The sequence below is a fragment of the Bos indicus x Bos taurus genome, chromosome 16 (genome assembly GCF_003369695.1).
Source record: "Bos indicus x Bos taurus breed Angus x Brahman F1 hybrid chromosome 16, Bos_hybrid_MaternalHap_v2.0, whole genome shotgun sequence".
Taxonomy (NCBI): Eukaryota; Metazoa; Chordata; class Mammalia; order Artiodactyla; family Bovidae; genus Bos; species Bos indicus x Bos taurus.
The window spans coordinates 7555321-7627409 of record NC_040091.1 but is presented as its reverse complement, the minus strand read 5'-3'; the positions used below and the strand labels follow the sequence as shown (position 1 = coordinate 7627409).

The following is a 72089-nucleotide window of genomic DNA, read 5'->3' as shown; positions in this document are numbered from 1 at the left end:
TTTTCTTTGAATTCAACAGTGAGCCCCCTGCCTGTCACAGAGCAGACACTCATTAGTGAGGCGGAGTTGCTGGAAAACAATGAGAATTTGGTGGCAGGCTAGCCTCAATGACTCCAGTAAATCATTTTACCTCTTTTGAGATTCTGCTTCCTAATACATCAATTGGAAAGAGTCTCTCAGAACAATATTAAAGCAAAAGTCAGCTGATGTCTTTAAAGACTAGTCTATTCTCACCATGCAATAAATGTTAAAAAAAATCTAGAAATAAAATTTCCTACATCAAATTGCAAACATCCCTTGGATCATCAAAAAATCAAGAGAGTTCCAAAAAACATCTACTTCTGTTTATTGACTATGCCAAAACCTTTGACTGTGTGGATCACAACAAACTGTGGAAAATTCTTAAAGAGATGGGAATGCCAGACCACCTGACCTGCTTCCTGAGAAACCTGTATGCAGGTTAGGAGGAAAACAATGGGTTTTCCTCCTAGCAACAGTCTGGCTTCAAATTGGGAAAGGACTATTTCAGGGCTGTATATTGTCACTGTGCTTATTTAACTTCTATGCAGAGTACATCATGCGAAATGCTGGGCTGGATGGAGCACAAGCTGGAATCAATATTGCTGGGAGAAATATCAATAACCTCAGACACACAGATTACACCACCATTATGGCAGAAAGCGAAGAACTAAAGAACCTCTTGATGAAAGTGAAAGATGAGAGTGAAAAAGCTGGCTTAAAACTCAACATTCAAAAAACCGAGATTATGGAATCTGATCTAATCACTTCAAGGCAAATAGATGGGGAAACAATGGAAACAGTGGCTGACTTTATTTTCTAGGGTTCCAAAATCACTGCAGATGGTGACTGCAGCCATGAAATTAAAAGACACTTGCTCTTTGAAGAAAAGCTATGACAAACCTAGATAGCATATTGAAAAGCAGAGACAAGACTGAAGGAGTCCTTGGGCCTAAAAAAGAAAGCAATGTTCTCAAAGACCCTTGCTGAATCATCTGACTTCAGGGAAAACAGAACCGAACTTTAAGTCCTGCCCTGATTTTCCAGGACGGTTGCATCTACCTGGGGCTTAGCACCCGCTGGCCAGAAAGCTCCCACCCCGTGTTCAACTACAAAAGCCATCTCAACTAAAGATTACTCAAAACATCCCACCTAACTAATGTTTCCCTTATGGCTTCCACAAACCTCCTTTAAATGTGAAGCCTCCCTGATCCTTCTCACGCTCAAGCTGGTCCTTAGGCCCACTGTTGCAGTTCCTTGCCTGAATAAAGGTAGCCTACCTCCATTGAGGTCTTCTCTCCTTTCCTGCCTCGGCCCCAACTATACCTTACAAGGACTTTGCTGGCAAAGGTCTGTCTATTCAAAGCTATGGTTTTTTCCAGTAGTCATGTTTGGATGTGAAAGTTGGACTATAAAAAAAGCTGAGTGCTGAAAAATTGATGCTTTTGAACTGTGGTGTTGGAGAAGACTTCCTCATCTCTCCCTGCTATTGTTTGGAACTCTGCATTGAAATGGGTATATCTTTCCTTTTCTCCTTTGCCTTTAGCTTCTCTTCTTTTTTTCAGCTATTTGTAAGGCCTCCTCAGATAACCATTTTGCCTATTTGAATTTCTTTTTCTTGGGGATGGTCTTGATCACTGCCTCCTGAACAATGTCCTGAACCTCCATCCATAATTCTTCAGGCACTCTGTCTATCAGATCTAGTCCCTTGAATCTACTTACCACGGGTCCACTGTAAAATCATAAAGAATTTTATTTAGATCATACCTGAATGATCTAATGGTTTTCCCTACTTTCTTCAATTTAAGTCTGGATTTGACAATAAGGAGTTCAGGATCTGAGCTACAGTCAGCTCCCAGTCTTGTTTTTCTGATTGTATGGCACTTTTCCTTCTTTGGCTGCAAAGAATGTAAACAATCTGATTCCAGTATTGATCATCTGGTGATGTCCATGTGTGGAGTCTTCTCTTTTGTTGTTGAAAGAGGGTCTTTGCTATAACCAGTAAATTCTCCATTCGATTGGCAAAACTCTGTTAGCCTTTGACTTGCTTCATTTTGTACTCTGAGGCTAAATTTGCCTGTTACTCCAAGTGTTTCTTGACTTCCCACTTTTGCATTCCAGTCCCCTATAATGAAAAGAACATCTTTTTTGGGCGTTAGTTTTAGAAGGTCTTGTAGGTCTTCATAAAACCATTCAGCTTCAGCTTCTTCAGCACTACTCATCAGGGCACAGACTTAGATTACTGGGATATTGAATGGTTTGCCTTGGAAACAAACAGAGAGCATTCTGTCATTTTTGAGACTGCATCCAAGTACTGCATTTCACACTCTTTTCTTGACTATCATGGCTACTCCATTTCTTCTAAGGAATTCCTGCCCAAAGTAGTAGATATAATGGTCATCTGAGTTAAATTCACCCATTCCAGTCCATTTTAGTTCACTGATTCCTAAAATGTTGATATTCACTCTTGCCATCTTCTGTTTGATCATTTCCTATTTTCCTTGATTCATGGACCTAACATTCCAGGTTCCTATGCAATATTGCTCTTTACAGCATCATACTTTACTTCCATCACCAGTCACACCCACAACTGGGTGTTGTTTTTGCTTTGGCTCTGTCTCTTCATTCTTTCTGGAGTTATTTCTCCACTGATCTCCAGTAGCATATTGGGCACCTACCGACCTGGGGAGTTCCTCTTTCAGTGTCCTCTTTTTTGCCTTTTCCAGCACATATTTGGTGGGGCAGAGGGGCACAATTCAACCCATAGTGGTGGTGGTGATGGTGGTGGTGGTTTACTAGTTAAGTCATGTCTGACTCTTGCAACCCCCATGGACTGTAGCATGCCAGGCTCCTCTGTCCACAGGATTCTCTAGGCAAGAATCCTGGAGTGGGCTGCCATTTTCTTCTCCAGGGGATCTTCCTGACCCAGGGATCAAATCCATGTCTCCTGCACTGAAGGCGGATTCTTTACCAACTGAGCTAAAAGCAGCCTAAAATGTTTCTATGTAGCAATCCCATTTAAATAGATATAACTGAGAGTAATTGAATTAAAATTCACTTACTGAATTTTTACGAATTTTTCATGGCTTTATAACATTGAAACCATTGGTTTCAATTTCACTTCCCTTAACTCCTCTCTTCTTAATAATTTGGTAATATGTCATTTTTTATTCTTCTTGGAAAATATCTAGAAGATGCAAGTGAAAGAAAGTGAAATGAAAGTGTTAGTAGTTCTGTCTTGTCTGTCTCTTTGCAACCCCATGGACCTCCAAGGGCCATAGTTAACCAGGCTCCTCTGTGCATGGGATATCCCAAGCAAGAATACTGGGGTGGATTGCCATTTCTTACTCCAGGGTATCTTCCCAAACCAGAGATAGAACCCAGGTGTCCTGCATTGCAGGCAGATTCTTTATCATCTGAGACACCAGGGAAGCTCCCAAGAAGATGCAAGGGTAAATATAAATCTCAAGAAATAAATGAATTCCTTCATGCCAAAATATAAAGTTGTCTCCTTCCCTTTCTTTTTCCTATAGAGTTTCCTTTTAGAAAATTTGCAATTGTAAATCCTTTCCTTGTCTCTTAGAGACAGATGCAAAACTTTTGAAAATGTGAATAACCTCCAGACAGCATTTTATCCCAGGAATGTCTTGAGAGCCTTGGAACTATCTTTTTGAAATCTGAACAAAAGGTACCCTGTCTGGCTCTTTGGGAGTTTAGCCTAGATGCCAGGCTCCAAGTTGTAACTTCTTGTTTGCTGCAATGATAGAAGACAATTTATTTTTCCTTTGGATCAAGACAATTAACATGTACGTAAATGACTGTAACTGCCCAGCAACATAAACAGATGAGATGTCTTTCTGTCCTTGTAATCTCTTTAGTGGATTTCTGAGATGCATATCATACATATCTGATTTAAAGCTTATTCAAACAAAACTCTTCTACATTAATGAAGAGGATTCTAGGTTGAAGGAAGTTTTTATTTTTAATTAATTCCCCAACACAAGTCAAATTTCATCTTGTTCTTCTTTTCCTCTAACACAATTGACACACAATAGTGTAGACACACAGATTCACCAATACTGAAAATAACTTCTACAATTATAACCTTATTGTATTAACTGAACTGGTATAAAATTAAATAAACATAGAAAATATCATGAGGCTGGGAAAGATTGAGGGTAGAAGGAGAAGGTGACAGAGGATGAGATGATTGGATGGCATCACCGATTCAATGGGCATGAGCTTGAGCACACTCCGGGAGATAGTGAAGGACAGGGAAGTGTGGTGTGCTGCAGTCCATAGGATTGCAAAGAGTTGGGCGTGACTTAGCAACTGAACACAAAAACAATAGAATATTTATTAGTGATCATGTCAACAATACTAATTTATAATTATGCTTTTGAGACTATTTATTTGAGCACTGATTATATGCCCAAACTGGGCTAAATATTGTGACTAGATTGTGTGATGTGATTTTTGCAATGACCCTACAATTTGGCTATCATCACTATTTTCCAGAGACAACTGCCAAGGGCTATGAAGGTGTAAATGTTTTATCCAGGTTCCATTCCTAGACAGAAGTAGAGCCATGGGTGATGGGACTGCAGAATCTGTCTGGCTTCATCATGGGGTGATCCTCCCTTACATGTCATGAAGGAGACCATGCCACACCAGGCCAGCATCGATTCCAGTGGCTGCTTAATCCTGGGTTTGTCTGTGCATGCTGAGCCATTCAGCTGTGGTTCTTGGTGTTAAGGCAGCTTATGACACAAGGAACATTTTCTGAACATGAATGGATTTATGTTTCTCTTATGCACTGACCAGGTGAAACTGAGCAGGACCCTACCTTTTTTTTTTTTTTTTCAGTTTCCTAGACCTTCCCCAATTTCTAAAGGGCAGATTAAGTTACTAATTAGAGGAGTCAGGTAATGCAGAAAGAAACAATAGTGATCCATTTATAGTTAGTATAAAATATTGGCTGTCTTTCCCATTTTATACAATATATCCTTATAGCTTATTTATACCTAACAATTTCTACCTCTTAATCCCCTGTAGATTGCCCCTCCCTCCTTCCTTGCCCCACCTGTTTGTTCTGCATATTTATTAGTGTTTTTTGTTTGTTTGTTTTCATATTCACTAGTTTGTGAAACTCCAGTACTTTGGCCACCTCATGCGAAGAGTTGACTCATTGGAAAAGACTCTGATGCTGGGAGGGATTTGGGGCAGGAGGAGAAAGGGACGACAGAGGATGAGATGGCTAGATGACATCACTGAGTGGTGGACGTCCATCACTGAGATGGACGTGAGTCTGAGTGAACTCTGGGAGTTGGTGACAGACAGGGAGGCCTGGCATGCTACGATTCATGGGGTCACAAAGAGTCGGACATGACTGAGCGACTGAACTGAACTGAACTGAGTTTGTATAAACTTTAAAAAATATGAATTACCATACTGTATATCAACTATACTTCAATAAAGAAAGGAAAGGAAATGATAGTACAGCTATGGGTCCAGGTCTGGGCTCCTCCTTGGGGGATGTGCATACAATCTGATTCACATCTTTGAGTTTCATAGGAACTAAGGCCCCCACCTGGTGGAGGATGGTAACCTCATGCTGAGCAAAAGCTCCTGGACTCCAGACTGGTTGGAACCAGAAGGGTGATCATTGAAATTCTTGGAACGTAGCCTCCAACCAATCAGAGGAGAGTTTCACACCCTGTAGTTCCCCTCCCAATTTTTCCTATAAAAAGTCTTCCCAGAAAACCATCAGAGAGTTCAGGTTTTTAGGGCAGGAGCCTCCCCTTTCTCCTGCATGGCCCTGCAGTAAAACTTTCTCCACTCCAAAATCAGACCTTTCTGTTTCTTTGGCCTCACTGTGCCTCCGGCTCGCCGATTGGATTCGACAACACTGATAGCCATATGATCTTGAAAAAAAAAAAAGTGATTTAGTCTGTCTTAAACTCAGTTTCCTCATCTGGAAGCAGTCTCTAATAGCCGTGTCACTGTGCTTATAAAGAAGCAGTGCTAAGACTCTACTAATATAATGTATGTGACCAGCAATGAAGATGGAAATCACCAGACAAAAGCACAGAAGAGCCCTCACTCAACTGTATGCCACCCAGGGATCAAGACAGTGCCTGGCATAACAGGGAATTAAAATAACCCGTATGCAAGACAGCAAAAGAGACATAGATGTATAGAACAGTCTTTTGGACTCTGTGGGAGAGGAAGAGGGTGGGATGATTTGTGAGAATGGCATTGAAACATGTATAATATCATATATGAAATGAATCACCAGTCCAGGTTCGATGCATAATACTGGATGCTTTGGACTGGTGCACTGGGATGACCCAGAGGGATGGTATGGGGAGGGAGGAGGGAGGGGAGTTCAGGATGGGGAGGAACACTTGTATACCTGTGGCAGATTCATGTTGATGTATGGCAAAACCAATACAATATTGTAAAGTAATTAACCTCCAATTAAAATAAATAAATTTATATTAAAAAAAGAAATAAAGTAAAAGAAAAAACTAACCAAAAAAAATACATATGTTTTTATAGAGTTATCCTTCTCTATATATTATTATAAATAATGAAGATGGCATAGATTTGACACATTTTCACATGTATAAGACCAGATCTTTTTTTTCTCTCTCTTATATCAAATTCTCCCAGTATACTAACATCAAGTACACCTTGAATGCAAAATCCATTTATCCCCACAGGCAGCCTGGACACAGAATGAAAACCGCACCTTTCCAACCCCATAACATGACTGCACAATAACTCCACTGTCTCCCTTATCATTATTTTCATATCCTCTCAATCCTAATAAGTCTCCACCTGGAAAGAGCCTCATAAAATTTCAGTTCTTGATAGACTTTAACCTTCCTTCCCCCACTACAAGGCTCTCTTGAGTCTTAATTAGCTCTATCTGATTTCAGGCACATTTTAGATTTGTGCTGAGAAAATCCATCTTTGGCTATTTTAAAACCACTTCTGAGTCTTTGACATGTCAGGGCCAATGTTTATTTGATTGCAGTTATATGTTTTTTAGGGCTTCCCAGGTGGCACTAGTGGTAAAGAACCGGCCTGCCTATGCAAGACATTTAAGAGATGTGGGTTCCATCGCTAGGTCAGGAAGATCCCCTGAAGGAAGACATGGAACCCACTCCAGTATTCTTGCCTAGAGAATCCCACGGACAGAGGAGTCTGGTTGGCTACAGTCTACAGGGTTGCAAAGAGTCAGACATGACTGAAGCAACTTAGCACACAGCACATATGTTTTTACCCATGGATGGCTTACTCAGGGCACAAATTCTGGACACCTTTTACATAACAGTGTGAAGAGAGGTGCTGACCACAAGGTAAGGAACAAGGAGTTTTAAGTAAAGGCAGATGATCTGTTATCCTGACGATTTCAAGGGCATTTATGATAGCAGCCATGCATCTTAGCAGTTGATAGGCAGCTGGATGAATGCTCATGGGACAGAAGAGCAAACAACTTTCAATTTTAATAAATATTTATAAACAAAACAAAAACAACTCTCCTGAGGTGACAGTTCCCTTACTTTGCTGTTCAGTCACCAAGTCATGTCCAGTTCTTTGCAATCTCATGGACTGCAGCACACCAGGCTTCCCTGTTCCCTACCATCTCCCAGAGTTTGCCCAAGTTTATGTTCATTGAATAAGTGATGCTATCCAACCTCTCATCCTCTGATGCCACCTCATCCTCTGTTGCCCTCTTCTTCTGCCTTCAGTCTTTCCCAGCATCAGGGTCTTTTCCAATGAGTCAGATGTTCACATCAAGTGGGCAAAATATTGGAGCTTCAGCTTCAGTATCAGTCCTTCCAATGAGTATTCAGTGTTCCCTTACTTACCTAAGCAATAAACTTGACTTTGCCTTAGATTGTATGTCAGATTATCTCATTTGGGGACTGACTTTCAACAAAGCCCGTGGGTTTTCTAAGATTTAAAGGATTTTTGAAAACTGAAAATTTCTGCAAATATAGATGTCTTGACATAGCACTAATGATGTTATCAATAATAGACATCATATGTGATTGTATATATATATACATACAAATATATGAATATATATATATATATTTCAGATGCATTTAATTCTTTCATAAATCATGCTTTCAATTTGTGATCAACGATGCCAGAATAAGATATTTCTATCATGTTCTTCTCTGATATCAGTGATTCAAATCCATCAACATACACTTTAAAAAACTTATAAATTAAGATTTTAGCCTTCACATAGAATTCAAAATAGCATTTTTATTTTTAATATTTCATGGCATTTCTTTCTACATGTAAAAATTTCCCAAGTTAGTCTTTCAGTCCAAACAGTTAAATGTAACTTACTTCATAATGTGGTGACTTGCCTTAACCAGCTTTGAAAGAGCAAGAGAGCAAGAGAGTCTTGGGCTCTGAATTGCATGAATCTCATGTTGGCTGGGTGGGTGAGCTCTGTGATAATACTGAGACTGGAAAACAACCTACATTTCAAAGAAATATTTGCATTACACTAACAATCCAAAGTGGTGTTTTTATAACAACAGGTTTAGGAGTGAGTGATTCCTAGCCTCAGGCATTAAACTACATGCAGTTGCGAGAGCAAGTCATGCCACACAAACTGTTTTGTGGAAGAGAAATGCATTGCTATTTTCCAAAGTATATTTTAATCAACATTTTAGCACTGTAAGAAAACTAAATTCAGTAATTTGATTTTCATTATGCATTTTCTCGCTCCTCATAAAGCTGATTGAAGAAGTTACCTCGTGAAAAATAATGAAATATAAATTTATAAGATGAATATGTGGATTGGCAAAAATTTCCCACAAAGAACTTATTGTCCATAATGTGAGTTCTAAGATTTCCTATGGCTCTCTGTTCTCACAGTATGTGCTTTTAATTGTCAAATCTTATTACAATGAAGCAAATATTTTCATTGAAATAACAACTCATTGTAATGAATTAAGGACAAGGATCAATGGATAGTGTTGTTCCAGAAGAATCCTGAGAATTTACACTCATCCTAGAGTTTTACATAAGCTTTTTTACTATTTACATCATCCTGCACAATCCACACATGCACGTGCACGCACACACACACACACACACACACTTGATTTTTCCCCCCAGAAAAAATGGGGCAAGATAAAACCACAACAAACACTTTATTGTTGCTGTGGTTGGTGATCAGATCTTTAGTTGATGTCTCTACATCACTGGTAGCTCTCCTGGTTCACATATTTTGAGATTCCCTTTAGCAGCCACTTCAAGTGATAATCAGCTTTGTTCTCCATACAATATGTATTTAAACTTAGTTAAGGTCACTTAACTATGGGGCTTCCCTGGTGGCTTAGACAGTAAAGCATCTGCCTACAATGCAGGAGACCCAGGTTTGATCCCTGGGTAGGGAAGATTCCCCTGGAAAAGGAAATCACAACCCACTCAAGTACTCTTGCCTGGAACATTCAATGGATGGAGGAGCCTGGCAGGCTACAGCCCATGTGGTAGCAAAGAGTCGGACATGACTGAGCAACTTCACATTTTAAGGCCACTTAAAAAATTCCTGCTGGTACCTGCACCCTTGCCTAGACCTCAGGCACCAGAACTGACTGAAATATGCAGGGCAGAAACATATGGTTAGTGGCTCAGAAACAAGTCGTTTCCGCTGACCTTTTATTTTTTAAAATTTCTTTTTTATGTGGTCCATTTTTAAAGTTGTTATTGAATCTGTTGCAATATTTACATTTTGGCTTTTTGGCCATGAGGCATGTGGCATCCTACCTCCCTGACTAGGGAATGGAATGTATATTCCCTGCATTGGAAGGTGAAGTCTTAACCATTGGATCACTAGGGAAGTTGATCTTACTCTCATTATCTGCTGGGTCCAGGAAGGAGGGGACTGTTACTCACATGCACCTGAGCACTTGATCTGAGGTCTTAGAGAGGAACTGACCTTCAGTAGGACCCAACTGACCTTCAGTAGGACCCATGAGATCACCTCTCTCCTCAGCTCTAACTCCATAAAACTGATGGATGCTTTGCCTGAATGAAAGTCTCCCTCCTTCTGGGAGTGAGAGGGCTCCCTGCAGGCTTGCTTGGATTTTCCCAAGGGGCCCTGAAGTCAGTTTCCAATGGGCTTAATCATCCTTTCATTTAAGATCTAAACAACTCTTCAAAATGCTTAATTTCAGAGTTATCTGTAAAAACTATGTACCATCTTAGTTATATTGCTGTAACAGTATTGATGCTTGCCTAATCAAAACATTTGAAAATTATGATATCATTAGGTGTTTGATGAGATCTACACTTTTGGGGAAGCAATATAAATATAATTGCATGGCCTCACCTCCATTTTGAGAGCAAATATTATTAAACTGAGTTGGAAAAATTTGTTCAGATTTTCCCATAAATATGTTAAGTACAGGTTTTCCCAGGTGGTGCAGCAGTAAAGAATCCACTTGCCAATGCAGGGAATGCAAGAGACATGGGTTTGATCCCTAGGTCAAGGAGATCCCCTGGAGTAGGAGATGGCAACACGCTCCAGTATTCTTGCCTGGAGAATCCCATGGACAGAGGAACCTGGTAGGCCACAGTCCATGGGATAGCAAAGAATTGGACGCTACTGAGCATGCATGCCTTGCCTTGAGAACCCCAGGGATGGGGGAGCCTGGTAGGCTGCTGTCTATGGGGTCATATAGAGTCGAACATGACTGATGTGACTTAGCAGCAGCAGCAGCAGAGCATGCATGCACACACAGTTTTTGGAGAAACACAGTATAATCTGTATTCCACATGACTTTCTTTTAGACGTTCTATTATTCTCCCTCAAAAGTCACCAATGTGCATACATTTGATAAAAAGTTCATTTTTTCAGACACTTATGAAAAATTAGGAGGGTGAGTTAGTGAGTAAAAGTCACTCAATCGTGTCTGCCTCTTTTTGACCACATGAACTGCAGCCCACTAGGCTCCTCTGCCTATGGAATTCTCCAGGCAAGAATACTGAGTGGTTAGCTATTCCCTTCTTCAAGGGATCTTCCCAACCCTTGGATCAAACCCAGGTCTCCTGCATTGCAGGTGGATTCTTTAACATCTGAGCCACTGTGTGGATCACAACAAACAGTGGAAAATTCTTCAAGAGATGGAAATACCAGACCACTTTACCTGCCTCTGAGAAGCCTGTAAGCAGGTCAAGAAGCAACACTTAGAACCGGACATGGAACAACAGACTGCTTCAAACTGGGAAAGGGGTATATCATGGTTGTATATTGTCACCTTACTTATTTAACTTCTATCCAGAGAAAGAGGAGAGTGAAAAATTTGGCTTAAAACTCAATATTCAGAAAACTAAGATCATGGCATCTGGTCCCATTATTTCATGGCAAATAGATGGGGAAACAATGGAAACAGTGACAGATTTCATTTTGGGGTGGCTCCAAAATCATTGCATATGGTGACTGCAGCCATAAAACTAAAAGACACTTGCTCCTTGGAAGAAAAGTTATGACCCACCTAAACAGATTATTAAAAAGCAAAGACATTACTTTGCCAACAAAGGTCCATCTAGTCAAAGCTACGATTTTTCCAGTGGTCATGTATGGATGTGAGAGTTGGACTATAAAGAAAGCTGAGCACTGAAGAACTAATGCTTTTGAACTGTGCTGTTGGAGAAGGCTCTCGAGAGTCCCTTGGGCAGCACAGAGATCCAACCTGAAATCAGTCCTGAATATTCATTGGAAGGACTGAAGTTGAAACTGAAACTCCAGTACTTTGGCCACCTGATGGGAAGAACTGAGTCATTTGAAAAGACCCTGATGCTGGGAAAGATTGAAGGTGGGAAGAGAAGGGGATGATAGAGGATCAGATGGATGACATCACTGATTCAGTGAACATGAGTTTGAGTAAACTCCTGGAGTTGGTGATGGACAGGATGCCTGGCATGCTGCAGTCCATGAAGTCGCAAACAGTTAGACACAACTGAGTAACTGAACTGAACTGAACTGATGCAGAGTACATCATGGGAAATGACATGCTGGATGAATCACAAGATGGAATAAAGATTGCTAGGAGAAATATCACCAGCTTCAGATATGTAGATGATACCACTCTAATGGCAGAAAGTGAAGAGGAACTTTTGATGAAGGTGAAAAAGGAGAGTGAAAAAGCTGCCTTTAAACTCAACATTCAAAAAGCTAAGATCATGGCATCTAGTCCTATCACATCAAGGCAATAGATGGGGAGAAAATAGAAAAAGTGGCAGACTTTACCACATTGGGTTCCAAAATCACTGTGGATTCTGACTGCAGCCAGGAAATTAAAAGCCACTTGCTCCTTGGAAGAAAAACTGATAAACTTGGTTAGCGTATTAAAAAGCAGAGACATCAGTTTGCAGACAAAATTGTGTATAATCAAAGCTATGTTTTTTCCAGTAGTCATGTAAAGATGTGAGAGTTGCACCATCAAGAAGGCTGAGTGCCAAAGACTTGATGCTTTTGAATTATGGTGCTGGGGAAGACTCTTGAGAGTCCCTTGGACTGCAAAGAGATCAAATCAGTTAATTCTAAAAGAAATCCACCCTGAATATTCACTGGAAGGACTGATACTAAAACTGAAGCTCCAATAGTTTGACTACCTGATGTGAAAAACAGCCAATTCACTGGAAAAGACCATGATGCTGGGAAAGATTAAGGGCAGGAAGAGAAGGGAGTGACAGAGGATGAGATTGTTGGATAGTGTCACCAACTCAATGGACATGAGTTTGAATAAACTCTGTGAGATAGTGAAGGAAAGGGAAGCCTGGTGTGCGAAGTTCATGGGACCACAAAGAGTTGGATATGGCTTAGCAATTGAACAACAACAATTCCCTTTTTCCTAGGTACTAGGATCACCATAGGGAGAAGGCAATGGCAACCCACTCCAGTACTCTTGCCTGGAAAATCCCATGGACGGAGGAGCCTGCTAGGCTGCAGTTCATGGGGTCGCTAAGAGTTGGGCACAACTGAGCGACTTCACTTTCACTTTTCACTTTCATGCATTGGAGAAGGAAATGGCAACCCATTCCAGTGTTCTTGCCTGGAGAATCCCAGGAACGGGGAAGCCTAGTGGGCTGCTATCTATGGGGTCGCACAGATTCGGACATGACTGAAGGGACTTAGCAGTAGCAGTAGCAGGATCACCATAAAGCAACATAATAACTGAAAATAATATACTTTGTTTTATCTAAAAATGTTCTACAATTACTTCTCTAGTTAATTCTCTAGTTACATTTTTAAATGACTTGTTTAATACTTTCTTTGTATAGTGGAGCAAAACTTGCTACCCCAAAAAGCCTTTGGCATTTGAAGTTATCTTTTATTCAAAGCATATTTTGATGTGGCTATTTAAATTTACTCAGTGATGTAAATATAATTGTGTAAAATATCTAAGGACTAGTTACCTGCCTGAATTAATTCTTCATTTAATAAATAATTCTGAACTGCTCAGGTATGCTAACCAATACAAAGATGAAGACCATACCATACACTCTATTTCACAAACTGGGAGAACTCTGAGACTAGCTGCAGTATATATTAAATCAAAACAATCAAACATAAGAACATAACAATATGGAAAATATTTATAATAGTTAAAAAAATATTACTAAGCTACTGTGTCACTCTATTCAATTTGGTCTGTGGTGGCTGGGATTGATGTTTTAAATTACAAAGGGTGTATATAACTATGTAAGATATATGCTGCTGCTGCTGCTAAGTCGCTTCAGTCGTGTCCAACTCTGTGCGACCCAATAGACAGCAGCCCACCAGGCTCCCCCAACCCTGGGATTCTCCAAGCAAGAACACTGGAGTGGGTTGCCATTTCCTTCTCCAATGCATGAAAGTGAAGTCGTGTCTGACTCTTAGCGACCCCATGGATTGCAGCACACCAGGCTCCTCCGTCCATGGGATTTTCCAGGCAAGAGTACTGGAGTGGGGTGCCATTGCCTTCTCTGATGTAAGATTTTTAGACACACTTAAATGCATGAGACACCAGTTTTAGACTCTAACTGAATATTGGCATGAAAACAAATATGAAAATATTTTAATTGTTCACAAACACTTTTAAAACATTTTAGATCTGAGTCTGAGGTAGTTGTTAAATGACCATATAGTAAACATCAGATATCTCCTATATAGAAAATTTTAACCCATGTAAACCAAAGAAAATGTTAAAATGTTTTGCACTATATAAAGGAATTACTCTTGCATTGATACATATTCAATATCAGTATTCTTAAATTACATCATTTCCCAAGTGCCTATGGGGTGTCATTTCTTCAGTAAGACTATAATTACTAGTGCCAATCTAGAAATACTATTCCCTTTTTACTTTTACTTTTAACATGACGTTTTTCCTCCTATAGTCCTGTCAATTCGAACGCCTTCTAACTTGTTGGCTGTCACTCACTCTCACTTGTCCTCAAACCATTCTTCACCTTGTAGCTAAAATAATATTTTATTTATTTTTATCTAATTTTAACATTGCTTTACAATTTTGTGTTAGTTTCTACTGTACAGCAAAATTAATTGGCAAAAAAATAAAATTCTGTATCTGTCAATTATTTTCTGTTATTCCTAAAATAAAGCGCAGCTCATTAAACTGCTCTTCAAAGCCACATTTCAGAGAAGGCAATGGCACCCCACTCCAGTACTCTTGCCTGGAAAATCCCATGGACCGAGGAGCCTGGTGTGCTGCAATCCATGGGGTCGCTAAGAGTTGGGCACGACTGAGCGACTTCACTTTCACTTTAATGCATTGGAGAAGGAAATGGCAACCCACTCCAGTGTTCTTGCCTGGAGAATACCAGGAACGGGGATGCCTGGTGGGCTGCCGTCTATGGGGTCACACAGATTCGGACACGACTGAAGCGACTTAGCAGCAGCAGCAGCAGCAAAGCCACGTTTAGTCTGGCTTCTGATTTCCATTTCAGCCTAGATTTGACTTTCCCCTGGCTCTGCTCCAAGTGCTGTTTAGTTCCCAGAGCCTTGGTATTTGCTGCCCTCTTGTGGAATTCTCTGATCATCTCTACGCGCACTCAGTCTAGTAAAAGTGCTTGTGTGCTCAGTTACTCAGCTGTGTCTGGCTCTTTGTGACCCCATGGATTGTAGCTCACCAGGCTCCTCTGTCCATGGGATTTCTCTTCTCAGGCAAAAAGAATACTGGAGTGAGTTGCCATTCCCTCTTCTAGGGGATCTTCCTGATCCAGGAATCGGACCTGTGTCTCCTGCATTGAAGGTGGATTCTTTTCCACTGTGCGTCCTGGGATGCCCTTCTAGTTAAAGACTGAATACCAATTCCTCAGGGAGGCATTCCTTCACCCACTGGACTAGATGACATAGATTCTTCTGTTTTATTTCATTAGTTGTCAAACTTACAATCCTTCTAACTAAATCTTTAAGTGACTTGCTTAATATTTTCCTTGTAAAGTGGAGCAAAACTTGCCACTTCAAAATGTCTTTGATATTGGAAATGGTTATTTTTATTCAAGGCACATTTTGATGTGCCTATTTAAGTTGAATTTAGGTACTAACACTTGTTCATAAAAGTGTGAAAACATTCAGCATTTCCCAAATGTACAGAGTGTCTTGTTAGGTAAAACCTCAGCAAGGGAAATTTAAATTTGAAAGTGAGGGCCAGACTTTCTTTCAATTTGAGAAAAATTTAAGGGGTCTTTGTACGTGGAAGACTCACCTGAGTGCTTCTCTGGGATGTGTAAGGAAAGATGCTTACACAAGTGGAAGAGAAATTTTAACAGGATCTAAGTTGACAAAGAGGGCTTCCCTGGTGGCTCAGGTCAATGCAAGAGACATAGGAGACAGGGGTTCAATTTCCAGGTTGGGACTATCCCCTTGAGAAGGAAATGGCAACCCACTCCAGAATTGTTGCCTGGGAAATCCCATGGACAGAGGAGCCTGGCGGGCCTCAGTCCGAGAATTGCAAAAGAGTTGGAAATTGACCGAGCAACTAAATAACAACAACACCTTGACAAAGACTTTATCTGGTACTGTCTTCTGTGCTCTGAAATGGCCCTTAGGAGAGCAGGCGGGCCAGCTGCTAGGGATTCCAATAGTTTCTTCTGAGCAAAGCAGGGGAGGGGATCTGGCAACCTCTCGGCTAGAGGTTATTCCAGAGAAAGTATGCTGCTCTATGGAGTTACTAAGAGCCCACAAAGGAAAACTCCCCAGGAAAGGAAGAATACATCTGGGCAAGGATCTGCTCAGGTCATTCTGCAGACACAGCATGCTGGCACAAAGCATGGCTGAGTCTGGAGGTTCCTCTTGGTTCAGCCATCCCAGCACACACCTCAGAGGTTCTCCCTAAGTCTTTGAGTGTTAACACTCTGGGTACCTCGCTCTAGATTTTGTATGCTAAAGATGCATCACTTCCTGGGTGGGTATTTTGGGGCCCAAACAGCAAACAGGTAACTGTCACACTGGGTGAAGGTACATTAAACTGTGTTGTCCAGTGTTCTATCACAAAGCTATGTTGCAGATGCAACTCCAGGTGGAAAGGAATTCTCCCCAAACCCCCAAAACCCCCTAAATTCTCCTCAGACAATTCAGAGAGCAGAGAATTGTCTTCACCACTCTGATAAGTGAAGCTAAGTGTCTTAGTAAGCTGGGCAGGTAGGAGCTCAAGTGATCAATCTGAGCTTCTGAATAACAAATTCAACCTTACTCCAGAAGGTTCATATCAGTTATATTAGTAAGTTGTGAACTACAGCATTCTTAGTTTCATTTCATACTTGAATTCTATCCTTTTTTGACTCATATAAGCACAAGTTGAAGACTTTTCTAACATATTCCTTCATAGTTTTAAAGGTGAAAATATAAAATTAAAAAGGCCTCACATCCAGAATGTCAAAATAATCAAGTTAAAATGGCATGGCTCAAACTGCTACATAGTCAGAAATGCTAACATAAAATGTAGCATCACCCTATATAAAGTAACAGCATACAGTAAGTAATTTTTGTTTGTCCAAAACATCCAGATACCAAGGAGATCACACGATTTGATTGTCTTCTAGAAATATTATTTATATTATTATATAAATATTATTTAAATGTTATATATGCCCAAGAAATAATGCATCTAAATTTTTGTCCCAATTTTGTAATTAATAAACTAACCATGATGTCTGCTTACACATTTTGGTGGCCACAGTATTTTAGAAACAGCAACTTGAGGACACATTCATTTAACAAGCAGCAATTGCCAATTGCTGTCTGCCTATCATGTCCTTCTCATATGGTCTCTCTCAGTACTTTCAACAGCCTTGTGTGGCAGGACAATGCAAGAGTTTGGTATCTTCAGACTGCCTAGATTCAAGTGAAGTTGATATTAGACTTTGGAACTCCTCTGATTTAAATCCCAAACTCCATCAATATCAGTTGGATGAGTCTTGGGCTATCTCTTATGTTAAAATACCTCAGCATAAAGAGGGTGATAGGTTCAGTATTAGTTTTAAGATAAATTTCAGGTGCAGCTAGCATTTAATTTCACCATCCAGGGTGGCTCAGTTTTGTTTTGTTTTGTTTTGTTTAATCAGAGAATGTACATCCAAGAATTCAAATGGCTTCTATTAGCAATACTTCTACAAACACTGTGCAACTTACTAATTAACTAATAAGAATTGGCTCTCCTTTCAGGAAATGAATGATGGTCATTAAAATGCAAGGACTTGCTGAGATATTTTAGAGATGCTATTATTAAAATAAACTATAGGTACAAGATGGAATGGCTCCTGCCCTTGTTCCATGTCTGCAAACCCAAACTTAGATCTGGTTCCTCTCCCTGTAAATGTCCCTCTCAACCAGAAATAGATTACATCCAATCACCTAGTCCCCAAATGCCCAGCCAGCTCTGGGCTCTGTAGTTGCTTCCTTATTCATCCTCTATTTGTTTTTATTCCCTGTTTCTTATTCTTTAAACTATAAAAGCTTCCTCCTTCCCACCCCATGGCTCAGTAGAATCTGAGCTGCAGTGGAGGAGACATAGAAGATGTTGGTTCAATCCCTGAGTCAGGAAGATCCCCTGGAGTAGGAAATAGTGACCCACTCCGGGATTCTTGCCTGAAGAATCCCATGGACAGAGGAGCCTGGTGGGCTACAGTCCATGGGGTCACAAAGAGTCAGACACAACTGATGACTAAGCACAGTGCAGCATCCCATTTTGTAATTCTCTGGACCCTTGGGAATGGAGATTGTCCACTTCATGAAGTGTTAACATTGGTTTGTATCACCTAAATTGTTTTCTTTAAGAACTTTTATGGTTTTTCCAGTAGTCATGTAAGGATGTGAAATTTGGACCATCGAAAAGGCTGAGAGCCAAAGAATTGATGCTTTAGAATTGTGGTGGTTAAGGAGACTCTTGTGAGTCCCTTGAACAGCCAGGAGATCATACCAGTACATCCTGAAGGAAATCAACCATGAATATTCATTGGAAGGACTGATACTGAAGCTGAAGCTCCAATACTTTGGCCACCTGATGTGAACACCTGACTCACTGGAAAAAACTCTGATGCTGGGAAAGATTGACGCTAAGAGGAGAAGGGGGCAGCAGAGGATGACATGGTTGGATACTATCACTGACTCAGTGAAATTGAATTTGAGCAAACTCCAGGAGATAGGGGAAGACAGATGAGCCTGGCATGCGGCAGACCATGGGGTCACAAAGAGCAGGACATGACTTAATGACTGAACAACAACAACAAAATTATTTTAAACAATATTCACTCCTGCAAACTCAGTGTGTAAGAATCTAGTTCCCTTGAAGATGGGGCCCTAGGCTATCCTAATATCTGCTAATGCTATCCTAATAGTCTTCTACCCACAAACTGACTGGACTTCTGGGAGCTTGATTCTTACTATAAGAGTAACTGGGATCCTCCCTCTGCGATTTGTCATCTGCCTCTAGGAAATTTCATGCAAAGTGGTGGATAGAAAACAGGAAAGCTCAGAAAACTGGAAGTAAAGAGGAAGAGAGAAAAGGGGAGCAGAGTTGAGACTAGTGTTAGCTTGCAGTAGATCATCAGTGATTGTTTAGAGGATCAGCACAGGGCTGTTTATCATGATTGATCTTGGAACTGAATCTGGGTAAGGAAGGAAGAAGAGCCCTCAGGTGACTAAAGACAGTAGGATAAGTGGACAGTCGATTCCAGTGAAAAAGAACTGTTCAGAGTTGGGGATGTGAGAAGAAATGACATAGAAAATAAGTAGTAGTGCTCAGAGAGTTGAATGCAACTCAGAATATGGAGGGGAAACCAGTGATTCTCCAAATACCATGAGAATCGGTGACTGGGGTCAGATATTGAAAGGACCATCTGTCTAGGATTTTTGAAATCATCAAGAATTATGGTAGAAGCAGGGCTGGCAAGAGTCATAGTGAATCAGGAACTGAAACCTTCAAGAAGTGTGGAAGAGTGACCTCAAGGGTGATGACTGACTGACTGACCAATAAAATGAAAAAAAGAGTTTACAATTCTGGTCATTTATTTACATAAATGGTATTATATATACCATAAAGACATACTGATATCTGATTCTTTTATTATGTAAGACTAGACTAGTTTAGCATGCCTAATTAACTGAAAAATTACTCCACAAAAAAGTGTCCTGGAATTCTTAAATGTTTAAGTATTACCATGTTTTTAAAAATTATATTTGATTTACAATGTTCTGTTAATTTCAGGGATACAGCAGAGTGATTCAGTTATGCATGCATATATATATTTTTTCAAGCTCTTTTTCTTTATAGGTTGATTATCTATTTTATATATGGTAGTTGCTTTGTGTGCATGCTTAGTCATATCTGACTCTTTATGACCTCATGGACTGCAGTCCATCAGGCTTTCCTGTCCTTCACAATCTCCCAGAGCTTGCTCAAACTCATGTCCATGGAGGCAGTGAAGCCACCCAACCTTCTCAACCTCTGTCCTCCCCTTCTCCTCCTGCCTTCAATCTTTCCCGGCATCAGCGTCTTTTCCAATGAAACAGCTCTTTGCATCTGGTGGCCAAATTTTTGGAGCTTCAGCATCAGTCCTTCCAATGAATATTTAGGATTGATTTCTTTAGGATTGACTGGTTTGATGTCTTTGCAGTCCAAGGGACTCTCCAGAGTCTTCTCCAACATCACAGTGCAAAAGCACCAATTCTTCAGTGTTCAGTCTTCTTAATGGTCCAAATCTCACATCGATATATGACTACTGGAAAAACCATAGCTTTAACTAGATGGACTTTTGTCAGCAAAATAATCTCTCTGTTTTTTAATACACTATGTTTGTCATAGCTTTTCGTCCAAGGAGCAAGCATTGTTTTTAATATCATGGCTACAGTCACCATCTGAAGTGATTTTGGAGCCCAAGAAAGTCAAGTCTGTCACTGTTTCCACTATTTCCCCATCTATTGGCCATGAAGTAATGAAACCAGTTGCCATGATCTTAGTTTTCTGAATGTTAAGTTTTAGCCAGCATTTTCACTCTCCTCTTTCACTTTCATCAAGAGGCTCTTTAGTTCCTCTTCACTTTCTGCCATAAGGGTGGTGTCATCTGCATATCTGAAGTTATTGATATTTCTCCTAGCTATTTTGATTCCAGGTTGTGTATCATCCAGCCCAGCATTTCACATCTGCATATGTTAAATAAGCAGGGTGACAATTTACGATCTTGACATACTCCTTTCCCAATTTGGAGCCAGTCCATTGCTCTGTGGCTAGTTCTAATTGTTGCTGCTTGACATCCATATATGTTGTTCAAGAGGCAGATAAGGTGGTCTAGTATTTCCATATCTTCCACAGTTTATTGTGATCCACAGAGTAAAAGGCTTTAGCACAGTCAATGAATCAGAAATAGATGTTTTTTATGGAATTCCTTTGCTTTTTCTATGATCCAATGAATGCAGGAAATTTGATCTCTGGTTCTCCTTCTGCCTTTTCTAAATCCTGCTTGAATATCTCAAAGTCCTCAGTTGAAGCCTGGAGAATTTTGAGCATTACTTTGCTAGTATGTGAAAGGAGTGCAATTGTGCCGTAATTTGAACATTCTTTGGCATTTCCCTTCTTTGGGATTGGAATGAAAACTGACTTGTTCCAGTCCTATGGCCTCTGCTGAGTTTTCCAAATTTGCTGGCATATTGAGTGCAGCACTTTCACAGAATCATCTTTTAGAAAGTGAAATATCACAGCTGGAATTCCATCATCTCCACTAGCTTTGTTTATAGTGATGTTTCTTAAGGGCCACCTGACTTCACACTCCAGGATGTCTGGCTCTAGGTGAATGATGACACCATTGTGGTTATCTGGGTCATTAATACTTTTTTGTACAGTTCTTCTGTGTATTCTTGCCACCCCTTCTTAATATCTTCTGCTTCTGTTAGTTCCGTACCATTTATGTCCATTTTTGTGCCCATCTTTGCATAAAATCTTCCCTTGGTATCTCTGATTTTCTTGGAGAGATCTCTAGTCTCTCCCATTCTATTGTTTTCCTCTATTTCTTTGAGTTGTTTTCTTAGGAAGCTTTCTTATCTCCCTTGATATTTTTTAGAACTTTCAAGTTCCAAAGTATATATTTCTTTTTCTCCTTTGCCTTTAGCTTCTCTTCTTTTCTCAGCTATTTGTAAGGCATCCTCAGACAACCACTTTGCCTTTTTGAATTTCTTTTTCTTAGTGATGGTTTGATCACCACTTCCTGTAGAATAGTATGAACCTCTGTCCATAGTTCTTCAGGCACTCTGTCTATCAAATCTAATCCCTTAAATCTATTTGTCACTTCCACTGTATAATCTTAAGGGATTTGATTTAGATCATATCTGAATGGTTTAGTGGTTTTCCCTTGTTTCTTCAATTTAAGCATGAATTTGGCAATAAGGAGTTCATAATCTGAGCCACAGTCAGCTCCCAATCGTTTTTTCTGACTGTGTAGAGCTTCTTTATCTTTGGATGTAAAGAAATTACATCCAATCTGATTTCAGTATTGACCATCTGATGATGTCCATGTGTAAAGTCTTCTCTTGTGTTGTGGGAAAATGTTGTTTGCTATGACCAGTGCATTCCCTTGGCAATACTCTGTTAGCCTTTGCCCTGCTTCATTCTATACTCCAAGGCCAAATTTGCCTGTTACTCCAGCTATTTCTTGACTTCCTACTTTTGCATTCCAGTCCCCTATGATGAAAAGGACATCTTTTTGGGGTGTTAGTTCTGGAAGGCCTTGTAGGTCTTCATGGAACCATTCAGCTTCAGCTTCTTCAGCATTAGTGGCTGACACATAGACTTGAATTACTGTTATATTGAATGGTTTGCCTTGGAAATGAAACAAGATCATTCTGTCATTTCTGAGATTGCACCCAAATACTGCATCTCAAACTCTTTTGTTGAATAGGAGGGCTACTCCATTTCTTCTAAGTGATTCTTGCCCACCATAAGTCAGTTCAGTCGCTCAGTCATGTTCAACTCTTTGCAACCCCATGAATCGCAGCATGCCAGGCCTCCCTGTCCATCACCAACTCCCAGAGTTTACTCAAACTCATGTCCATCAAGTCAGTGATGCCCTCCAGCCATCTCATCCTGTCATACCCTTCTATTCCTGCCTCCAATCCCTACAAGAAGCAGAGTCTTTTCCAATGAGTCAACTCTTTGCATGAGGTGGCCAAACTACTCGAGTTTCAGCTTTAGCATCAGTCCTTCCAAAGAACACCCAGGACTGATCTCCTTTAGAATGGACTGGTTGGATCTCCTTGCAGTCCACGGGACTCTCAAGAGTCTTCTCCAACACCACAGTTCAAAAGCATCAATTCTTCAGCACTCAGCTTTCTTCACAGTCCAACTCTCACATCCATACATGACCACAGGAAAAACCATAGCCTTGACTAGACGGACCTTTGTTGGCAAAGTAATGCCTCTGCTTTAGAATATGCTATTTAGGTTGGTCATAACTTTCCTTCCAAGGAGTAAGCGTTTTTTAATTTCATGGCTGCAATCACCATCTGCAGTGATTTTGGAGCCCCCCCAAAATAAAGTCTGACACTGTTTCCACTGTTTCCTCATCTATTTCCCATGAAGTGATGGAAGTGATGTCATGATCTTAATTTTTGAATGTTGAGCTTTAGCCAACTTTTTCTCTCTCCTTTTTCACTTTCATCAAGAGGCTTTTGAGTTCCTCTTCATATTCTGCCATAAGGGTGGTGCCATCTGCATATCTGAGGTTATTGATATTTCTCCTGGTAATCTTGATTCCAGCTTGTGCTTCTTCCAGCCTAGTGTTTCTCATGATGTACTCAGCATAGAAGTTAAATAAGCAAAGTGACAATATACAGCCTTGATATACTCTTTTCCTATTTCGAACCAGTCTGTTGTTCCATGTCCAGTTCTAAGTGTTGCTTCCTGACCTGCATAGTTTCTCAAGAGGCAGGTTAGGAGGTCTGGTATTCCCATCTCTTTCAGAATTTTCCACAGTTTATTGTGATCCACACAGTCAACGGTTTGGGCGTAGTCAATAAACCAGTAATAGATATTTTTCTGGAACTCTCTTCCTTTTCCCATGATCCAGCAGATGTTGGCAATTTGATCTCTGGTTCCTCTGCCTTTTCTAAAACCAACTTGAACCTCCAGAAGTTCACAGTTCATGTATTGCTGAAGGCTGGCTTGGAGAATTTTGAGCATTACTTTACTAGCGTGTGAGATGAGTGCAATTGTGCAGTAGTTTGAGCATTCTTTGGCATTGCCTTTCTTTGGGATTGGTCTTGTGGACACTGCTGAGTTTTCCAAATTTGCTGGCATATTGAGTGCAGCACTTTCACAGCATCATCTTCCAGGATTTGAAATAGCTCCACTGGAACTCTATCACCTCCACTAGCTTTGTTCATAGTGATGCTTTGCAAGGCCCACTTGACTTCACCTTTCAGGATATCTGACTCTAGGTGACTGATCACACCATTGTGATTATCTGGGTCGTGAAGATCTTTTTTGTACAGTTCTTCTGTGTATTCTTGCCACTTGTTCTTAATATCTTCTGCTTCTCTTAGGTCCATACCATTTCTGGCCTTTGCTGAGCCCATCTTTTCATGAAATGTTCCCTTGGTATCTCTAATTTTCTTGAAGACATCTCTAGTCTTTCCCATTCTGTTGTTTTCCTCCATTTCTTTGCATTGATTTCTAAGGAAGACTTTCTTCTCTCCCCTGTATTCTTTGGAACTCTGCGTTCAGATGCTTATATCTTTCTTTTTCTCCTTTGCTTTTCACTTTTTTTCTTTTCACAGATATTTGCGAGGCCTCCCCAGATAACCATTTTGCTTTTTTGCATTTCTTTTCCATGGAGATTGTCTTGATCCCTGTCTCCTGTACAATGTCAGGAACCTCCATCCATAGTACATCAGGCACTCTATCTATCAGATCTAGTACCTTAAATATATTTCTCACTTCCACTGTATAATCATAAGGGATTTGATTTAGGTCATACCTGAATGGTGAACCTGAAATGTTAGTTCCATGAATCAAGGCAAATTAGAAGTGGTCAAACAGGAGATGACAAGAGTGAATGTCAACATTCTAGGAATCAGCAAACTAAAATAGACTGGAATGGGTGAATTTAACTCAGATGAACATTATATCCACTACTGTGGGCAGGAATCCCTTAGAAGAAATGGAGTAGCCATCATGGTCAACAAAAGTGTCCAAAATGCAGCACCTGGATGCAATCTCAAAAACGACAGAATGGTCTCTGTTCTTTTCCAAGGTAAACCATTCGATATCACAGTAATCCAAGTCTATCCCTCAACAAGTAACACTGAAGAAGCTGAAGTTGAACGGTTCTATGAAGACATATAAGACCTTTCAGAGTTAACATCCCCAAAATATGTCCTTTTTCATTATAGGGTCCTGGGATGCAAAAGTAAGAAATCAAGAAACACCTGGAGTAACAGTCAAATTTGGCCTTGGAGTATGGAATGAAGCAGGGCAAAGGCTGATAGTTTTTCCAAGAGAACGCACTGGTAATAGCAAACACCCTCTTCCAACAACACAAGAGAAGACTGTACACATGGACATCACCAGATGGTCAACACCGAAATCACATTGATTATATTCTTTGAAGCCAAAGATGGAGAAGCTCTACAAAGTCATCAAAAACAAGACCGGAGCTGACTGTGGCTCAGATCATGAACTCCTTATTGCCAAATTCACACTTAAATTGAAGAAAGAAGAGAAAACCACTAGATTAGAGGATGGTAATAGTTTATTCTTCATGGAACTGGAAGAGTTATGTAATTCAGTGGCAAAAGAAAACGCACAAACACACACAACTTATCACCCATACTCTTCTGGAATCATACTACAGATTTTGAAGAACAGCTATACCAGCATATTTTGGTGAAACCGTAGACAGTAAAAATTCCTATATCAGATGTCCATTTCATACTAACTTGAAGATCTCATAGTGAAGAAAGTGAGAAATTCAGTACAGGCAGAAGTACCACAGTTCTTTTGTGGGCACTGTAAGAGTATCTTATTTCTTGAAATCCTGAAAATACATCTATTTGAATTTAAGTTCTCCAATTTGACCATGAGTAGCAAAATTATAATGTAATTGAAAATGTTCTTTTATTTGAAATTTCTAGTTTTGATTGAGAAAGAAGGCCCTGAGAATGGGTTGTAACTTTGATAGACTCCTGTCAACCTGATTACCTCCCATCTCTCTTCCACCCCTTCTCCCTCCTTTAGGAAGATTAGGGGACCCTTCTGTTTGTTGTTTTGTTGCTAAGTCATGTCACTCACTTGTGACCTTATGGACGATAGCCCACCGGGTTTCTCTGCCCATGAGATTTCCCAGGCAAGAAGACTGGGGAGCATTGCCATTTCCTTCTCCATGGGATCTTCCCAACCCAGGGACTCAACCAGGTCTCCTGGACTGCAGGCTGATTTTTTCCTACTGAATCACCTGGGAAGCCCTAGAGGACTCCTCCTTCAGTCTCTATAATGCCTTGGCCTGAGGCATAGCTTTGCAAAAGGATGCTGATTGCTTCAGAAACCACAAACTCTCTCTGCTGCAGACTCATAGCTAGAACTTTATTTCAGTGGAATACATAACATTGAACAGAAAGCCTGTTCTATACAAAGTTATTATACATCCTGAAAATTTTTTGACATTTTAAGAACTGAGTTTATAAATTGGGTGCACTACACTGGATCCAGGTGTTCATGTGCCCTCACTCCAAAGGTATAACAGCTCTAGACAGTGGATGGTCTAAATTTGAAGGACGGGGTGAGTATAAAAGAAGTTGAGACCATGCCAAAAAGACAGGATTGCAAATCTGCAAAAGTATTGTGTCATAATAGACTGGTTTCTCACTCTAATTTTCAGGTTCTTTGAGCATTTTGGAAACCAGTATGGCATCTCCAGTGAAATGAGAACTATGCTTATTACTGTTTTGAATAACGTGTGTGTGTGTTTACTCTAAGATAGCAACTGTTAGAGGGAAATAGACAAGCATCTAGGTGCCCTGTTCATTTCCCTATATACACCCCATGTCTAAATCACAGGAAGATTTCGTTTCTTATCTCTACTCAGTTGTTCACTTATTTTGGTGACAGAATAGAAAAGGGGAGATAGATCTGAGTGTGTGTGTGTGTGTGTGTGTGTGTGTGTGTGAAGAAGTTATAAAACACATTGCAATTTTAGTGGCATCTGTGTTACCTAATCATGCAAACACTTTTAGATGGTAAGAAATCCTTCAGCTTCTAGGACTGCCCTTCCCTGAAAGCCCTCATAAATCACTATATTCCATTAATTTATATTGATTTTTTTAATCTCAAGTTGCAAGATAAAAGCCATTTTTATTTCCTATGAGACATTTTCCTTTATTCCTTTAATTTAAGTCACTTTTTTTTTTTAATTTAAGGCTCAGTAACACTAAGACATAACATTTATCATCATTCTATTCAAGTTTTATATATGGAATCCCTCTCTCCATTTACATCTGCCCCATCATCTTCAGTGGTCAAGTAATGACTATTTTTTTAATAGTTACAGGATTTAACACAATTGGCAACCATTCCATTCACTATATGCTTTTATACTTGGCTTTCTAATTTCTAAATATATGAATTAAAAAAGTATAATCAAAATAATGGCTAAGTTATTTGCTTTTAATCTAAATAGAAAATAAGCCCTGTTAAGGACTATGACTTCTCTATGAAGATTTTTTTTTTCTCAATCTTCCACTATTTAAGACTAAGAGTTAATTTATGATTCTGTCATGAAACTAATTCCAAAAGAGAATGAAATTACTAAGCCTACATATTTTTGAACTAAATTATGCACAAATACTGAGACATTTTAATATTGAAAATACATTCCAACTACCATCAGAAGGCTGATATACAGTGATATAACTGTATTTTATTGATTATTAGAAATAAGTGTTTGAAATATGTTGTAATTGGAAATTTAAAAGTGGCTTTGTGGTCTCCAATATTTTCTTTTTAAAATAATACCCAATGTGTCTAATATTTATTAAATAATTAATTTCTACATAGTTCATTAACTTAGTATTATTTTCTTTAACTCTACAATATTTTCTCATCATGGTGATTAAATAGTATATAAACATATTGGGGGGGCATGAAGTCAACTAAAGATATAGATCCCATTAAAGATTATTTTTTAATTAAAAAGAAAGTTTAAAAGCACATCTGCTAGGAAATGGTAGCCAAAAGGAGGAAACAAGAGAATAATATAAAATAAACAGTAAAAATACCACCTGCTCACAATTTATTTTTCTTTTTCGAGCAGCAGTTTCATAGAACATTAAGAATTTGGCACAATAATCAACTTTATGTATTCTGGGCAGGTGTGTTGCCCTGGATATCTTCAAATATATTCATTACTTTTTTTACTTAAGTAATCATCTTGGTATGTTAAAGGTTAGTTATGCTGTATAAATGGTAAAATGTAAATACCTTAAGTCTTTTTGAAAATCTTGACTGTATTATTAGGATACCTAAATAAATATATGTATATGTGACTTTTATAATTATGAAATAGCTGTATTTAATGTGGTATTACTAAAATGTTTTTCTTATAATGTCACAGGTAAGAATGTGTATTAATGAGAAGACAGTTCAGGAAACATTTTCTCAAAGTCCTAAAAGCTTCTAATGTGTGGCATTAACCATTTTTTTTTATTGAAAATAGGTAAGTTGTCTAGTTTCATATGGAGTTTATGTCTGTAACAACTGCCTCTGGACTCATGAATCATGAAAGGTAAAAACAAAAGAACATATGGTTTTTGCATATTTTTCTCAGAGTTTTCATTCTGAATATTTTCAGAATGTGTCTGAAATTTGACAGTATTACTCATCCAGTTTTCATGAAGAAAGAAAATTATTCCATGTTTTTACTTCTTCTTAGAGATTAGAGAGGAAAACTGCAAAGTAAATTTTAGTGTGTGTGTATATATATATATATATATATATATATATTTGTATATCATATTGTATTTTGCAAAAATAATAACATATATTATCTTAGCCTTCAATACTGCCGTCAGATTAGGTAGGTCTGTAAATTATAAAGATTAGTGAACACAATTTTAACACTAGGCATCACATTACATTTAGATTACATGAAACTGACCTGTGCCTAACAAGTCAGAATCTTCCTTAGAGCTCATAATATCTCAGAAATGCAAGATAAGAAAAATCAACAATCATATTCCAATAAAATAAATACACATGTAATAGACATAGGACCTTCTTATGTTACTAAACCTATTATAATCATCATGTAATCTAATGATCATGATGGATTTATTATCCCCATTAGTAATAGAACATAAGGACTAAGTCCAGTCCCACAATCTGACAACAAAATCCAAAACTCCATGGAAAGGGACACTTGGTTTATGCTTAAATTACTTCTGTGCTGTGGAGGACAAGGTGGAGGGTAAATGTGAGAATAAGAATAGTGAAGCACAAGCAGATTCTTAAAGTGTCACCGAGACTTTCATGTGAAAGTGGTGAGAAAGGCATTGCAAACCAAAAAGCAACTTATACACAGGTCTTAGATCAACATGATATGTTTGAAATATACTTGTTTGCATGTCATACAAGTAACTTCTATTTACAATATGTATGAAAACATGGTGAAAGTTGAGGATGAAAAGTTAGAGGAAGTTAAGTCATATTAATGGAAGATGTGTGTTTACAAACAATATTCACAGAATTTTGTGACTAACATGAGAAAGATGAGAATCTTAGAATTATTGTTATATATTTTATTGTCAATTTATCTACCTATAAAAGTGATAAAGAAACCTCCTCCCATTTAACCTTAATGTGATTTCTCTTTGCCTTATAGTAATTCTGATATTTTAAAATCCAATATAATATGAATATCACTAATAATGACATATTGATCAGGTTTTCAGTATACATTTACAGAACTGCTGATGGAATCCTAAACAATTAGTATCCTTGATAGCCGTAAGTGAAGAAACAACTCAAAGCTTTCTTTTACCTTTCTCCCCAAGAATAAAAATAATCTCTCAAAGATTGGAGCCAAGAAATAATGATGACATTTTGAACAAGAAATACAACAGTAGCATGTTCTTCTCTTACAGATATTAGATACTGCAGAAATCCCACAGGAAATGTTCCGACATCATAACATGTTAGTTCTAAGCAGACAAACCTGGGATAATCACCACTCCTGAAAATGACAAGGTTTCATATTGTGACTGTGGCACTGTATTTTCAGTAAAATCTCCTCATTCGAATAATTCTCATCCTCCAGTTGAGATCTATTACTTATTGGTATTGTCACCAGATTTGGGGAGGGTCAAAGAGGATCCTCCCTTGTGGGCCTTGGTTCTTGATTAGGGCACAAAGAAGAATCTGAGATCTTATGGGAAAAGATATATATATATATCGGGAGCCGGCATATTGCATATTGAGTGCATATTGCATATTGAGTGCAGCACTTTCCACAGCATCATCTTTCAGGATCTGGAATTGCTCAACTGGAATTCTATCACTGCCGGGAGCCAGCGTGAGGAACTCCTCCCAGCCAGCGTGAGGAACTTTGGCAAAGGTCATGAGGAAGGAGGCTCGGCATACGCAAAGGCGGGATCAAGCCTCAGGAGTCTCCCTGGAAATTCTCGAGCATCTACCCCCAAAACCAGAGTCTGCCTACTTTCTGCTTTGTGCTTTCACCTACACCTCAGACTTTACAGGGGGCTGTCCCCCACTACCTCTCTCTGAAAAGAGTTAGCTTACAGCTCCAGTTAATAATTCCTGGGTGTGACAGTGTTTCAACCTACAAACTCCTTTGGAAATCCTCTAGCCTGCCTGAATAGGTTTTTCTGGCCACATGTGATTGCTCAGAGCCTCCCAACTGTGAGAGGCATGAGATGTTCTAAACTGTCTAAATAGATTCCTTTGAGCAGTTAAAAGATTGATTAGAAATTGTATTGGTGAAGGGCTTTTCACTTGTTGGGCCAATGTTTGCTGCTAAGTCTCCATATCCCTTACCTGCTGTGTCCCTGGCAGTGTATTGATTAATATAATTGGTGTAAATAGTAGCTTTAATGTTTGTAACCTGGGACCCTTGAGTTAATTCTTTTTCTTGTTATAGCCCACCACACCTTTGCTCTGTAGGAATACAACTTTATCTAATGCTTTTGGAGGGTGGCTCCTGACCAATCACCTTTAGAGAAAAATACGTTTTCTGAAGAAAGGGTCTTAAAATGTTAACAGGGCTCCGGGCCAGAAAATGATGCAAATCACCTAAGCTTTTGCATATGATAAGTTTGCAAGAAGAAAGCCTGGCTTGCTGCATGACTCTACCCCTTCCCCCATTATCCTCTATGCATAACTTAAGGTATAAAAACTACTTTGGAAAATAAAGTGCAGGCCTTGTTCACCGAAACTTGGTCTCCCCATGTCATTCTTTCTCTCACCTTCTGGCTGAATTATTCAGCCTCTTTTCTCCACTGAATTCCCTCACTGAGCTATCCTAATTTCAGCCTCTTTTCTCCACTGAATTTCCTCACTGAGCTATCCTTATTCTATTACTCTTTATATCCTTAATTAACATTTAATTAAGCAGTTGTTTCCTGATCCTCACCGACGCCGTCCCTGCTTCAAATTCCCTGGATCCACTGGGGCTGGACCCCGGCAATATATATATATATATATAAAGAACAGAAAAAACACCTTAAGGGAGATGTGGGCTAGTCCAAGAGAGGCACTGGTGCTGGAATGATGATGTATGGGGTTTTCAAGACAGAGCTATTTCATATTCATCTATGTGAGTGTAGACTGGCAGTTTTGATTGACAGTTATATGTTACATAACAGCAGACTCTATTGTGTATGTCTTTCTCCTTTCCAGTGGTCATGTATGGATGTGAGAGTTGGACTGTGAAGAAAGCTGAGCGCCAAAGAATTGATGCTTTTGAACTGTGGTGTTGGAGAAGACTCTTGAGAGTCCCTTGGACTGCAAGGAGATCCAACCAGTCCATTCTGAAGGAGATCAGCCCTGGGATTTCTTTGGAAGGAATGATGCTAAAGCTGAAACTCCAGTACTTTGGCCACCTCATGCGAAGAATTGACTCATTGGAAAAGACTCTGATGCTGGGAGGGATTGGGGGCAGGAGGAGAAGAGGACGACAGAGGATGAGATGGCTGGATGGCATCACTGACTTGATGGATGTGAATCTGAGTGAACTCCAGGAGTTGGTGATGGACAGGGAGGCCTGGCGTGCTGTGATTCATGGGGTCACAAAGAGTCGGACATGACTGAGTGACTGAACTGAACTTAATTGAACTGATAATCAGGTGTATGTATGTATAGAATATTTATGAACAGTTAATAAGCTCCCAGCTGCCTGAGGTCACTTGAAGACACAGCTGTGCATCAAGGGCAAGTGTCTAGGAGCTGGAGAAACCCCTGTGGTTAGTCTGTACCCACTGCATGCCTAGGGCATATACATGGAGTGGGAACAGTCTCTGTAGTTGTTTTATAGCATGTCTATGAGCTCTCATGGGCCACATTGGAACTTATCTGGGGTGTGATTTAGAGATAAGCTTGAATCTTTTTCAGCTAGGCCACCCCTCATTGCTCATGCCTAATTTCCTACCTAACAATATCAGACTGGTAGTCAGTGAAGGTAGAATTAACTTTGTAGCCAAGCTTACTAGTAAAGTATACAGGCACTATTTAATGGTAAAATGTTAGCAAGAAGATAAATCCCTAGTGGCTGAGACAATAAAGAATCTTCTGCCTGCTATGTAGGAGACTACATAGTTCCATCGCTGGATGGGGAAAATCCTCTGGAGAAATGAAAGTCTATCCACTCCAGTATTCCTGCCTGGATAATTCCATGGACAGAGGTGCCTGGTGGTCTACAGTCCCTGGGGTCACAAAGTTAGACAAGACTAAGTGACCAACACTAGCTAATACTAAAGTAATTCTGCTTAATAACATAAGAAAAAATTGCATAAAGTAAAAACATTTTGTATTACAATTGCTGGTATCATCATCATTTACCACCAGATATCAAGGCTCTTATAAAGCATTGGTAAATAAGGTGGTGAAGCATCAGAGTTAAAATAGGAAAAAAAAAAAAAAGGCCAGTAAAACAGAATAAGAGAAGCCAAACAAACATATATTAATACTTTACACAGTTACCTCCTACCTCATGCTAAGGGCTTCCCAGGTTGTTTAGTGATAAAGATCCACCTGTCAAGTAGAAGACACAGGAGACATGATTTGAATCCCTAGGTCAGGAAGATTCCTTGAAGGAGGAAATGGCAACCCAATCCAGTATTCTTTCCTGAAAACTTCCATGGACAGAAGAGTTTGGCAGGCTATAGTCCACAGGGTCACAAAGAGTCCGACTTAGCAACTAAACAACAACAACCTCACACTAAACACATAAATATTTTCTAAAATATTATAGATTTAAGTGCAAATGAAAATAGAATCGTCTCTTAGAAGATAAAGCATAGGGAAATATCTTCAAAATCATGGAGTAGTAATTATGTCTTAATCAGGATTTGAAAAGTATTAACCACAAAGGAAAATATAAGAAATTGGACTATATTAACCATAAGAACTTCTGCTTATCAAAGGCATTTTATAAATATAAATACATAGGCCAAAAAATTAATAAAGTTATTTGAACTATTCATTTTTCCAAGAAAAGCTTCATGTTTCCAAATATAAAGAAGTCCAAAATATTAATAAAGAAAATAACTCAACAAAAGTTGGCAAAAGAAAGCAATGACCCAAAAACTTATATTCATAATAATATTAATCATCACGGAAAATATGTATTAAAGCAAAATTAGGATCCATTACATATTCAACACAATGGCTCAAATGAAAAAGACAAAAAGTAACAAAAGATGAGAAATGTATTGAGCAACTGGGATTCATATACATTACTGTTTGGAGTATAAATCTGTAGAATACCTTTGGAAAACAAAGCAGCAAAATATCTTTTTCTTCATGAAATAAAGGTCAGATTCTTCTATTCAATCAACTGAAAGCATGTATATGGGTGAGGAGTTACAATCTGCCGCCCAACATCCTTAACAGGTGTGGACAAGTTTCTATTTAATAGTAGCCATATTGCTAGCTGAAGAATTTTAAAAGAACTTCATATAAAAATCCAGTTTTCTGTTTTGAAAGGGTTGTTAATTATAAAAATGCATTATGTTATTGTAGATAAACATTGGTAGCAAGTGTATATACTTATAAAATTCTTTGAAAAGACTACAGACATAATTTTCAAACCAAATCAAAGAAAGTTACATTTTGAAAATTAATTTGTGGAACAAGATCATGTAAGCATCAATAAACTCATGTGATAAATACTGAAAATGTGATAAGCTATGAGGAATATTGTTTGCAAAAATCTTTAGTTATATTCAAGATTTGATAAATGATAGTCATTGAAAAAATAAATGTATTTTAATTTTTAACCTTAGGAAGGATTTTCTTTTATATTTTTAATATCTAGCATTTTAGTATTTCTATTATTTGGTAGGTTTCATAATACAAATGAAAACTATAGTTTGTGATCTTTGTTACATATTTATTAGGAATCAGAAGCAAGCAAGGGAAAACTCTATGAGCCAAGGGCTCCCTGTTTTACCTCAACATATTCCTTTAGGACAAAAGGTAAGGCCGAGTCATGAGGACAAGAGGGTCAATATTAAAGGCATTTAATATTGTGGGTGTCATAGGGCAGAGTGTGTATAGCCAACCACTAGACAGAAAAAAATTAAGCATTTCTGCATTTGATGAGAGCAATGCCAGGCCAAGCAGGCTGCTCACACCTGATGCCCACAGAGAAGTGGAAGAGTGGCCCAAAGATGCCAAAGAAGTGGTAAACATCATGTTTGATGTCAAAGATCAATGACAAACATATTCATAAATCAATAGAGATATGAAATAAGACTTGGAAACTTCAAAGTACAACTTGAACAAAAAACACATTAGGTCCCAGAACAAACAAGCAAACAAAACCTTTCAAAAATGTTTTCACATTATTATATCTCATTTCCAGATATTGCTTCTTTATACTCACATAAATATACATCCTGTCCAAAACACAACCCATTGTGACCTTATAGTCATGAGATATTTGTTTTGGTCAGGACCCAAATCATTATAAACTCCAGTTTAACTGTAGTTTTGGTTAATTATTAAGAGAATAATTTGAAGACTTTACTAAATACCATCCAAAAATTATTCACAATTTTTCAGCTACAAAATTTTGTGTGTATTATGTATTTCTTCCTTGTAAATATAATATCCATATCAACCTGGGTAAAAATGTAACAATATAATTAGTTGCAAAAAAGTTTTCACATCACTTTGTTACATTTGACAAAATAAAATTTTATTGACATCAACCTTGGAAGAAAAGTTATGACCAACCTAGATAGCATATTGAAAAGCAGAGACATTACTTTGCCAACAAAGGTCCATCTAGTCAAAGCTATGGTTTTTCCACTGGTCATGTATGGATGTGAGAGTTGGACTGTGAAGAAAGCTGAGCGCCGAAGAATTGATGCTTTTGAACTGTGGTGTTAGAGAAGACTCTTGAGAGTCCCTTGGACTGCAAGGAGATCCAACCAGTCCATTCTAAAGGAGAACAGTTTTTTGGACTCTGTGGGAGAGAGAGGGGGGGATGCTTTGGGAGAATGGCATTAATATTATATATGATAATTATATATTATATTATGATATTATATATAAGAAATGAATCGCCAATCCAGGTTCGATGCAGGATACAGGAAGCTTGGGGCTGGTGCACTGGGATGATCCAGAGGGATGGTATGGAGAGGGAGGTGGGAGGGGGGTTCAGGATGGGGAACACGTGTACACCCGTGGCAGATGCATGTTGATGTATGGCAAAACCAATACAATATTGTAAAGTAAAACAAATAAAGGAGATCAGCCCTGGGTGTTCTTTGGAAGGAATGATGCTAAAACTGAAACTCCAGTACTTTGGCCACCTCATGCGAAGAGTTGACTCATTTGAAAAGACTTTGATGCTGGGAGGGATTGAGGACAGGAGGAGAAGGGGACGACAGAGGATGAGATGGCTGGATGGCATCACCGACTCAATGGACGTGAATTTGAGTGAACTCCGGGAGTTGGTGATGGACAGGTAAGCCTGGTGTACTGTGATTCATGGGGTTGCAAAGAGTAGGACACAACTGAGCGACTGAACTGAACTGAACTGATGCAAGTTAAGTATTAGCATTTATTGTTCTAAGAAGAAAAAACAGAGTCAAAACTGAACACATATTTATAGGTTTATTATGTGCTGTGTGTAAGTTACTTCAGTTGTGTCCAACTCTTCACAACACTATGGATTGTGACCTTCCAAGTTCCTCTGTCCATGGGATTCTCCAGGCAAGAATCCTGGAGGGGGCTGTCATTTCCTCTTCTAGAGGATATTCCCAAGCCAGGGATTGAACCCGCATCTCTCATGTCTCCTGTATCGGCAGGCTGTTTCCATACCACTAATGCCACCTGGGTACTTGGGATTAAATCTCAAATATTTTATTGGGGAAAATACTCTTTCCACTAAACTCTCCAGCATTCTGTTTTTCTTCTTTGGACAAATTAATACTTCTTTCATAACAATCCTGACTTCATTCTTTAATATAAATTTATTTAACTTAACTGGAGGCTAATTACTTTACAATATTGTATTGGTTTTGCCATACGTTGACATGAATCCACCATGGGTGTACATGTGTTCCCCATCCTGAACCCCCTCCCACCTCCCTCCATATATCATCCCTATGGGTCATCCCAGTGCACCAGCCCCGAGCATCCTGTATCATGCATCAAACCTGGACTGGCGATTCGTTTCACATATGATAATATACATGTCTCAATGCCATTATCACAAATCATCCCACCCTCGCCCTCTCCCACAGAGTCCAAGACTGTTCTCTACGTCTGTGTCTCTTTTGCTATCTCACATATAGGGTTACTGTTATCATCTTTCTAAATTCCACATTTATGCACTATTATATTGTATTGGTGTTTTTCTTTCTGGCTTACTTCACTCTGTATAATAGGCTCCTGTTTCATCCACTTCATTAGAACTGATGCAAATGTATTCTTTTTAATGGCCGAGTGATACTCCATTGTGTATATGTGCCACAGCTTTCATATCCATTTGCCTGCTGATGGACATCTAGGTTGCTTCCATGTCCTGGCTATTATAAACAGTTCTGTGATGGACATTGGGATACACGTGTCTCTTTCAATTCTGGTTTCCTTGGTGTGTATGCCCAGCAGTGGGATTGCTGGGTCGTATGTCAGTTCTATTTCCAGTTTTTTAAGGAATCCCCACACTGTTCTCCATAGTGGCTGTACTAGTTTGCATTCCAACCAACAGTGTAAGAGGGTTCCCTTTTCTCCACCCCTCTCCAACATTTATTGCTTGTAGACTTTTGGATCGCAGCCATTCTGACTGGCATGAAATGGTACCTCATAGTGGTTTTGATTTGCATTTCTCTGATAATGAGTGATGTTGAGCATCTTTTCATGTGTTCATTAGCTATCTGTATGTCTTCTTTGGTGAAATGTCTGTTTAGTTCTTTGGCCCATTTTTTTATTGGGTTTTTTATTTTTCTGGAATTGAGCTGCAGGAGTTGCTGGTACATTTTTGAGATTAGTTGTTTGTCAGTTGCTTCATTTGCTATTATTTTCTCCCATTCTGAAGGCTGTCTTTTCACCTTGCTTATACTTTCCTTTGTTGTGCAGAAGCTTTTAATTTTAATTAGGTCCCATTTGTTTATTCTTGCTTTTATTTCCAATATTCTGGGAGGTGGGTCACAGAGGATCCTGCTGTGATTTATGTCGGAGAGTGTTTTGCCTATATTCTCCTCTAGGAGTTTTATAGTTTCTGGTATTATGTTTAGATCTTTAATCCATTTTGAGTTTATTTTTGTGTATTGTGTTAGAAAGTGTTCTAGTTTCATTCTTTTACAAGTGGTTGACCAGTTTCCCCAGCACCACTTGTTAAAGAGATTGTCTCTTCTCCATGATATATTCTTGCCTCCTTTGTCAAAGATAAGGTGTCCATAGGTGTGTGGATTTATCTCTGGGCTTTCTATTTTGTTCCATTGGTCTATATGTATGTCTTTGCGCCAGTACCATACTGTCTTGATGACTGTGGCTTTTGTAGTAGAGCCTGAAGTCAGGCAGGTTGATTCCTCTAGTTCCATTCTTCTTTCTCAAGATTGCTTTGCCTATTTGAGATTTTTTGTATTTCTATACAAACTGAAATTATTTGTTCTAGCTCTGTGAAAAATACAATTGGTAGCTTGATAGGGATCGCATTGAATCTATAGATTACTTTGGGTAGTATACTCATTTTCACTATATTGATTCTTCCGATCCATGAGCATGATATATTTCTCCATCTATTAGTGTCCTCTTTGATTTCTTTAACCAGTGTTTTATAGTTTTCTATATATAGTTTTTGTTTATTTAGGTAGATACATTCCTAAGTATTTTTTTATTTTTGTTACAATGGTGAATGGAATTGTTTCCTTAATTCCTCTTTCTATTTTCTCATTATTAGTGTATAGGAATGCAAGGGATTTCTGTGTGTTGGTTTTATATCCTGAAACTTTACTATATTCATTGATTAGCTCTAGTACTTTTCTGGTGGAGTCTTTAGGGTTTTATATGTAGAGGATCATGTCATCTGCAAACAGTGAGAGTTTTACTTCTTTTCCAATTTGGATTCCTTTTATTTATTTTTGTGCTTTGATTGCTGTGGCCAAAACTTGCAAAACCATGTTGAATACTACTGGTGAGAATGGGCACCCTTGTCTTGTTCCTGACTTTAGGGGAAACGTTTGCTGAGGGTTTGTCATATATAGCTTTTATTATGTTGAGGTATGTTCCTTCTATTCCTGCTTTCTGGAGGGTTTTTATCATAAATGGATGTTGAATTTTATCAAAGGCTTTCTATGCATCTATTGAGATATGGCTTTTATTTTTCAATTTGTTAATGTGGTGCATTACATTGATTGATTTGCAGATATTGAAGAATCCTTGCATCCTTGGGATAAAGCCCGCTTGGTCATGATGTATGATCTTTTTAATGTGTTGTTGGAATCTGATTGCTAGAATTTTGTTAAGGATTTTTGCATCTATGTTCATCAGTGATATTGGCCTGTAGTTTTCTTTTTTTGTGGCATCTTTGTCAGGTTTTGGTATTAGGGTGATGGTGGCCTCACAGAATGAGTTTGGTAGTTTACCCTACTCTGCAATTTTCTGGAAGAGTTTGAGTAGGATAGGTGTTAGCTCTTCTCTGAATTTTTGGTAGAATTCATCTGTGAAGCCGTCTGGACCTGAGCTTTTGTTTGCTGGAAGATTTCTGATTACAGTTTCAATTTCTGCGCTTGTGATAGGTCTGTTAAGATTTTCTATTTTTTCCTGGTTCAGTTTTGGAAACTTATACTTTTCTAATAATTTGTCCCATTTCTTCCCAGTTGTCCATTTTATTGGCATATAATTGCTAATAGTAGCCCCTATAATCTTTTGTATTTCTGTGTTGTCTGTTGTGATCTCTCCATTTTCATTTCTAATTTTATTCATTGGATTTTTCTCCCTTTGTTTCTTGATGAGTCTGGCTAATGATTTGTCAATTTTATTTATCCTCTCAAAGAACTAGCTATTGGCTTTGCTGATTTTTGCTATGGTCTCCTTTGTTTCTTTTGCATTTATTTCTGCCCTAATTTTTAAGATTTCTTTCTTTCTACTAACCCTGGGATTCTTCATTTCTTCCTTTTCTAGTTGCTGTAGGTGTAGACTTAGGTTATTTATTTGACTTTTTTCCTGATTCTTGAGGTATGCCTGTATTGCTATGAATCTTTCCCTTGGCCCTGCTTTTACAGTTTCCCACAGGTTTTGGGTTGTTGTGTTTTCATCTTCATTCATTTCTATGCATATTTTGATTTCTTTTTTGATTTTTTCTGTTATTTGTTGGTTATTCAGCAGCATGTTGTTCAGCCTCCATATGTTGGAATTTTTAGTAGTTTTTCTCCTGTAATTGAAATCTAATCTTACTTCATTCTGGTCAGAAAAGATGCTTAGGATGATTTCAATTTTTAAAAATTTACCAAGGCTAGATTTATGGCCCAGGATATGATCTCTCCTGGAGAATGTTCCGTGTGCACTTGAGAAAAAGGTGAAATTTATTGTTTTGTGGTGAAATGTCCTATAGATATCAATTAGGTCTAACAGGTCTATTGTGTCATTTAAAGTTTGTGTTTCCTTGTTAATTTTCTGTTTAGTTGATCTATCCATAGGTGTGAGTGGGGTATTAAAATCTCCCACTATTACTGTGTTATTGTTAATTTCCCCTTTCATACTTGTTAGCATTTGTCTTACATATTGTGGTGCTCCTTTGTTAGGTGCATATATATTTATAATTGTTACATGTTCTTCTTGAATTGATCCTTTGATCATTATGTAGTGTCCTTCTTTGTCTCTTTTCACAGCCTTTGTTTTAAAGTCTATTTTATCTGATATGAGTACTGCTACTCCTGCTCTCTTTTGGTCTCTATTTGCATGGAATATCTTTTTCCAGCCCTTCACTTTCAGTCTGTATGTGTCCCTTGTTTTGAGGTGGGTCTCTTGTAGACAACATATATAAGGGTCTTGTTTCTGTATCCATTCAGCCTGTCTTTGTCTTTTGGTTGGGGCATTCAACCATTTATGTTTAAGGTAATTATTGTTAAGTATGATCCCGTTGCCATTTAATTTATTGCTTTGGGTTCGAGTTTATACACCCTTTCTGTGTTTCCTGTCTAGTGAAGATCCTTTAGCATTTGTTGGAAAGCTGGTTTCGTGGTGCTGAATTCTCTCAGCTTTTGCTTGTCTGTAAAGCTTTTGATTTCTCCTTCATATTTGAATGAGATCCTTACTGGGTACAGTAATCTGGCCTTTAGGTAATTTTCTTTCATCACTTTAAGAATGTCCTGTCATTCCCTCCTGGCCTGAAGAGTTTCTATTGAAAGATCAGGTGTTATCCTTATGGGAATCCCCTTTTATGTTATTTGTTGTTTTTCCCTTGTTGCTTTTAATATTTGTTCTTTGTGTTTTATCTTTGTTAATTTGATTAATATGTGTCTTGGGGTGTTTATCCTTGGGTTTATCCTGTTTGGGACTCTCTGGGTTTCTTGGACTTGGGTGATTATTTCCTTCCCCATTTTAAGGAAGTTTTCAACTATTATCTCCTCAAGTATTTTCTCATGGTCTTTCTTTTTGTCTTCTTCTTCTGGGACTCCTATGATTCTAATGTTGGGGCATTTAACATTGTCCAGAGGTCTCTGAGATTCTCCTCATTTCTTTTAATTTGTTTTTCTTTTTTCCTCTGTTTTATTTATTTCTACCATTCTATTTGTCTACCTCACTTATCCTATCTTCTGCCTCCATTATTCTACTGTTAGTTCCCTCCAGAGTGTTTTTGATCTCATGTATTGTATTATTCATTACATATTGACTCTTTTTTATTTCTTCTAGGTCCTTAGTAAACCTTTCTTGCATATTCTCAATCCTTGTCTCCAAGCTATTTATCTGTAACTCCATTTTGTTTTCAAGATTTTGGATCATTTTCACTATCATTATTTGAAATTCTTTATCATGTTGATTCTCTATCTCTTCCTTTTTTGGTTTGGTTTGGTGAGCATTTATCCTGATCCTTTACCTGCTGAGTATTTATCTTCCTCTTCATCTTGTTTATATTGCTATGTTTGGGGTGGCCTTTCAGTATTCTGGCAGTTTCTGGAGTTCTCTTTATTGTGGAGTTTCCTCACTGTGGGTGGGGTTGGACAGATGGCTTGTCAAGTTTTCCTGGTTAAGGAAGCTTGTGTCAGTGTTCTGGTGGGTGGAGCTGGATTTATTTTCTCTGGAGTGCAATGGAGTGTTCAGTAATGAATTATGAGATGTCAATGGGTTTGGAGTGACTTTGGGCAGCCTGTATATTGAAACTCAGGGCTATGTTCCTGTGTTGCTGGAGAATTTGCATGGTATGTTTTGATCTGGAACTTGTTGGCCCTTGGGTGATGCTTGGTTTCATTGTAGGTATGGAGGCTTTTTATGAGCTCCTATCAATTAATGTTCCCTGGAGTCAGGAGTTCTCTGGTGTTCTCAGGATTTGGACTTAAGCCTCCTGCCTCTGGTTTTCAGTCTTAAGACTTCTCCATCTATACAGCACCGATGATAAAACCTCTAGGTTAAAGATGAAAAGTTTCTCTGCAGTGAGGGACACCTCACTGAGAGAGGTTCACAGAGTTACATGGAGAAGAGAAGAGGGAGGAGGGAGATAGAGGTGACAGAGAAGAAAAGAGGGGGAATCAAAAAAGGAGAGAGCAAGCTAGCAAGTGATCACTTTCCTATGTGCTCTCCACAATCTGGATCCCTCAGAGATGTTCATGGAGTTACACAAAGAGGAGAAGAGAGAGGAAGGAGACAGAGGTAGCCAGGAGGATAAAGGGGGGTATCAAAAGGAAAGAGACAGATCCAGCCAGTAATCAGTTCCCTAAGTATTCTCTGCAGTCCAGAACACACAAAGAGATTCGCAGAGCTGGGTAGAGAAGAGAAGGGGGATGGAGGAGATAGAGGCGACCTGGTGGAGAAAAAGGAGAGTCCTAAGGGGGAGAGAGTAGTCAAGCCAGTAATCTTACTCGCAAGTAAAAATGGGTACTGAATATTAAGTTTTTAAAGGTACAAAATTGATAACAAATACCAAAAAGCAAAGCTTAAAAATCTAGAGTAGAGGTTGGGTTCTCAAAAATACAATATTAAAGAAAACAAAGTCACAAAAATAATTATATATATATATATATATATATATATATATATACACTTTGCTTTAAAAAATAAGGTCTTTTTTTTGCAAAGTAATACTTATGAAAATGAAAATTAAAGGAGTAATAGAGGACTTAAAATATATTTTTTATATTTAAAGAATGATAATAGTAAAAATATATCTAGGACTTTCTCTGGTATTGTTTTGGACAGTGTGGGGTTAGCTCATTTTCAAATAGTTCCTCGATCTGGCTTATACTTCTCAATGTTTATAGGCCCCTTCCTATGTCGGTGTTAACTACAGGGTGTTAATCTATTTCACCTGTCACTTCCAAGGCAGTTCCCTCTGTTTTAGCTTCTTCTGTTTGCTGGTCTCTTCAATGTGTAATTTCCACCCTGACACAAGGAAGTAGTGGTGGACACTTGTTTAGGCTCACTTGTTCAGTCATGCTGAGGGGAGGGAAGTGAGTGAAGTGAAGTCTCTCAGTCGTGTCTGACTCTTTGTGACCCCATGGACTGTGGCCTACAATGCTCCTACATCCATGGGATTTTCCAGGCAAGAGTATTGGAGTGGCTTGCCGTTTCCTTCTCCAGAGGATCTTCTCAACCCAGAGATCAAACCTGGGTCTCCTGCATGTAGGCAGATGCTTTACCATCTGAGCCACCAGGGAAGTCCATATGGGGAGGGAGGAATGCTGCAAACAAATAACACTGGCATGTGCTTGCAGTGATTCAGCCACACTGCGTTTGCCCCCACTCACAGCATGTGTGCTTTCTCAGTCTATACTGCTTAGGCTGTAGGTTGCTCTGCCAGGAACTGTCTGAGGCTGGCCCTGGGTGGTATGCACTTCCCAGGTCTAAGCCTTTCAGGTTCAGATTCTCGGGTACTCCACAAAGGTGCAGACTCTGTTGGACCTGCGTTTTGTGTCCTTCCCAGGTCCGAGCAGCTCAGGTGACCAGGTGTTTGGTGAGTGTGGTCACTGTGACTTATCGCCTCCCCTGTCCCTGCTGCTTGGTTTTCTGGGTGTATAACCGGCACACCTCAGGTGGATGTTGCCCATCCAGAATCCCAAGAAGTCTTGGTTATCAATGAAGCCTGCTTGCAGTTTGGTAGATGGTGTCTCTCTGGGGCTCTGATTGTCCCCTTCTGGCTCTGTCTCTGGCAGGGGATGGCCCGGTCCGCAGACGGCTAGCTCTGCTCAGTCCTTTGTTCTGTGAGTGAATCAGGTGGTGTCTTAGGTTAAGGCTTTTCCCTGGATAGCTATCCCACAGTCTGGTTTGCTATCTCAAGTTAGTTCCCTCAGATTACCCTCAGGGCATTCATGCCTGGTCCTGACTCTAAGCAATGCAGCCTGTGCCTCCCTGCTCAGCCCCCGCCTGCTAGTGGCGGATGCAGGCATCTGCACTGCTTCTCTGCTGGGAGTTACCATTGGGCATGTAATCTGTGGGTTTTAATTATTTATTTATTTTTCCTCCCAGTTATGTTGCCCTCTGAGGTTCCAAGGCTTGCCACACACTCTCCAGTGAGATTGTTTCCTGGTATTTGGAAATCTCTCTTTTTTAAGACTCCATTCCCAGGACGGATCTCCATCCCTGCCTCTTTTGCCTCTCTTTTTGTCTTTTATATTTTTTCCTACCTCCTTTCAAATACAATGGGCTGCTTTTCTGGGTGACTGATGTCCTCTGCAGGCGTTCAGAAGTTGTTCTGAGGAATTTACTCAGCGTTCAAATGTTCTTTTGATGAATTTGTGGGGGAGAAAGTGGTCTCCCGTTCCTATTCCTCTACCATCTTAGGACCACCTCCCGGACTTCATGTTGAATCTATTCCTTTAACAGTTGTGCTCTGTTGCCTGTTCTTAGAAATGCTGGTTCTGTACATTTTGTAAAAGAATGTTGCCCATAGCATGAAATATACATTCTTAAGTTTCTGACCTTTACAGGTATAATACTTCAGTTCATATAGAGATCAAAGTTGCAGAACATAATAGCTGAAAACTTCCCTACATGGGAAAGGAAATAGTCAACCAAGTCCAGAAGAACAGAGTCCCAGGCAGGATAAACACAAGGAAGAACACACCGAGACACATAGTAACCAAACTGACAAAATTAAAGACAAAGATAAAATAATAAAAACAACAAGGGGAAAATGACAAATAATATACAAGGTGTCTGCCATCAGGCTATCAGCTGATTTCTCAACAAAAAATCTGCAAGCCAGAAAGGAATGTCACGATATATTTAAAGTGATGAAATGGAAGAGCCTACAACCAAGAATACTCTACCCAGTAAGACTCTCATTCAAATCGGATAGAGAAATAAAAAGCTTTCCAGACAAGCCAAAGTTAAAAATTTCACACTACCACCAAACAGCTTTACAACAAATGCTAAAGGAAATTCTCTAAGCAGGAAACACAAGACAAGGAAAAGATCTACAGAAAATAAACTCAAAACAATTAAGAAAATGGCAATAGGTTTTAAATGAGCAGTCATGGTTAAATACAACTGGCTTATATGATGATGTTTTATCTAGTTTGTTTCACTTTTTCTGTTTCATATTCAGTGGCCCTATTTCATTTAGTTTATGTTTCCCAATTTCTCCATCTCTTCTTTTCCTTTGATGTTCTTTCTTAAGGTTTAATCAAGTATAATAGAAAAGCCTTCGTGTGTGTGTGTGTGTGTAATGTGTATATATATATATATATATATATATATATATATATATATATATATAAGAAAACATGAATTTTGCCTAAATAAAAAATTTATGACATTTTGACTCCAGTTCTTTGATTGAGCATGAATAAAATGCTAGATTTCTAATTATAAAATAGATATGCAACAAACAACAAAGGTTTACTATATAGCACAAGAAACTATAGTCAGTATCTTGTAACAACCAGTGATGGAAAACAATATCAAAAATAATATATGTGTATATAACTTATATGCAGAGTACATCATGAGAAATGCTGGACTGAAAGAAACACAAGCTGGAATCAAGATTGCCAGGAGAAATATCAATAACCTCAGATATGCAAATGACACCACCCTTATGGCAGAAAGTGAAGAGGAACTAAAAAGCCTCTTGATGAAAGTGAAAGCGGGGAGTGAAAAAGTTGGCTTAAAGCTCAACATTCAGAAAATGAACATCATGGCATCTGGTCCCATCACTTCATGGGAAATAGATGGGGAAACAGTGGAAACAGTGTCAGACTTTATTTTTCTGGGCTCCAAAATGACTACAGATGGTGACTACAGCCATGAAATTAAAAGACGCTTACTCCTTGGAAGGAAAGTTATGACTAACCTAGATAGCATATTCAAAAGCAGAGACATTACTTTGCCAGCAAAGGTTCGTCTAGTCAAGGCTATGGTTTTTCCTGTGGTCATGTATGGAAGTCAGAGTTGGACTGTGAAGAGAGCTGAGTGCCGAAGAATTGATGCTTTTGAACTGTGGTGTTGGAGAAGACTCTTGAGAGTCCTGTGGACTGCAAGGAGATCCAACCAGTCCCATTCTGAAGGAGATCAGCCCTGGGATTTCTTTGGAAGGAATGATGCTAAAGCTGAAACTCCAGTACTTTGGCCGCCTCATGCAAATAGTTGACTCATTGGAAAAGACTCTGATGCTGGGAGGGATTGTGGGCAAGAAGAGAAGGGGAAGACAGAGGATGAGATGGCTGGATGGCATCACTGACTCGATGGACGTGAGTCTGAGTGAACTCTGGGAATTGGTGATGGACAGGGAGGCCTGGTGTGCTGCGATTCATGGGGTCACAAAAAGTCGGACATGACTGAGCGACTGATCTCATCTGATATGGTATGTATAGTTGAATCACCTTGCTGTGCACCTGAACCATTGTAACTCAACTATACTTCAATAAAATATGTATTTTTAAGAAGTTGCAAAACAGAGGATAACATTTGAGTATGTTTATAAGAACATTGTGACCAGATCTACATGGACAACTGCAAGAACAAAAGATTCGGGTACCAAGAAGTTTGCAACAGCTAGCAATAACTTCTCCTCTTTTAGTATAAAAGAAGGCTGAATTATAAATTTAGAAAGATGAGTCTTTAAGGATAAACTGGTCCATCAACTTCTCAATCAGCTGGATTTCTGAATAAAGTTGCTATGGTTTATTGCAACAACTTGTCTCTAGATTTATTGTTCTTTTGTTTGGTGAGGAAATGAGCTTGGACTCTGTAGTAAAATCTATACTTTTATGCATTCCCATACTTTCTGTCTCCCTTTTCTTCATAATTCTGTATTCCAACGTTTATCCACCCAACTGATTCAATAACACAGAAACAAATTTTCTATGTATTTAAAATGATCTTATTAAAGTGAAAGTCACTCAGTCGTGCCTGACTCTTTAACCCCATGAACTATACAGTCCATGGAATTCTCCAGGACAGAATACTGGAGTGGGTAGTCTTTCCCATCTCCAGGGGATCTTCCCAACCCAGGGAATCAAACTTGGGTCTCTTGCATTGCACGCAGATATTTACCAGCTGAGTCACAAGGGGAGTCCAAGAATACTGAATTGGGTAGGTCTTTCTTTCTCCAGCAGATCTTCCAGACTCAGGAATTAAAACAAGGTCCCCTGCATTGTAGGCAGATTTTTTACTAGCTGAGCTATGCTTTTTAATTGATCAAAAGTTGCAGAACATTATAGCTGAAAACTTCCCTAACACAGGAAAGGAAACAGTTAACCAAGTCCAGGAGGCACAGAGGCCCAGGCAAGATAAACCCAAGGAAGAACACACCAAGACACATAGTATTTGTAAATATCTAATTCAATTGTCACTCTAAATTCAGTTATTAAATATACTAGCTTAAGCATTAGGCAGCGTTAGTGGGTAAAACTTAAATAATATACAACAAGTATGGAGTTTACATAAAAATAAAAATAGATATACCATGTGATCCAGCAATTCCATTTATAAGTATTTTTTTTTTCAAAGTGTGTATCAAGAAATGAATGGGTAAGAAGTGGTCTATATGGATTATTACTCAACCATAAAGAAGATTGAGATCTTGTCATTTCTGGCAACATGGATGGACCTAGAGGGTATTATGCCTATGAAAATAAGTCAGGCAGATTGACAAACACAGTATGAGGTCATTTGTATGTGGAAACTGAAAACCAAAACCAATGAACCAAAATAACCAAACAGTAGTGAAATCAGAGATGTGGAAAACAAAGAAGTGGTTGCCTGAGAGAAGAGGGATGTGGTGATGAGAGAGCTAGGTAAGAGAGATGAAGAAGTACAAACTTCCCTTACAAAGGGAACAAAATGCACAGCGTGGAGAATACAGTCAATGAGAATAATTTGGTTACAGGTGGTAACTTGACTTATTGTGGTGATCATTTGGTAAAGAAGAGAAATATCAAATCACTATATTGGGCACCTGAATCTCTCTATGGTCTATTCCCAGACCAGTAATGCTGAAGAAGCTGAAGTTGAATGGTTCTATGAAGACCCACAAGACCTTCTATAACTAGCACCCAAAAAAGATGTACTTTTCATTATAGTGATCTGGAATGGAAAAGTAGGATGTCAAGAAATAGCTGGAGTAACAGGCAAATTTGGCCTTGAAGTATAGAATGAAGCAAGGCAAAGGCCAATAGAGTTTTACCAAGAGAATACACTGGTCATAGCAAACACCCTCCTCAACAACACAAGATAAGACTCTACACCTGACATCACCAGATGGTCAATACCAGAATCAGATTGATCATATTCTTTGTAGACAAAGATGGAGAAGCTTTATACAATCAGCAAAAACAAGACCAGGAGCTGACTGTGGCTCAGAACATGAACTTCTTATTGCCAAATTCAGACTTACAGGTATATCTGTGGCAGATTCATTTCGATATTTGGCAAAACTAATACAATATTGTAAAGTTTAAAAATAAAATAAAATTTAAAAAAAATTAAAAAAATATACTATTAAAAAAAAAAAAAAAAAAAGAAAGTAAGGAAAACCAGTATACCATTCAGGTATGATCTATATCAAATCCCTTACAGTTAAACAGTGAAAGTGAGAAATAGATTCAAGGGATTAGATCTTATATACAGAGTGCCTGAAGAACTATGGATGGAGGTTTGTGACACTGTACAGGAGGCAGGGATCAAGACCAAATGGTTGTCTAAAGAGACCTTACAAATAGCTGTGGAAAAAAGAGAAGCGAAAAGCAAAGGAGAAAATGAGAGATATACCCATTTGAATGCAGAGTTCCAAAGAATAGCAAGGAGAGACAAGAAAGCCTTCCTCATTAATCAGTGCAAAGAAAGAGAGGAAAGCAATAGAATAGGAAAGACTACATATTCTTCAAGAAAATTAGAGAAACCAAGGGAACAATTCTTGCAAAGATGGGCACAATAAAGGACAGAAATGGTATGAACCTAACAGAAGCGGAAGACATTAAGAAGAAGTGGCAAGAATACACAGAAGAACTACACAGAAAAGATCTTCATTACCCAGATAATCACGATAATGTGCTCACTCATCTAGAGCCAGACGTCCTGGAATGTGAAGTCAAGTGGGCCTTAGGAAGCATCACTACAAAAAAAGCCAGTGAAAGTGATGGAATTCCAGTTGAACTATTTCAAATCCTAAAAGATGATGCTGTGAAACTGCTACTCTCAATGTGCAAGCAAATTTAGAAAACTCAGCAATGGCCACAGCACTGGAAAAAGTCAGTTTTCATTCCAATCCCAAAGAGAAGCAATGCCAAAGAATGATCAAACTACTGCATAATTGCACTCATCTCACATGCTAGCAAAGTAATGCTCAAAATTCTCCAAGCCAAGCTTCAACAGTACGTGGACCATGAAATTCCAGATGTTCAAGCTAGATTTAGAAAAGGCAGAGGGATGAGAGATCAAATTGCCAACATCCATTCGATCATCAAAAAAGCAAGATAGTTCCAGAAAAGCAACTATTTATGCTTTATTGACTATGCCAAAGTCTTTGACTGTGTGGATCACAACAAACTGTAGAAAATTCTTCAAGAGAAGGGAATACCAGAAAACTTGACCTTCCTCCTGATAAATCTGTATGCAAGTCAGTAAACAACAATTAGAACTGGGCATGGAGCAACAGACTGGTTCCAAATTAGGAAAGGAGTACATCAAGGCTGTATATTGTCACCCTGCTTATTTAACTTATATGCAGAATACATCATGAGAAACGCTGGGCTGGAAGAAGCACAGGATGGAATCAAGATTGCCAGGAGAAATATCAATAATCTCAGACATGCAGATGGCACCACCCTTATGGCAGAAAGTGAAGAAGAACTAAAGAGCCTATTGATGAAAGTGAAAGGGGAAAGTGAAAAAGTTTGCTTAAAACTCAACATTCAGAAATTTAAATCATGGCATCTGTCCCCATCATTTCATGCAAATAGATGGGAAGCAATGGAAACAGTGAGAGACTTTATTTTGGGGGGCTTCAAAATCACTGCAGTTGCTGATGGCAGCCATGACATTAAAAGACACTTGCTCCTTGGAAGAAAAGTTATGACCAACTGAGACAGCATATTACAAAGCAGAGACATTACTTTGCCAACAAAGGTCTGTCTAGTCAAAGCTTCGATTTTTCCAGTAGTTATGTTTGGATGTGAGAGTTGGACCATAAAGAAAGCTGAGCACAGAAGATCTGATGCTTTTGAACTGTTGTGTTGGAGAAGACTCTTCAGAATCCCTTGGATAGCAAGGAGATCCAACCAGTCCATCCTAAAGGAAATCAGTCCTGAATATTCATTGTAAGGACTGATGCTGAAGCTGAAACTCCAGTATTTTAGCCACCTAATGGGAAGAACTGACTCATTTGAAAAGGCCTTTATATGGGAAAGATTGAAGGCAGGAGTAGAAAGGGATAAGCGAGGATGAGATGGTTGGAAGGCACCACTGATGTGATGGACGTGAGTTTGAGTAAACTCCGGGAGTTGCTTTTGGACAGGAAGGCCTGGTGTGCTGCAGTCCATGGGGTCACAAAGAGTCGGACATGACTGAGCAACTGAACTGAACGGAACTGAACTGAAACTCTCAGTGTTGCAGTTCAATTAAATTAGAATTATACTTTATTGTATATATACCACAATTCTAACACGTGTATATGGGATCTAGAAGAATGATACTGAAGAATTTATTTGCAGGGCACAGTGGAGAAACAGACATACAGAATCGACCTATGGACATGGGGAGAGGGGAGGAGAGGGTGAGATGTATGGAAAGAGTAACATGGAAACTTACGTTACCATATGTAAAATAGATAGCCAACAGGAATTTGCTGTATGGCTTGGGAAACTCAAACAGGGGCTCTGTATAAACCTGGAGGGGTGGGATGTGAGGGAGTTGGCAGGCAGTTTCAAAAGGGAGGGGATATATGTATACATATGACTGATTCATGTTGAGGTTTGACAGAAAATAGCAAAATTCTGTAAAGCAATTATCCTTCAATTAAAAAAATAAATTTTTAAAAAGGAAATAAAATAAACTTTACTGATACACACACAAAATAAATTACAATTATACTTCAATTAGAAAAAATCTTGGGAATAAAAAAAAAAAACTTTACAGAAACACTTAGCAACTTCTTCATGGATGCAAACATTCTCATTTCACACGTGATGATGTGCTTAACAATAAAGAGTTAAGCTATTAAAAAAAAATGATTCATGTTTTGAAAGGACATCATACATCAGAACTGAGGTAACTCAGAAATCAACATGTGGGACTCAGAAAAGCATAAGAAAAAATTGAAAAATTACTTTGTAAATGAAATTAAAAATATGAGAAACAAACTGAGAAATAATGCCTTAGAAGAAACAGTAGATGAAAAGAAGAGATTCTCAAAGACTATTTTTAAGAAAACTGCTGGCAATGTAAGTTTCCATGTTACTCTTTCCATACATCTCACCCTCTCCTCCTCTCTCCCCATGTCCAGAAGTCTATTCTCTATGTCTGTTTATCCACTGTTGCTCTGTAAATAAATTATTCAGTACCATTTTTCTAGATTCTGTATATATGTGTTAGAGTATAGTATTTATCTTTCTCTTTCTGTAAAATAGATAGCCAATGGGAATTTTCTTGTATGGCTCAGGAAACTCAACCAGGGGCTCTCTATCAACCTAGAGGTGTGGGATGGGAGGCAGATGGGAGGGAGTTTCGAAAGGGAGGGGATATATGTATACCTATAGCTGATTCATGCTGAGGTTTGACAGAAAACAGCAAAATTCTGTACAGCAATTATCCTTCAATAAAAAATAAATTAATTAAAAAATACTCCTGACAAATAAATTAAGGAAGAGGCTGTAAAATATTTGATGAATATGTTAAAAGTGGAAGATCATCGTAAGAGATCTGATGAATGAATGATTCATTTGCTCAATCATGTCCAGCTCTCTGTGACCCCATGGACTGAAGAATGCCAGGCTTCCCTGTTCTTATATGAATGATTGGAATCTCTGAAAGAGTAAAATCACAGCAAAGATACACAGAAAATATTAAATATTATGATGGAAAGTTTCCTGGAAAATGTCTTTGAAATTGCTTATTGAAAAGAATAATGAGCATCAACTTGCAATGACTAATAGCAAATGATACTGTAGTAAAGCTATACGGTTTTAAAAGCAAAAGTCTCCTGGGACACTGGAATAAAAGAGCAAGAGAAATATAAGGGAATAAAAATTAAAATTTTAAGAGCCTTTTCAGAGAGAAACTCTCTGTGTTAAAAGAAAAGAGAGAAACACATTTAAGTTCCCTAATGAACCATGAACATCTTACCAGCCAAGCAGTCTAAGTTTCAGAAGTCCTGATGTGCAAGTCATGAAAGAGCTAGTGTAATATTGATCTCCTATAACTAGTGGAATGAACAGATGTGAGAAAACGGAATCCTTAAAGACAATGACATAAGGACAGATGTAAAGACTAAATTTGCAGTTCCTTACTAAACAAGGACTTCCCTGGTGGCTCAGATGATAAAGTCTCTGCCTACAATGCAGGAGACCCAGGTTCGATCCCTGGGTGAGGAAGATCCCCTGGAGAAGGAAATGGCAACCCACTCCAGCATTCTTGCCTGGAAAATCCGATGGACAGAGGAGCCTGGTAGGCTACAGTCCATGGGGCCACAAAAAATGTCAGATTTTTTTCGGACTTCTTGGACGACTGAGAGACTTCACTTTTATTTTCACTTTCTTTACTCAGTGAAGACTGAGTTGCATACCAAGGGGAGAGATCTTGGTGGTGGACACTAGGGTGATGGCCTTAGGACAATTAATTAAGTTCTACCTCTGCTGAGGGTGCTATTCTATACATGTGTGCTTTTAAAAAAAATATTTTAAAAGTAACAAAATAAACTAAATTAATGAAAAACTTACATATATATATTGGACATATTAATGCATATGAGACATATAGATAAAACTGTAGATAAAACTAATACTAAATCAACACAGCAAAACAACTGAAGCTGTACTAAATGAGGACTCTCAGGATAGAATCAGTGAGGCCTCCCCTGATCTGGTCCACATGATGCTCCGGGTGCTGTGTGGGTTCCATCCCCTCTGGGGTCCAGGATGGGGTCCAGGTCCAGGTCTTCAGGGATTCAGTGCAGAGCCTGCAACAGCAACACAGGTGATGGAGTCCCTGAGGAGGTGCAGAGTCAGACAGAAGAGGGCTCCCTGGGGAGGGTGTGCAGGACTCAGAAGACTTCCCAAGATCTAGATTTGGCTTTGGGGCTCAGATGCAAGACACTGGGCTTGTTTGCTGCTCTTTGCTGAAGGCGTTTTTAGAAATGTCCCACAGGATCAAGTATCCCTGAGCAGAGTATGGCCAGCAATATTCAACTGGTGGGTTCCCTGGTCAGTGAGACTTAGGCAGAAGAACAGGGGACTCTGGGATCCAAGGCTAAAAATTTGGGTTTTCTCCTTGCCTCAAGGCCCTGGGAGGAGCAGGAGGCCAGATGACATGGGTGGGTAGGAGAACTTGCCCACCCATCCTACACTCAGTACAACTGCTCCTGAGACCTGAGCCTTGGAAATGGACAGACACCTAGGGTCTCTGTTTTCCCAAATAATCATTTCTAGCCCCCAACCAAACTCTTCTGAGGTTTATGATTTTAAGCTGTTATTATGTTGTTGTAATAAAAAAGTACATTTTATCCACTTAGCATATTGCAAGTTTAAAATTTGACAGAAGACACTGCTTTTTAAGCCAGTGTATGTTTTTAAAACAATATATGTTATTAATGACAGAATTGTAAACAAATAATAAAAAGAACATGAGTAACTTGAATCCTGCCTCTAATCCTCAGTCACTTCAATCTTGTCAGACTCTGTGCAACCCTATGGATTATAGTCCACCATGCTCTTCAGTCCATGGGATTCTCCAGGCAAGAATAATGGAATGGATTGCCATTTCCTTCTTTGGTGGATCTTCCATACCCAGGGATCAAACCCGAGTCTCTTACATTTCCTGCATTGGCAGGCAGATTCTTAACCATTAGTACCACCAACCGCATGCACATGGCTGTGAGTTGCTTTCTGGTGTTTCTTTAGTTGAAGTTGGACACATACACAGAAGAATCTACAGAACCTCCAACTCCTGGTTGAGAAATGGTGGCCTGAACTGGCCCAGGACCCCAGGGTTCCAGAACCTGAGCAACCCTAAACTCAGACACCCCCCAGTCTGCAGGGACCCTCAGGACCAGGGAGCACCTGTCGGAGTCTAGCTTCAGCAGCCAGGAATTTAACCTGAAGAGATGAACGGTGTTGGTGATGAGGCAGCCTCTCAGTCTTTTTGGACTGCCTGTTTACTTCAAGCTTAAGATTTTCTTTTATACTTTTACAAAAGCATTAGGTCAAAGGTTTGATATTTTCAGTTCCCAGTGACCCAGATTTATTGTCTCCATAAATTATTGTTGCCCTTCAAAAGGAGTTCCTTCCTCAGCAATTCTCTTATCTACTTTTTCTCATGTGTCCTTGTGAATACACTGTAACTCATGCTAATGTCTGGGCTGCATACCACATTCTTCAGTTTATTTCTTCTCTTTTTAAGTCCTGTTTGCCCCTAGTATCCTAAGCTCACTATTTCTTAGAAAGGGCTTCTAGCTAATAGTATCTCTAAACTCCCTAATCTCTGTAAGCTATAATAGAATATGCTAACATTACAACATTCCTTAAATCTTTCACTTCTAACTATTTTACTTATTCCTAAGCCCTAAATTTAGCAAACTCTTTTGCCATAAACACTTTCTTCACAAATAGACTTCAGATAGCAATTCCTCCCATGGTCTCAAGCTGTGGCCTATGTGCTCATCTTGGAACACTCTTTCATAAAAGTCTTTAAACAAATGTTAATGATTAACTTTATGAATTATTCTCTGAGCACAGCTGCAGAAGGCTTTGTGTCTTTTCATGTTCCTCTCAAGAACAATAAGCACCTTAATGTTCCTTTTCAGTCAACTCAGTCAAGGAGAGGAAAAAACAAGTCAGAATTACAAGGCCTAACTCCTTCATCCCGGGTCTGTGCCTATGGGATGAGAAAGGGGGCTGGGGCCGTTCCTCCATTTTGTCAGTAATGCCTAACGTGGCTCCTGACATCTCCCCCTTTTTTTTATTTTTTAGAGCATAGGTATGAAACTCAGTAGATATAGCAGAAACATTTCGGTTGAGTATTCTGAAAAGGCACAGGGCCAGTACACAAATCAGAACTAACAGGCATAAGCACATGGCCATATTAATCATTATGATAGAAAAAGATCCATGGAAAAGATACCCCTCCAGATTTTCAAAGAGGGAATTAGAAAGCCATTGAGAGGAAAAGTCAGACTCCGCCTGCTTCATATTCTGAATATCTTGATGTAACTTAGAAATATCAATATTAAAATCTGAATGATTCCATATGCCTGAAATGATTCTGAATGCGTTTCCAAGAGTTCATGGACTCATTTACTTGTAAAGGGGTAATGCACATCCATTTAAAATCAGCATGGCACCTTAAAGACAATTTAATTTTTAAATTTGTAATTTTTTGTCCCATAAGCAGAAATGCTTCTTCTAAAGCATTGACCTTATTTTTTATTTTTTTATCTATAATTTCCTGCATAGAAAGAGCTATGGAGACATTTTTGGACAGCTGATCAACAAACGAGGCCGTATGCACTTCTTTTGACAGGGCAACAGCAGAAACCATGACTGATGCAATTATGGCAATCAAAGCAGTTATTTCCACAACCAGAGCTGTAATGAATCTCTTAGGTAGAGAAATTAAGCCTATAATTTCATATAAAACTTTTAATGTATAATCATCAAACCATTGTCCCTCTAATTTTACAGGAACCGTCAAATATGGTGGTTGTTTTACAATCATCACAGCCTTATAATTATTATAATCATTTCCATCAACACAATTTGATATAAAACAATTTACACATGTAACATTGTAAAAATCACTCTGATTTTTGGCCAACAAAAAGGCATAGGGAGAATGTACGCAGGCCTGTACAATATATCTTTGTTCACTTAAAGGTCTATGTAAAATCACAGGTGCTATAGCAGCCAATGTTTTCCATAACTCAGGCTGCATGGGACCCATTCCATCCAAACTCACTAAAGGAGGAACCCATCTATTAACATGTCATCTAATAATTGCTCTAAAAATCAAATTCAATCATTGATCTGAACAATAGGGGCACCCCCATTTGATCAGAAAATGTCTGGTGGCAGCAATGGGAATAGATAACTTTATGGCGTATGTGCATTTTTTCCAATGAGGAAAGCCAGAAATTTTGTTTATGCTTTTTCAGACCTGTAGTCCTTGTTCATCAGAGTCCGGAGTGGGGAGTGCACAGCTCGGATAGTCCTTTAAGTGGGGGGCTGCCTTTTTTAAGGCATCAAATAGTCTTTTTTGTGCCCTCAGCATCAATAGCTGTAAAGACCTAAAGTCTCTCTTGCCATTGCTTCTCGGAGAATCAGTAAGCATGCTTTTCAAGGAAGTGTTAACGCACCCATTCAAAACTGGAGCTGTTCCTTGTAAAGAGGAAGGTATGGCAAAGCAAATAGGTGGATAAACGGACACACCTGACAAAACTGAAGGGAGTGCTGACCACTGTTTTAACATTATTAGGATAGATGGAAGCCCCATCCAAAAGAAGAGTATCATTAACAAAAAAACGAATGGGCTCATTCATCCAATCAACAGGCTGGAAAGAAGGTGGATTAAGCAAATAGTCCCAGTGAACTTTTTCTGCACTGGAAGGCCTCGGCTGACAAGCCAACACAGCAAGCATAGCCACAAACATTACCATAGGAGTGGCTTCATATCTCCCACTTCCTATTAATTTTTCAGCCCGCTGAGCGAGATGTTTTAGCTGGCCCCAAGTTGGTACCATGCTGAGGTGGTTCTTTAAGTATGATGATGGCAATGAGGTGGGGCAGAATACGGTTGAACTCGATCAGTATGTCTCTCCTAAAGCACCAGGTGTCTGAAGCAATGTATTAGCGGTGAAGTCTCAGGTGAAAGGTCATTCACCCTTTGGTGTTTTCTTGGCTCCCTCAGGTCTGGACTCAACCAGCTTTTGGTCTCCCCATCATTTTTTGTCCCCAGACTCCAGGACTTCAGGGATTTTAGCAACCTCAGGGGTTCAAACAGAAGTGGAATCTTGTGGAAACACACAAGCATACCCTCTCCCACAAGTTACCAGTATATCTGGCCCTTTCCACTCTCCTGTAATGAGGTCTTTTCACTTAACCAGAGACCAAGTCGTAGCCCTTTCAGGAGTCCAGTGTCTTGTCATTGTAGTCTGCCCTGTGTGTCTATGTTAAAATGATAAACTACAAACAAAGCATGGCGTAAAACATGATGTGGAGAGGAATACTTAAATTTTCCCTGTCTTAATTTAGCAATCTGATTTTTTAAAGTCTGATGTGTCCTTTTCACTATGGCTTAGCCTCGGGGATTACAAGGTATTTGTTGAATGTATTATGGAAAATTGTTGACAAAATCTCTTAAAAGTGGCAGAATTATAAGCTGGGGCATTATCTGTTTTTATCTGTTCAGGGAGTCTTATTTGGGAAAAGCTTTGAAACAAGTGCTGAATTATATCTCTTGTTGTTTTACCTCATCTAGCAGAGGCTATAATAACATGAGAAAAGGTATCCATGGTAACATGCACAAAGGACAGTTTTCCAAAGGCTGGGATATGAGTTATGTCCATTTGCCAGAGAATATTAGGTCTAAGGCCTCAGGGATTTACTCCTAATTGTGGAGATGGATTAAATGTTGGGCAGTTTGGACATAACTTAACTATTTGTCTAGCTGCTTTCCTAGGGATATGAAATTCATACCTTAAACCAGCTGCATTTTGATAATGAATTTTGTGAGAATTTTTGGCCTTGTCAATCTTTTTATGTAAGTTTAAAGCAATTATTTTAGTTAATGTATCTGTCAAAGCATTTTCTTCATGTAAAGGGCTGGGCAAGCCAGAATGGGCTCTAATATGTCTCACAAAATATTTTTTCTCTATGCTTAATCTCCTTCTGTAATCAAATAACAAGGAGAAGATGATAGTTTTATTTTTTGGAATATTAGCAGTCTCAATATGAGGAAATGACCCTACAATATATCTGGAGTCAGTCAGAAGATTGAAGGTGTGGTCTCTTAAATGTTGAAAAGCCCAAATAACTGTTCGTAACTCGGCCCTCTGGGCAGACGTCTCTTTAGTTACCTGAACGTGGAATTTTCTATTAATAATTGTGACTGCTTTACCATTAGAGGAACCATCTGTGAAAACTAAAATTGCCCCTTCCAAAGGTTGAATAGAATTTTTTTTTCAGAAAAATCACTGGATTTTTTTTTTTTTAATGCAAAAGAGGGCTTGAGGGCAAATGAAACAAAATTTGACCCCTGAAATCTATCACGGCAACTTGTCAATCATCACTATTTTGTAAAGAAATTGCAGTTGATCCTTATTGAATGGAATCACTATATTTGCCACTTCTTTTCCAAAAAGTTTCACACTTCTTTTTCTACCTTTTATAATTAATTGTGCCACAAAGCTGGGATAAGATAAAACTATTTTTTTGTGGGTCACTGGTAGATGGAGCCATTCCAATGGGCCTTCTTGCCACAAGCATCCTGTAGGTGTATGCTCTGTGGTGAGAATATTTAAATCCCATCCTCTGGTAATATTAATCTTAATTAACTGATCATTTAAAACCACATCTACTTTAACAAGAGCCGACTCTGCCTCACTAGTCAACTTTTTCTTAGAACGGGGATTAGGATCTCTTTTTAAGCAATCAAACAAAGGCTTTAAATCTGCAGTAGTCAGTTTTAAGTGTGGGTGTATCCAATTAATATCCCCTAGTAATTTCTGGAAATCATTTAAAGTTAGTAAACAATCTCTCTGAAGCTGCAAAGGGGCGTGTGTCATGGTATGGGTATTTAATACTCTCTTTAAATAAGAAAAAGGAGGATTTACTTGTATCTTATCTGGAGCTATCTTTAAACCCTAGCTTTCCAAGGCCTCAATCAACTCAGATAAAATTTGTTGTAACAAGGTTCTGTCCTTATGAGCTGCCAAAATATCATCTATATAATGTATCAAATATAGATCTTTATACTTTGCTCTAACATTTTGCACAGCTTGGTCTACAAATTTCTGACACAAGGTGGGGCTATTTTTCATTCTTGAGACAAAAACCTTCCATTGAAACCTTCTATAGGGCTGTTTAAAATTAGCTAAAGGGAGACTGAAGGCAAACCGTTTACAATCCTGGACAGCCAGGGGAATGGTAAAGAAACAATCCTGTAGATCTATAACTATCACATTATACTGAAAAGGCACAGCCACTGGGGAAGGGAGGCCTGGCTGGAGGGCCCCCATGTCTTCCATAGTTGCATTTATAGCCCTCAAATCCCATAATAATCTCCATTTTCCTGATTTTTTCTTAATAACAAAAATAGGAGTATTTCAGGGGCTATTAGAAGGCTCTATATGGCCAGCTGTCAGTTGTTCCATAACTAAAGCCTCAGCTGCCTGTAGCTTTTCAGCTGTTAAGGGCCATTGTTCAACCCATACCAGATCATCAGATTTCCAGGTAATACGGTCAGCAGCAAGAGCAACAGCCTCCAGGATAAATTTGAATATCCCAGACCTTCTGTATTTTTGTTAGGAACCAGCTTTAATGGAGAAACTATTTTGTGCTGATCTTTACTAAGCCCCTTATCAGGATTATACCTTATTTGCAGCATTTGATTAGTAACCTTTTTATCTGGGCTATATAAAAGCATTCCCATCTGAGATAATATATCTCTCCCCCATAAAGAAAAGGTAGTGAAAGAACCAAATATGGACAAAACGTGTCTTGTGCCCCCTTCTCATCTGACCATGTCAAAATTTGTGAGCTCTTAGCAACAGAGGGCACTGACCCTATTCCTACCAGGCAGGCACTGGTTAAGTGTGTCGGCCAGGACAAGGGCCAATCTTTTCCAGTAATGCAAGAGACATCTGCTCCAGTATCTAACAGCCCTGACATTTTATTTCCTTGAATTAAAAGATCTTTTAAAGGCCTAGAAGCTGTAATTTCCTGCACCCAGAAAGCTAGATCACTAGATCCAAATCCTCTGGGGCTCCTAGCTTGAGAAATCAAGGTTTTTCCTGTCTGATAATAAAGTAAAAGCAAAAGCTGTGCTATTCTTTGACCTTTATTAATTTGCACAGTTTTAATAGGCAGCGAGACCAAAACTTTAATTTCCCCAGTATAATCAGAATCTACTACACCAGGCACCACCGAAATTCCTTTAAAAGAAAGTGAGCTATGCCCTACAATGCCCTCAGGTAGGGGGCCAGCCACTCCCGTTGGAATCAGAGTAACCGGCATGTCAGGAGTTAATATTGTTGTGGTGGTGGAACTGAGGTCCAGTCCTGTGCTACCTGGGGTTGTTCTTAGGAGTTCTGAGATGGGACAAAGGGAATAAAGGGATTCAATGCAGCTGCCCCATTGTTGACTGGGGCCAGGGCTGCCCCTGCTGCCCATTTCCCTGAAACAGGGAAAAATTACCTCCCTGTACTTGAAGGGTGAGCGTAGTCCCATCCTTATGATATTTAGATCTACAGTCTTTTGCCCAATGATACCCTTTCTGGTATCAGGGGCAAAGTGCCTTCAGGGGGTTGGCATTAGTCTGTATTGGCACGGCTTGTAGTACCTGCTTGGCAGGGCATTGCCAGCAAAAAATGCCCCATTTGGCCACAAGAGAAACAATTTTTATTTGTAGAATCATTTCCATTAGGATTAATCTTTTTTATTTTTATTTATTTATTATTATTATTATTATTTTGGCCTGGGTGAGGCCCCCCTGAGCGGGTTTTTTTCCAAGGAGCATGCACTGTATATTGTGTATGAGTCTGCTTTAAAAGCTCCTTTGTTTCAAAAAAACTCTTTATCTTTCTCAGCCTTAGGCAATGCTCTGGGAGGCTTTGGAGACAAAGTGGGGAACTCTTGGGCCCTGGGAAGCACAAGCGGAGGTGGCAGTGGTTGCCTTAAATCAGAAAGTGGTGGATAAACTTTTAAAGGTTTGCATAGAAGGGGAAGGAGCTTGGCAGGGCGCCTGGCGGCAGAGTCCTGTAAGTCCTCTCCTTCCTCTGAGGGTAGAGAACAGTCTCCCTCCTTTTCTTCATCAATGGCAGAAAACATGATCTGCGCAGAAAGTGGAGACCCACCACCCACCACTGTAGCCTCCCCCATAGGCTATCTAACAGCCCCATGATGGGAGTCCAGGACATTTCTAATCATATTCCACAGAGCAAAAGCATCTACAGGAACCTTTTCTGGCCCATGCAAAGTATAAAACAAACGTAGAAATTTAGACAGTCTTCATGTGTTTATTTTAATGCTTCTATGGGCTAACACATGAAGCAATATTTCAATAGACATTTGTCTATTCTTAGATGCAGAGAACCCCATTCTTCTAGAGAATATTCTTATTCATTCTGTACCCTCCTCATCCTGCGTAAACTGCAGAGGGGTGCCAGCCACCCACAGGTACAATACTAACCGTCCCACATTACAATCTCAAGTTACTTACACTTCAATGTCCCTGTTCAGGCACCACTTGTCAGAGTCCAGCTCCAGCACCCAGGGATTCAACCTGAAGAGATGAATGGTGTTGGCGATGAGGCAGCCTCTCAGTCTTTTTGGACTGCCTGTTTACTTCAAGCTTAAGATTTTCTTTTATACTTTTACAAAAGCATTAGGTCAAAGGTTTGATATTTTCAGTTCCCAGTGACCCAGATTTATTGTCTCCATAAATTATTGTTGCCCTTCAAAAGGAGTTCCTTCCTCAGCAATTCTCTTATCTACTTTTTCTCATGTGTCCTTGTGAATACACTGTAACTCATGCTAATGTCTGGGCTGCATACCACATTCTTCAGTTTATTTCTTCTCTTTTTAAGTCCTGTTTGCCCCTAGTATCCTAAGCTCACTATTTCTTAGAAAGGGCTTCTAGCTAATAGTATCCCTAAACTCCCTAATCTCTGTAAGCTATAGTAGAATATGCTAACATTACAACATTCCTTAAATCTTTCGCTTCTAACAATTTTACTTATTCCTAAGCCCTAAATTTAGCAAACTCTTTTGCCATAAACACTTTCCTCACAAATAGGCTTCAGGTAGCAATCCCTCCCATGGTCTCAAGCTGTGGCCTATGTGCTCATCCTGGAACACTCTTTTGTAAAAGTCCTTAAACAAATGTCATAATTAACTTTATGAATTATTCTCTGAGCACAGCTGCAGAAGGCTTTGTGTCTTTTCATGTTCCTCTCAAGAACAATAAGCACCTTAATATTTCTTTTCAGTCAACTCATTAGGAAAGGAAAAAACAAGTCAGAATTACAAGGCCTAACTCCTTCATCCCGGTTCTGTGCCTGTGGAATGGGGGGTGGGGGAGTTGGGGGGGGGGGCTGGGGCCGTTCCTCCACTTTGTCAGTAATGCCTAATGCAGCTCCCAACAAGCACCCACAGGGATACAGCGCTGCCAGGTGACCCCCTGCCTGCACAAGCTCTGGGCTCCTGTATCTCCTTCACTCTGTTCTCAGGAGCCCAGGACTGGGGAGGGTGGAGCTGCCCCAACCTCTCTCTGCAGCTGATGATGGACTAGGGATGCTGCCTGCTGCCTTTGGGGGATTGGGAGGGCAGAGCTGGGTCCTGCAGAGGGAGATGAGGAAGCTCCCAGTGGGATCTTCAAACAGAACATGCTGGAACAGCAGCTCCTGGGACTCCTGCAGACTGTGGCCCCACAGTACCCCTAGCCTCCCTGCAAATGTAAGAGATGCTGGAGGAGCCAGCTCAGAAACCTGGGGGGTGTCTGTGGATGGGACCTGTGCCCTGGGGAGACGTGCTCAGGGCATCCTCCACTCATCTGCACGGATTGTTACCACCCTCTTGTCTCCACTTTTGTGGTCACACTGAACAGCAAACCCCAGGGTTTTCGCTGGTGATTCTGAAGCAACAACATGTGAGTCGGGGTCATGATGGAGACATGGGCCCTCATCTGCCTCACTTTTTCACCCCAGGTCTCACGTTCACACTTGGTCTTCCTGGTCTTTTTCTTCATCATCACTGATGTCATCCACAAAAACTTTGCCTGCGAAAACTAGCAGGGAGATTTTTGACATCTGGAAGGAAGAGATCAGTCAGGCTAGTCCCAGGGCAAGAAAGCAGCTATATGGGGTAGCCCAGGGCAGTTCAAACCTCATTGGGACCCTTTAGTTGCATGAGTCCAGACATGCTGATTCCAGCCTCAGTTCCTGCTCAGACCAATCATGGTGACAGTGACAGGTTCAAGGGTGCAGACCTGGAGTCAGGAGACTGGGCGATGCTCAGAAAGTGGGGTAAGAGGGCTACAAACAGATTTCATAGATTTTATATAAGCTCCCAGGACCCCAAGTGTCTACGAGAGAACTGGTCCTCCAGAAAGATAATCACAAAAAAGTCGAAATGTTGTAACAGTGTATGGATCAGAAAAAGTGACAAAAAATTTAAAAGATATGAAAGAAGAAATAAATGACCTCTGTATTCTTGTTCTCCTTCTCTGAATCTTCATTATCTGCAATGCAGTTTTCTGGTGTCCGAAGGCAGTAGCCATGTGGAATGGCTGTGGGAAAGTAAAGGGGAGATTTAAAGTCAGGATGTGACCTGGGGACCCTTGTATTCCTTGGAGCAGGGCCTTGGGACCCCTAGTGTCCTTGTCTTCAGGACCTCCCAGAGCCTCAGTGTTTCAACTCTGCAATGAAAAAAAATGGGTCTCTGACCTCCAACATCCTGTTGCCACCCTCAACTTGTCAACATGTGACCAGGAATGAGGCTGTGACAACCTGTTCCTTCTCCAGGTGGTCACTGTCTCCATACATCTCTGCCCATGACTTTTCTTGCTTCTTCTCCTGCTGCTTATTTTCCATTTCCTTCCTCATTTCTCTCTTCTAGTCATTGTTCCTTTCCTTCCTCCTTGAGCCTCCACCAACCCTATGGTTTTCCAACATGGGCACATTGGAAGAAGGACCATGGGTGTATGGTCACAATCTCCATTCAGTCCATTATTTAATTAACCAATCCACCCCTCCCAGGAAGGACCTGGCATGGATCTGAGAGTGTGTTGAGCCCTGGGAGAGGGAAGGATTCAAAATTCCCTATAACAGAGACTCTCCCATTGCCTAGGGTGACCTTAGTTACCTGGGAGATGCTTAATGCTCACAGAAACATTTTAAGTTTCCCAGACCCTTAGAAAGGACAGAGGCAAAAACGTTCAATTTCATTTAACCAGAATGACATGGAAAGGGTCCTTCATAAGAACCTGGTAGCTGCCCGGTTTGCTCTGAGATTGGAAAATTAGGAGGGATGAGGCCTGGGAAGGTGTAAAGAAAGGACACAGTTGGGGCAGGCCTCAGGTGTGGGGAGAAGGAGCAGGACTGCTTGGATGGAGCAGTGGGTTCTGAGAGGAGCAGTGACCCCACGACCTGCTGCCTTGAGCCTGGTCAGTCCCAGGAGACCAGGCGAGCAGGGCTGTGAGAGCAAATGTGTGAAGAAGCCTAGAAGCCCTTCACAGAATCTAGAAACTGCAGCCATGGAGGGTCTAGGGGCAATTGGACATGGACCTCTTGCACAGAAGCACCTTCAGTACATCACCTTTGGGGTTGTGCAGAGGCTGAGATGAGTTTCTTTCAAGGGGCTGAGCCCAAGTAGGGACAGCAGAGCACATATGATTTGCCTCCTCCAACGCTGAGAGGACCCTTTATATGAGAAAACAGTGAGGACAAGCATTAGGGGACACCACAAGTCCTAAAAATGAACAGTGAGAGATAATTTCTCACGACACTCCCTGCAAGAACTTGGTCTCCAGTGTCAAGTGACTATGAGGCTTCCTAAAAATGAACAGTGAGAGATAATTTCTCACGACACTCCCTGCAAGAACTTGGTCTCCAGTGTCAAGTGACTATGAGGCTTTTGTGCCCACAAGGATATGGCCATCAGAGGGGAGTTTAAAGATAAAGCCAAAGTCCCTTGTGAATAATACTCTCAGGAACTAATCAGAATCCAAAGTTTCATATTTGGCAGAGAAAGGAGAAGGAAAGAGTAGTCTTGTGAGAAAGGACATATCTAAATGGAAAAGCAATAAAAAGTACAGCACTATAAAGCACATGGACACATAGTTCTATCATTAAAATATGAAAAGAACACATCACAGTTCTCTACATATTTCCTTTTCTTAACCTTCCTTCATCTCCAAAGAAGAAAGTATAGCCCAAGAGGTCCAGGAACATTCTCCCTCTAAATGCCACTTGAGAGCTGTCCTCTCCCTGTGTTCTCGTCCACATCGCTGCCATTAATGCTCTCTAGGATACATTCTGTAGAAAGACAACCATGAGCAATAACGCAGTTATTGTACAAGTTGACCCACTCATCTCTCCTCCTCCACCTGGCTCACAGAGCATCTCCCTGGTCTTCCCTCAAGGTTCACAGACCTCCCCTGTGCTTTGTGGAGTCAGAGCCTATCAACAAGATGTTGAGCACAGTTGCAAAATTCACATGTTGGAGAGATGCCGAGAGACTCACCATTCAATCTTACACTTCTACAGGCCCAATATAGCTCTTACATTCAGGCTTACAAAGCTGAAATTCCAACACTTATGGGCACACTTGAAATATGTCTAGTGTGACCAAGCAATTGTATGATTTTTGTGATTTTTTTAGTATAGCAAGTTAATTATTGTTTGAAATATTTTAACTATATATAGGCAGATCTATCTAGTGGCTACTACCCTGGAAAGTTCAGCTCTAAGAGCTCCAAAGATAAGAAAAAGACAACAAGCTGCCTATTCTGTTTTTGTTTTTGTTTTATAATTTATTGCAGAAGATTTGATGACCTATATAATCATATATATGTAGGTATACCTAGAGCTTTTCAACCCCAGCCAGGCATTAGAATGTGCTTGTGTACACTCCAATAGTAAGGTAAACACTCAGATTCAAAGAAAATTCCCAGTAGGGAGCTCATTTGTAGGCAGAGGTGAAGGGCATGGCCCAGGGCTCCTGTACTACAAGTAACCAGAAAGCAGGTACAGAGAGGAGGGAAGGACAGTCACTCTCTTCATGAGCCCATCTTTCCCATCCCTGACTCTAGAGGACCCCAGCAAGGCAGCACAAAAGGCTCCTTAGGAAGTGAAAGATTTTTGCACAGAAAACCACAGGACCCTGTTGAAAGAAAGAAGAGATAAGTAATTTCTATGACATACCATACTCATAGACTGGAATATTTAGTGTTATTGACCTTACTATATTCCTAAACGAGATGCACATAAATATTGTAACCACTTACAAAGTCCCATGTCATTTTTATAGAAATGGAAAAACAATAAAAAATATTAATACTTATGGAACCCAAAAGAAAAAACAATCTTGAGAGCAAAGAATAACAATGGTGACTTCATGCTTCCTGAATGCAAAACACATAAGAATGCCACATCAATCAAAACAGTATTCTACAGGCAACAAAACAAGCAGAGACCAATGAACAGTAAGAAGGGAATCTCAAATAAATTGACATATGTGTGGCCAAATGATCTTTGCCAAAATTCTAAAATTACTAAATGATTAAAGGACGGTCTCCTCATCAATCAACATAATAAAATGTAGAATGAGAAAAATATCTGCAAACTTTTTATCTGAATAGGGGCCAATATCCAGAATATATAAGCAACACTGCAACTCAACTTTGAAAGAACAACATGCAAATAAATGACTTTAAAAAATGTGTAAAAAGCTTCAATAGACATTTCTTCATAGAAGACAGAGAAGTGATCAATATATATAGGAATGGTACTCAACATCACTAAGTATCAGTGAAGTGGAAACCAAGTCAAAAGGAAATATCACCTTTCAGGATGTTTACAATAAAAAGAAAATAACAGCAACAAAATAGAGAAATGGAATTTTTGTGCCTGTTGGTAGGAATGAGGGAAGTCCCTCAAAAAATTATAAAGAGAACAATCATAAAAACCAGGAATCACTCTTTTGAGTTAATGTCCAGAGGAAATAAATTAGAATGTCCAGGAAATATCTACAATCTCATATTCATTGCTGCATTTTACACAACCAAGATAGAAAAACTGCCTACTGTCCATGGGCAGATAAATCAATGAAGAAAATGTGGTGTATACATACACTGGAATGTGATTCAGTGTTTTAAAAAGAAGGAAATCCTGTCATCTGCAGCAATATGAATGAAGCTGGAGTACACTGATAAGAGTGAAATAAGATAGTCAAAGGAAGACAAATACTGCACAGTTTCATTTACCTGAAGTATCTAAAGGAAAAGTCACAGAATCAGAGAGTAGAAGGGTGGTTCCAAGAGCTGGGAGGAGGTTGACACAGGGAATGTCTGGTCAGTTATTATAAAATCTTAGTTTCAGAATGGAAAAGTTTTAGAGATGTGCTGAACAACACAGTACATGAAATAAATAGGACAGACTGGACATTTCAAAGCTTAAGAGGGAAAGCTGGAGTGAACTTTCTCCATCCATGCCTGGAGGCTACTCCTTTCTCAGATTCCTCTAGAACTGGGTATGGCATGTGAATACCACTGGGGGCTCCCTGCAGAAGGAAGGAAACTCCCCAGCACTGGGGGCCTTGGGTGAGAGGGGAGAATTCATTCTGAGGCTCTAATAGGAAAGAGTTTGAATGAGGGACTTGGCAGAGTGATGAACCATGACCAATCAAAATGCTATATAAGATCTACTAAGAGATGAGATTTACAATTAAATGAAGGTGAGATTGACCCAGTAAAAGGGATTCTGAAACATAGTTTTGTTCATTATGAATCCGGTAGGGATTCTCTGGTGGCTCACTACTTAAGAATCTACCTGGCAATGCAAAAGATATGGTCTCAGTCCCTGATCTGGAAAGATTCCACATGCTGTGGAGCGACTAAGCCCATGTGACACAGCTACTGAGCCCACGTGCCAAAACTATGGAAGCCTGAGAGCCTTAAAACCTGTGCTGTGCAACAAAGAATCCACCACAGTGAGAAGCCTGGGCACCACAACTCAGAGATGGCCTCACTCTTCATGAGTAGAGAAAAGGCCATGCATCAGTGAAGACCCAGCAGAGCCAATAAAAAAGTTTAAAAAAATTAAAGGATCTTGTAAACATTTTCCTGGTTAGTGATGAGATTTGTCTTCCAAGTTAAAGGATGTTCACTTGGTATAAAATCAATGCATACTGTGAATGTGTATACATCAGTTTTATATATACACTCATTCATGGTGCCTGGTGATGGGAATTTTGTGGGGGAAGTTGACACCAGTAACAATGATGTTTAGGGTGACAAATACAAAGGAAAACAAAACACAAAAAATTCACACACACACAAAGAATCACACTATTCATTATACATAGAGATAAACCCAGTCCCATGGACACAAACCTACACTGTTAACCATAATATAGCTTCTTCCTGGAACTACAGTAATCGCCCACATTATTCTACTTATAATTTATTTTCTATCACCAGGGCCCCTATACTCATTCTCAGCAGGAATTTGGAATTGGTTTGGTCTCTACACTAAAACCAGAGAGAAAGCTCCAACTTTCTCATCTACAAAGTTTTTCTCCCCAACTGAATGATTCTAGAACACACACCAATTTCATATTCTGAAAGGGCCACCTACAAGTTCAGAAGAGAAGACGCTATGAGGATAAGATCACATAAATGCACAGTCTTTGGTTCATTTGGTGACAGTAGAAAACCTGATGAGGAACAGTGGTGGAGTCCAGGGAACCCAGCAAGATCAGCACACACATTCTCAGGATGAAAGGCAAGACCTTTGCCTGGAGGATGGAACTCCCAAGACCACTTGGGTTGGAAATTGCAGAATTTTCTTAGAGGGAATCTTGCTGCAAGAGAGAGAATTCTGTACTCTATAGGGTGTAATAGATGTTAACAATTTCAATATCCTGTGGATTGAGTCATCATGAGTTGGTAATAAGTCTCTCACTCCACTTTGTCTTAGCCAAGGAAATCATCTCTATCTGAAACGAACATCTTCAAAGATTCATAACTTAATTCTACTAAAAAAGAAAGGAAATAATATTTCTGTCTCAGACCAGAAAAAAAAAAAAAAAACTTGCCTTGGAGACACATGGAGTCTTGTCATGAGGTGGGTTGACTGGCAGGTCTTTGGTGAAACTTAGACACACACAGAGTAACTGTTAGAACACTGGTGAGGCTGCTCAGGAATCATCCAGGAGGTTTTCTTTGTGTGGACATGGGGTGGTGTGTATGGATAAGGGAGGTTAAGAAGCATAGACTGAACTTGTGTTCATCCATGCTCTTTGGAGGAGAAAGGAAATTAAAGGAGAGATGGAAGGAAATGAAAATACAGCTTTGGTTTTCTAGCTAAGAAGAACCTAATAAAAAGGAAATATTCAATCTAAACTGGGAAAACTCTAAAATGTGTGCACTGTTCAGTGAAAGAGACCCATGACTTCACCTGCTTATTTTGAATGCCTTTATTTTTCGCAGATCACTCTTCCTCCAGAATCCACAGTTGCTGCTACTCTACTCATCTTGTTTTCTATGAGACTTTGTACTTGGTTAAAAATAAACTCTGTTAGAGGACTGAAAATAAAATATACAAGATTTGATAACACTGAATTCCTATCATTTAGATACAGCCACTATGAATAACATCTTATTTTTCTATAAATATTTGTTTTCTATACAGTGTGTTCATGTTCACTGAGTCAGTGGCCGTCTATTTCATAAGGGCCATGCAATCAGTGGGACAGTTGATTATAGATAGCATAGAGTATGCATTGACTATCTCTAAACCAGCCAGATAAGAGATTTTGAGCATGAGTCATGGTCACCAGGCTAATAATCAAGTTTTACTTTGAGTTCTTAGTTGCCACTATCCCTTGTGTACATGCCTCAGGGATTTATTAATTTAAAGGCTTATGGTAATGTTACCCAATACAATGACACGTCTTTTGATTCTTATCTGCTTGTGCCTAGTTTAAGCTCTGACACCTGCACTGATGGATGTGACCTGTATTGTCTACATGAAGCTACACAACTCTCTATGAGCTGACAGGAGGATGAGGGTCCCAAGGTGACTTTCACACCAATGACTGTGCTAAAGTTGGCTGTTAGTGCCCACAATAGCTGCCCTGGGTTCTGTGACCACAGAGGCCACCTTATAATGATAGGTGGGATCTGCAACTCTGGATTTGACAGTACTTCCAGACATGAACATGGAGCAGGGTCCCCCGACTCAGACCCCGACTCAGACCCACCTCTGGGTTTTTAGTTTGGCTTTTCCAATTAGGAGATCAAGAGCTGAGAACATAGACCTCTGCACCATCTCAAGCTGACTAATGGGAACATGAACCAAACCTGGGGAAGAGCTATGTTGAAGGCATGAGAGGGAATGAACAGAGACTGTGCAGTGGTGATGAGTCTTTTTACAAAGAAAATTGACAACTTTATTGTCTAAGAGTAAATATCTCCTGAGGAAATAGACAGGCAGATTCACCATCACACTATGTGGGTTCAACACATGCTCACCTCCAAACACCCTCTTTCACACAATCCTACACCATCTAAATGATGCAACTGCTTCAGGAGGCATTAGAATGTAGAAATCAGTTTTTCCTGAGAGGAATCTCTTTCTCTGTACCCCACATCCCTCACCACCTGGAGGAACCCAAATTCAGGACTCCTCTCCAACCAGAGTTGGCAAAGAGCCCCACCATCATCAGTTAGATTGTTTCTGAGCAGAGTGATGATCCCTCAATATTTAGAATTCTCTTTGGCTGAACCATGCACCTGTAATTAGATAGAATAAAACAGTGTGAGGGCATTAGCAATTTGTATTCTCTGAACTAAGTCGTCTGTAATCTGATTTTTTGTCCTCAGAAAACTAAAACTCTTTAAGTCAATGGCCTCAAAAGAAAACAGAGAGGAACCCTTGTTGATATGCTGGACTATTTCACATAAGATCTCAGTTTCAATTTGACCAACAATTACAAAATTAGTTTCCAAGGAAGAAAACCTTCTGTTGAGCAAAGAACCTACTCTTAAACAGTAGTAACTGATAATTTTTTTAAAATGTTCTTTTGAATCAGCCTGCATTGATAATAAATTTATTCTCAATATTTCCCCTGCCAAAGAATTGTATATATCAGGAATAATGTACATTTTCAGATTACTATAACTGCATTCAATTGAATAAAAAAGAAGTGAAGTAAGTCTCATCCCAGATAAAGACAGGTGAGCTTCCCTTCAGAGTGTTCAGAGGCTGTTCCTCAGTCCAGCCCTGGTACAGTTCCTCCACCAGGTCTTCCTGGACAGCTAGAGGGACACAGAGTGGCTGTCAGGACACTGGTGAGGCTGCTCACAAATACCTCAGGGGATTTTTCTTGATGGGGATATGGGATAGAGTGTATGCATGTGGGAGGTTAGCAACTATGGACTGAACTGCCAGTGAATCATCCTCTTTGCTGGATGAAGGAGAGTAAAGAAGAGGAGAAGCAAAGAAATGATACAGAGCTTCTGAATTTTAACTAATGATAACCTAACCAATGGGGAAAAAGGAAACACTAAATTGCATGCCAGCTTTCCATGACAGAGACCCATGACTGAATTCAATCCTACCTTTCCAAATAGCTATTATCAATCATATAATATTTTTTCCCAGTCTTCATTTTCCAAAGAATGTTTGCATGTCTACTGAGTCAGTGGCTGTCCACACTCACAGAATTCATACATTTAGTCATACAAGTAGCTATAGAATGAGAGCCACACCCCTTTTCCATTGGCAGCCTCAAAGGGGGGAATGAGAGAATTAATTCTTAACGTAGGTTGATAAAGAGTCCAGGACCCTCTAGGAGGAGAAAGCAGTCCAGATACCTAGAGGAGGAGGAGAAAAGGACAACCTTTTTTTTTTATTGTTTTTCCTATGTTCCTTCCTCTTCATTACATTTTTTTTTTTCTTTAAGCCCAGCGCTAATCATTACACAGCAAAACAACTCATCTTGCTGAAGGGTATGATTTTCCTTAAACTTTGTACCAATGATTATATAGCAACAATGTGTC

The 72089-nt window shown here is 39.5% G+C and overlaps 1 long non-coding RNA gene across 1 annotated transcript; it reads right to left on the bottom strand.

The window, feature by feature from the left end:
* Nucleotides 1-52800: 52800 nt before the first annotated feature.
* LOC113907065 lies at nt 52801-61649 on the bottom strand. Its single transcript, XR_003515074.1, has 2 exons — nt 61527-61649; nt 52801-53055 (listed from the first exon to the last, which is right to left on the bottom strand). It is a non-coding gene; the product is annotated as an uncharacterized LOC113907065 (long non-coding RNA).
* Between the last annotated feature and the right edge of the window lie 10440 nt (nt 61650-72089).